Source organism: Callospermophilus lateralis, unplaced genomic scaffold (assembly GCF_048772815.1).
Source record: "Callospermophilus lateralis isolate mCalLat2 unplaced genomic scaffold, mCalLat2.hap1 Scaffold_397, whole genome shotgun sequence".
NCBI classification, from domain to species: domain Eukaryota; kingdom Metazoa; phylum Chordata; class Mammalia; order Rodentia; family Sciuridae; genus Callospermophilus; species Callospermophilus lateralis.
The window spans coordinates 743,270-815,358 of record NW_027514351.1 but is presented as its reverse complement, the minus strand read 5'-3'; positions in this window follow the sequence as shown (position 1 = coordinate 815,358).

Genomic DNA, 72,089 nt, shown 5'->3' with positions numbered 1-72,089 from the left:
CAGAAGAAGAATTGGGGAATAAAAAGTTAATAAAATAGGTACTTGTCACTTCCTATTTTTCTGTATGCTTAATAAAACACTGTTGAAATCTTGAGAACTGTTTGCTAATCTTGTTCCCAGAATGTGCTGTCCCCAACTGCCAAACTGCAGAATGTACTCCATCATCCCGTTGAAAGCAAACTGCCCACTCTCCCTGACGCATCAATAAATTTCCCTCCCTGCCCTCTCCAAGGAAAGTATATAAGCTCTGTTTAAGCTGTTCTCAGGACTCTCTGCTCTATTCAAGTGAGCTCTGAGCCCCAGCATGCTGGACCCTCAATAAACCCTTAGTTGTTGAATGAGACAGTCTCTTGGTGGTCTCTTCCTCCTATGCCTGCCCGACCATTACAATATTCCAACTCTATATTCTTATAAATATCTCAGGTTCCCAATACCATTATTCATCCAGCAGAATAATTCCTAACCCATATCAAACATGTTATTAAACATAACCATACACTCTTCCCTCAATCTAACTTTACAGAAGAGCAGGCACAGAGTTGGTATTACAATACAGGAATGTAGGGGATTGTTCATCTGCTGAGAACCTCAAAGATCCATGCAGATATGATCACTGGAGAAGATGTAGGCAGCTATGAAGGACCTGAGAGAGCAAAAGTCATCTTCCATGGAAAACAACCTGGTCAGTATGAAGGGTTGTGTCTGAATCAGGCTCTCAAATTTTAATGTAGAGAAGATGGACCAAACCAGGCCTGTTTAGAGAGTTGTTCCCGGGTGCCTATGGTTGATATACCATTCTAACTTGTGAAAGTGTCACAGGTAGTAGGGGCAGCCTGCATCTCATGGGACCCTTGGAAGCAAATGTTAGGACAAAGTGGTTGCCAAGGCAGTGACCTCATTCAGTTCCTGAAGGAGTTGACCTCACCTCACTTCCTTGTTGATGGAACTATCTGAACTTGGGATCCAGGAAGCCAGGCACACAGAGCCAGTCCCAGTCCCAGTCCCAGTGGTCTCACTTGTTTGGATTTACCAAAGACAGAGTCAGTCTTTCTTGGTACCTACTGATGTGAGGATGGCAAAATGCCAAGAGAGCTCTGAAGAGGGGCCTTTCCTGAGAAAAAGGTAGTTGCTCAATGCTGGCTCCTGACAACTTTACAGAGTTGGCTAAGGAGGACAGATCTGAGAGAGAACATGCCATTTAAAGGGAACATACTGTGGCCCACTAGTCAGAGGACACTCCAAATAGTCTCAGAATTACTTAGGGAAAGGAGGTGCCTTTATGGGTGTAGGTGTAGGTTTGTGGTTTTCACTTGTTCTGAGAATAGGTATCAAAGGCGGTTTGTTTGGATTGAGTGAACTCTTTCTGGTAAGTACTTTGACAAGGCGAGTGTTTTTATGTCTGTATATAAAACGGTGTTCGTGGTTGTAGACATAAGAAGAGAGAATGCATCAATGGATGTGTCCTGTCTAGTAGAAAGCTTGCCAGCCTTCATACTGCCCAATTTATGAATGGACTGCTACTTGACTTATGGATGGGCAACATCTGCTATCCTCCAAAGTTCCTGTTTTCTTCCTGAATTCTGGCCTCTCTAAAGAATAGGCTCATGCTTTTGTGCCCAAGATATGTACCACCTCCAAGCTCTGTGACATGGACATGTACTGGATACCTGAAGGGAATGACGAGCTTCTTAGAAAACTCAGATATCAGTATGATCAGTAAAGTCTCAGTGGAGAAAGCCTGCTTTGTGCCTTTTGCTTACCTATTGTTTTATTGCCCTGAATGTCAGGAAGGTCTCTGCCTCAGGCCTCCCCTTTGTGAAGCCTGAAGAAAAGAGTTCTCAAATTGAAATGAATGGGCATCACCTGTGGCTCTGTGCTTAATTGCTTTGGAAAGGGATGTGTCTGAATCAGCCTCTTGGCACTGTGTGAGGCTGTGGCTTAGATTCTCAGCACTAGATGGATCCAAAGAAATATCTCATGTGTGCATCCAATACAAAAATGGCTAAAAGAGCAGATATTGTAGATGAAGTCTCTCGCCTTCCTATGTAAAGTTCCTGACCTCCATTAAGTGAGAATAGTGATAATTTGGGTCAAATGAGATATTTAAAGCCCTGTAGAGGCTAGCCTATAGGTGCATGGGTTTTCTCATGATTCCAGTTCACATAAAGAATCTAAACCGCACAGTAATTTGGCCTCAAATTGGAGAAGCAAAGCAGCATTAACGGCATGCCTATTTGATCACTCTTGGTTAACAGGAAGGGTGTCTAGGCCACACAGACTTTAGGAAAATGAGGGAAAAATGGAGCTTATTTTGGACACTGTTGTGGGCTGCGCCCCTCATGGAAACCTGCTACCAGAGGTAATGATTAGTGTCTATATGGAAGAAGATGAGGGCCATGTGGGAGTGTTTTGGTTTTAATTGTGGACATTTGTATCGTGGTTGGAAGAGATGACTGGGTCCACCTGGGCTTGAACTCTGGTGTGACTCCCATTAGAGACTGAGTTCTGGAACTGACCTCAGAGCAGTATTGCCATAAATTTTGTCGGGATTTTATTAGGCCACGCATGAGTGTGACCCTTGGAAACTGAGATCTAAGGCCAGTGTGGATTTCCACAGAGCACTGGGAATCTCAGCCAGGATATAACATGATTTTATTTTTAAAGACTTGGCAGCCATAGTTGAGAGTCAAAACACACATGGAACTCACATTGTAGACCTCAATGGGTCTGGCTTCATGTGACCTTTTGGCCACTCTTTGGGAAGACTTGCCTGTGAGAGTTCTTCAGAGCATTCATTGAAATGAGCTTCCTCACCATTTAATGGTTCCTGAATTAATTGAAACCCATAGTGCCTCCAACTTCATCCTTGAAAAATGGCTAGATAAATACCATGAAATTTTTGAAATTCCCATGACCAGGTGGCACTGGAGAAACTTTGGATGTCCTGTTGCTGATCATGAGTATACCAGACGGTGCCTTGATTGACTGGGTTTCATGAAAATGGTGTAGATCAGATATGCCAGTAAGTTGGAGCCTGCTGAGCAGTGGGCCTAGAGCAATGTTGGGCAGGTGTGTGACACAAAATATGCGCTGGGGCCATTTCGATCTGCCATTGGCTTCCAAATGCCTTGTGACTGACAGGATGCAGCCAGTAGACCCTTATTTGTAAAGGCATCTTGTTATATGGAGAGTTTTGACCCTGTCCCTTACTTTTGGAAACTCCTCTACCACCTCCAAGTTTGTGAACTACTGATCATATTCCATTCCAGATTTGTATTCTCAGAATTCCTAACTCTTTTTCCCTAATTGTGTCTTACTTGGGGTGAAAGTATTGTCAAGGCATTGTTCTGGATGAGAGTGGGAAAAATTTTGTGTAGCACATATTTGCATACACATTGGATTCATTTTCCAATTTTCCATTCAGAATACTAAATCCCTGACACTAACATATACCCTATTAGACTCTGACTACTAATCCTAATATGGTGGAGTAAAATAACCCAAACGGAATAGAAATACAAGCAGTTCAGAGAAGGCATGGTGTGTAGTTGGAATTGTCTTTTGCATTATATTGGGTAGAAGGTATAAACTAGTTAATTTTTTTATTGAAAGAGTTCTCCATGTGTTTTTAAAGTAAACAAATGTATGAATTCGTGTCTCCCTTTCTCCGTAGCATATTCAGCACATGTATTTTTATATGCACATACAGAATCCTACCTGGTACCACTCGTACAATCTTGTGAGGTGGCTTACTTGGCAGATACAAATTGCGAGAAGACATCACAGCTCCTAAACACTGTTGGAACAGAAAATTAAACCTATGGGTGAGCTTCCTAGATGAACAACATTATACATAAATCCATGTTCAGTAAAATGAATATTTTTGCATCTGTGGATGATTTATATTTCATGGTGAATTTCGATTGGCATATATATTGCTACTTTTTAATGTCTGTGTGTATATATATATATATATATATATATATATATATATATATATATACAGTCTCCAGATTTTTCAAAATATGAAATATATGTGTCTTATTACACACTTCCTAAATTCATTCATATTCATGTATGTGGATTTATAATCAAATTTTCACATGATTATTCTCAGAAATATTCATCCACCTGAAATACATATTTTTTCCTACTAGTGAAAACTAACTTCAGTGAATGTTGCATACAAATCCTAATATTTCTACAGTAACTGACCCAGTTTAACATCAATGCGAGTAGATTCCAATGGGACATGCTGTGTGTTTTGACGTTCATTTTTATTCAACACTGGTACATTATGATTTCTTCAGTTTATGCACATCATAGGATATATTTTTCATCCACAGTTTCGCAAATTTATAGGCATTTGTTTCACTTTCAATCAATTCCTTCTTCAGAACACATGTATTCATCCATGTTTCTTGACTGGTCTTTTCATGAGACTTCTTTACAAAACACATTATTTTCAATTTTCATAATCATTTTTGAAGCGAAACTCAGACACCGTTCATGATAAACAATAACACTAATATTAACAATAGATGTATAACTGGTTGGAATGAATGATTTTATATCAATATAAGATATCTTAAATATTTTCAGATATCAATTCCATCCATTATTTAAAGTGGAATCAGCTATATTATTTATTCACAGTGTGGTCAATTCATGCATTATCTCTATATTCATAGACACAGGGCACACCTCTTTGTACAACCAATACTTATGTATATGTCTTCTAAATATTACTGCCAGAAATGGTGTAAGAAATACTCATGTCACCAGATCTACATACACATTTTATCACAGTAATATTCGGGACACAAAAAGTAAATGTCACACTTATGATTGTACCGGAGTCTGAATGGAAAGTGAACATGGATTACTAAAAACATTCCTGTCCATGTTGCCTAATCCTCTCAATTATCAATCCTGTTGGTGACTACATATTTGTTTCTTCCAGAGATTATATATTCAAACTCTACCCTGTTGAAAATGCCTAATCATATCACTCACTTTATACTTTGCCTGATTTCATTATGTCTCTATTGATATGTGGTTTCCTACATATTTTCCCCAGTTCATCATTGTGACTGACCCTTCACATGAAGTTATGTTTACTTTCACTCTCTAACCAAAACACTATTGCGATAGAACATATATTCTAAATCCTATATTGACACTTCTTCCTAAACCTACTATCTACCTAATCCTACCGACTATCAGTTTTTGACTGGATGTTCTCTTCGACATTCAATCATCCAAGGTACAAGGTTCTATGCAATTATATATCTATTTTTCTGAGACATCTGTGCACAATGTAAATCAAAGTTAAGTATCCCAATCAAGGGCCCAATGCCCTCTAGGCTTCAAAATTACCTAGATTTCTGTTTTTATTCATATATTTAACCTCTATATTTTTATAAATATCGCAGGTTCCCAATACCATTATTCATCCCGCAGAATGATTCCTAACCCAATTCAAACATTTTATTAACCCTAAGAATACACTGTTCCTTCAATCTAAATTTAATGAAAAGCAGGGACAGAGTTGGTCTTACAATACAGGAATGTAGGGGATCTTCCACCTGCTGAGAACTTCAAAGATCCATGTAGAAATGAACCCTGGAGAAGATATAGTCATCTATGAAGGACCTGAGAGAGCAAAAGTCATCTTCCATGTCAAACACCCTGGTCAGGATGAAGGGATGTGTCTGAATCAGCCTCTCTCTTCTTAATGTAGAGGAGAAGGACCAAACCAGGCCTGTGTGGATAGCTGTTCCCGGGTTCCTAAGGTTGACATACCATTCTAACTTGTGAACATTTCAGAGGAAGTAGGGGAACCCTCCATCTAATGGGACCCTTGGAAGCAACTATTAGGACAAAATGGTTTACAAGACAGTGAATTCATTCAGTTCCTGAAGGAAGTGACCTCACCTCACTTCCTTCGTGATGGATCTCTCTGAACTTGGGATCCTGGAAGCCAGGCACACAGAGCCAGTCCCAGTCCCAGTCCCAGTGGGCTCACTTGCTTGGATTTACCAAAGACAGAGTCAGTCTTTCTTTTTTCCTACTGATATTATGATGCCAAAAGCAAGGAGAGCTCTGAAGAGGGGCCTTTCCTGAGAAAGCAGGTAGTGGCTCAAAATTCCCTTCTGACAACTTAAAAGAGTTGGCCAAGTAGACCAGATCTGAGACAGGACAGGACATTTCGGGGAAACATTGTATGGCCCACCAGTCAGAGGACACTCCGTAGAGTCACAGACCTACTTGGGGGAAGGAGGTGACTTGGTGGGTGTGGTTGTGGGTTTATGATTTTGTCTCATCTTCTGAGAATAGGTAGGAAAGGCGGTTAGTTTTTTTTTTTTTTTTTGGAGTGTACTGTTTCTAGTAAGTCGTTTTACAAGGCGAGTGTTTCTATGTCTGTGTATTCCACTGTGTCCGTGGTTGTATACATTAGAAACGAGAATGCATCAATGTATTTGTCCTGTCTAGTAGAAAGCTTCCCAGCATTCAACCTGCCCAATTTATGAATGGGTTGCGGCTTTCCTTAAGGATGGGCAACACCTACTATCTTCCTAATTACCAATTTTCTTCCTGAATTCTTTCCAATCTCCAGAATTGGCTCATGTTTTTTTGTCCAAGATATGTACCACCTCCAAGCTCTGTGACATGGCCATGTACTGGATATCTGCAGGGAATGGCGAGCATCTCAGAAAACTCAGATATCAGTGTGACCAGTAAAGTATCAGTGGAGAAACCCTGCTTTGGGCATTTTGCTTACATAATGTTCTGTTGCCCTTAATTTCAAGAAGTTCTTTGCCTCAGGCCACCCCTTTGTGAAGCCTGAGGAAAACAGTTTTCAAATGGAAATGAATGGGCATCACCTGTGGCCCTTTGCTTTATTGCTTTGGAAAGGGATGTGTGTGATTTAGCCTCTTGGCCCTGTGTGAGGCTGTGGCTTAGATTCTCAGCACCTGATGGATCTAAAGAAAGATCCCATGTGTGCATCCAAAACCAAAATGGCCAAAAGAGCAGTCCTTGTGGATGACGTCTCGCCTTCCTCTGTGAGGTTCCTGACTTCCATCAATAGGGATCCTTTGGGTCAGAGGAGTTCTCCAAAGCCCTGCAGAGGTGCTTGGGTTTTCTCATGACTCCAATTCACATAAAGAATCTTAACCTCTGAGTCAGTTGGCCTCAAAGTAGAGAAGCGGTGTAGTCTTCACAGCATGCCTATTTCATCACGCCTGGTTCACAGAAAGTATGTCCAGGCAACCCTGACTTTAGCAAATGAGTGGCAAGGGAGCTTATTTTGGACACTGTCTTGGACTGCGCTCCTCATGAAAACCTCCAGCCAGAGGTTATGATGAGTGTCTATATGGAAGAAAATGAGGGCCATGTCGAAGTGTTTTGGTTTTAATTGTGGTCATTTGTGTGTCAGTTGGAAGAGATAACTGTGTTCACCTGGGCTTGAACTGTTGTGTGATTCCACTTAGAGACTGCTTTCTGGAACTGACCTCAGTGAAGTATTGCCATGAATTGTTTTGAGATTTTAGGAGGCCACGCATGAGATTCGCTCTTGGTATCTGTGATCTAGGCCCAGGGTGGCTTTGCACAGAAAACTGGGAATCTTTGCAAGGATATCACATGATTTTATTCTGAAAGACTTGGCAGCCATCGATGAGAGTCAAAACACACATGGACCTAACATTGTAGACCTCAATGGGCCTTGCTTATGTTACCATTTGGCCTCTGTTTCTGTAGCCTTGCCTATGAGAGTTCTCTAGAGCTTTCATTGAAATGAGCTTCCTCACCATTTAATGGTTCCTGAATTAATTGAAACCCAGAGTGTCTCAAATTCATTTTTGAAAAATGGCTAGATAAATACCATGCAAGGTTTGAAATTCCCATGACCAGGTGGCACTGGAGAACCTTTGGATATCTGGTTCCTGATCATGAGTGTACCAGACAATGCCTTGATTGACTGGGTTTCATGAAAATGGAGTAGAACAGAGATGCCTGTAAGTTGGAGCCTGCTGAGTAGTGGGCCTAGAGCTGTGGTGTGAAGGTGTGTGATAAACATCTGTGGTGGGGCCATGTGAATATGTCTTTGACTTCCAAATGGCTTGTGACTGACATGCTGCTGCCAGCAGACCCTTATATGTAAAGGCATCTTATTATATAGAGGGGTTTCAGGGCAATGTTCAGAATCAGGTTGCTCTTGTCAAGGGGGCAAGCTATGTGGGATAGAAGCCTGGTTGGTGCATTCTCCTGTAAACCCTGACCCACCACACCTGACAGAACTCCCTCCAGCACTGTGTCCCTGATGAACTCCTTGTACTTTTTGAAGCAACACCAAACTACGAGTGCAGCAGCCAGAAACACCACGAAAAGTGGAGGATGACCAAATGACTTCACAGTCCACGCGGGCAGACACTTAGACCCAGGTGGCCAAAAATTGCCGACAAAGATAGAATTCATCACTGCTGCCTAATGTTCATTGGAAAACAAGAAACCATGTCCTCCAGGTCACATAGATGCCATTCCAGATTTGATGGTCTCACTACAAAGGAAGCTAAATCTCCTGACAACAACATATACTTTAAGTGCCCAAACTCAGAGGCAGTTTGTCAAGAAGTCTTTAGGCCAAAAGAACTTCATGTTTGTGGAGTGTTTACCCTATCCCTTACTTTTGGATACTCCTCTCCCAACTCCAAGGTTGTGAACTCCTGAGCATTTTCCATTCCGGATATGTATTCACAAATTTTCTAACTCTTCTCCTCTAATTGTGTCTTACTTGTGGTGAAGGAAATGTCAAGGCATTGTTCTGGATCAGAGTGGGGAGATTTTTGTGTAGCACATATTTGAATACACATGAGATTAATTTTCCTATTTTCCATTCGAAATTCTGAATCCCTGACACTTACCCATACCCTACTAGACTCTCACTACTAATCCTAATATGATGGAGAAAAATAACCCAAACAAAATAGAAATACAACCAGTTCAGAGGAGGCCTGTTGTATAGTTGGACTTGCCTTTTGCATGATAAAGGGTAGGTGTTACAAATCTAGTCAATTTTTAAATGAAAAAGTTCTCCATGTGATTTAAAGTTAACAAATATGTGAATTCTTGTTTCCCTTTCTCTGAAGCCTATTCAGAACATGTATTTTTAATGCACATATTGAATCCTACCTGGTATCACACTTATATTTTTGTGAGGTGGATGACATGGCAGATACAAATTGTGAGAAGAGATCACTCCTCCTAAACACTGTTGGAACTGAAAATTCAACCTATGGGTGAGCTTCCTAGTTTAACAACATTTTACTTAAATCCATGTTTAGTAAAATAAATATTTTTGCTTCAATGGATGATATATATTTCATGATGAATTTCTATTGGCATATATATTGAAAGTTTTTAATGTCTCTGTGTGTGTTTTTTGTATATATATATATATATTCTCCAGGTTCTTCAAAACATGAAATATATGTGTCTTTTATACACTCCATAAATTTATTCATGTTCATGTACTTGGATTTATAATCAACTTTTCAGAAGATTATTCCAGAAATATTCATCCACCTGAAATTCATATTTGTTACCTAGTACTGAAAGCTAACTTCAGTGAACGGTGCACACAAATCCTAATATTTTTATAGTAACTGACCCAGTTTAATATCAAAGCAAGTTGATTCCTATGGGACATTTTATGTATTTTGACGTTTATTCCTATTCAACACTGGTAAATTACTATTTCTTCTTTTTTTGCACATCATAGGATATATATTTAATCCAAAAGTTATCAAATTTACAGGTATTTGTTTCACTTTCAATCACTTTCTGCTTCAGAACACACGTATTCCTGCAGGTTACTTGACTGGTCTTATCATGAAACTTCTTTCCAAACACATTATTTTTGATTTTCATAATGATTTTTGAAGCAAAATATACACAATTTTCATGATTATCCATAACCCTAATATTTCCATTAGATGTATAAATGGTTGTAATGAATGTATGTGTATCAATATAAGATTTCATGTATATTTTCAGATATCAATTCATTCCATTATTTAAAGTTGGAACCAGTTATATTTTTAATTCTCAGTATGGTCTCTTCATGCATTATCTCAATATTCATAAACACATGGTACACCCATTTGTACCCCCAATACTAATTTATGCATCTTCAAAATATTGCTCCCAGAAACAGTGGAAGAAATACTCCACCTGATCTACATATACATTTTATCACTGTAATAATCTGGACACAAAATGCAAAGTTCACCTTTATGATTGTACCAAAGCCTAAATGGAAATTGACCATGGATTACTAAAACATCTATGTCTAAATTGCCTAATGCTCTCAAATGTCAATCTATTTGTGACTCCATATTTATTTTTCCCTAAGATTATACAGTCAAGTTCAACCCTGTTGAAAATGTCTAATATTATCACTCACTTTGTACTATACCTGATTTCCTAATATCTCTATTGATATCTGCTTTGCTACATATTTTCCCCAGTTCATCATTGTGAGTGACCCTAAACATGTGCTGATATTGACATTCACTCTCTAACCGAAACCCTATTGTTAAAGAACTTTTGGTCCAAAGTCTATACTCGCCCTCATTTCAACACCTACCGACTATCTTCCTGATCCTACAGACTATCCCTGTTTGATTGGATGTTCTCTTCTACATTCAATCATCCAAGGTACAAGGTCCTATTTCATTGTATATCGATTTATCTGAGACATCTGTGCATAACATAATTCAATGCTAAGTATCCCAATCAAAGGCCCAATGCCCTTCTGGGCTTCAAATCTTACCTAGATTTCTGTTTTCATACTTATATTTCACCTATATATTCTTAAAAATGTCACAGGTTCCCAATACCATTATTAATTGAGCGGAATGATTCCTAACCCAAATCAAACATGTTATTAACCTTAACCATACACTGATCCCTCAATCTAACTTTTCAGAAGAGCAGGGACAGAGTTGGTCTCAAAATACAGGCATGTAGGGGATTCTCCACCTGCTGAGAACCTAAAAGGCCCATGCAGAAATGATCCATGGAGAAGATGTAGGCAGCTATGAAGGACCTGAGAGAGCAAAAGACATCTTCCATGGTGAATAACCTGGTCAGGATAAAGGGTTGTGTCTGAATGAGCCTCTCTTTTTTTCATATAGATAAGATGGACCAAAACAGGCCTATGTGGAGAGCTGTCCCTAGGTGCCTATGGTTGATATACCATTATAACCTGTGAAAGTATCACAGGAAGTAGGGGCAGCCTCCATATCATGGGACCTTTGGAAGCAACTGTGAAGGCAAAGAGGTTGTCAAGATAGTGACCTCATTCAGTTCCTGAAGGAAGTGACCTCATCACACTTCTTTGGTGATGGAACTGTCTGAACTTGGTATCCAGGAAGCCAGGCACTCAGAGCCAGTCACAGTCCCAGTCCCAGGGGTCTCAATTTTTTTGATTTACCAAGGAGAGAGTCAGAGTTTCTTGGTAACTACTGATGTGTGGATGGCCAAATGCCAGGAAAGCTCTGAAGAGGGGCCTTTTCTGAGAAAGCAGGTAGTGGCTCACCACTGGCTCCTGACAACTTCACAGAGTTGGACAAGGAGACCAGATCTGAGAAAGGACAGGCCATTTCAGTGGAACATAGTATGACCCACCAGTCATAGGACACTCTGGATAGTCACAGTCCTACTTGGGGGAAGGAGGTGCCTTTGTATGTGTGTGTGTTTGTGGTTTTGTCTAATGTTCTGAGAATAGGTAGTAGCGGCGGTTTGTTTGGTTTTGAGTGAACTGTTTCTAGTAAGTCATTTGACAAGGCGAGTGTTTCTATGTCTCTGAATCCCACTGTGTCCGTGGTTGTAGACAGTTGAAAAGAGAATGGATCAATGGATTTGTGTTGTCTAGTAGAACGCATCCCAGCATGTATCCTGCCAAATTTATTAATGGTCTGAGGCTTTCCTTATCGATGGGCAACACCTGCTATCTTTCTAAGTTCCTGTTTTCTTCCTGAATTCTGGCCAATATCCAGAATAGGCTCATGGATTTCTCTCCAAGATATGTACCACCTAAAAGCTCTGTGACATGGCCATGTACTGGATAGCTGAAGGGAATGGAGAGCATCTCAGAATACTCAGATATCAGAGTGACCATTTAAGTCTCATTGGAGAAACACTGCTTTGGGCCTTTTGCTTACCTATTGTTCTGTTGACCTGAATGTCAGCAAGGTCTTTGCCTCAGGCCATCTCTTTTTGAAACCTGAAGAAAACAGTTTTCAAATGGAAATGAATGGACATCTCCTGTGGCTCTTTTCTTAATTTCTTTGGAAGGAGATGTGTCTGATTCAGCCTTTTGGCCCTTTGTGAGTCTGTGGCTTAGATTATCAGCACCTGATGGATCTAAAGAATGATCCCATGTGTGCATTCAAACCAAACTGGCCAAAAGAGCAGTCATTATGGATAAAGTCTCTCACCTTCCTTTGTAAGGTTCCTGACCTCCATCAAGTGAGAATAGGGATCCTTTGGGTCAATTGAGTTCTTAAAAGCCCTGCAGAGGCTAGCCCATAGGTGCTTGGGTTTTCTGATTACTCCAATTCACATAAAGAATCTAAACCCCACAGTCAGTAGGCCTCAAATTGGTGAACCGAAGTAGTATTAATGGCAGGCCTATTTGACCACTCCTGGTTCACAGGAAGGTTGTACAGGCCACCCTGACTTTAGGCAAACCAGAGGCAAGGGAGCTTATTTGGACACTGTCTTGGGCTGCGCCCCTCATGGAAACCTTTAGCCAGAGGATATGATGAGTGTCTATATGGAAGAATATGAGGGCCATGTGGGAGTGTTTTGGTTTTAATTGTGGTCATTTGTGTGGCAGTTGGAAGAGATTACTTGTAAGATTCCAGCAGACGTTGGAGGAAGAGACTACCAAGAGACTGGCTCATGCAACAGCAATGGGGATTTATTGAGGATCCAATTCAGTTCGCTGGGTCTCTGTGCTCACTCAACAAGCAACAGCGGCCCAGATCCCCGAGAAGAGGTTAAGCAGTGCTTCAGTACACTTTTTGGGTAGGCAGAGGCTTTATATATATCAGAGGAAATCATCTTGATCAGCCGGAAAATCGAACAACAACTCTCCAACTTGATTAGCACATTCATTGGTGGAATCAGGTCGGGCGGGGGTGATAGGTCGATCCTAAGGAGGGGGGTACATTCAAACTGATTGGTTTGGGCCCTGATATGCTTAGGTGCCAAGCTGCACAGGGTCCTAGATTATTAAACAACTGGATGGTCAGGGGGAATATTTAATGGGCAGTGAAAGGATTGTCCTAACAGCTACAGGAATTTCAGGTTTTAGGTTTAGCATGGGAACTTAACAATACCTGGTCCTTTACATTTTAACTCAGGCTTTGCAGCTTAGAAACTTTACAACACCCGCTATTTTACACTTTAACTTCAATTTCTTTTACCCTAACAGACTGGGTCCACCTGGGTGTGAACTCTGGTGTGATTCCCCTTAGACACTGAGTTCTGGAACTGAACTCAGAGAAGAGGTGTCATGAATTGTGTTGGGATTATAAGAGGCCACACATGAGAGTTGCCCTTGGAAACTGAGATCTAGGCCCAGGGTGGCTTTCCACAGAGCATTGGAAATTTCAGCCAGGATATCACATGATTTTATTCTGAATGACTTGGCAGCCATAGTTGAGAGTAAAAACACACATGAAACTCACACTGTAGACCTCAATGGGCCTGGTTTCATGTGACCTTTTGGCCACTCTTTGAGAAGCCTTGTCTGTGAGAGTTCTATAGAGATTTCATTGAAATCAGCTTTCTCAAAATTTAAAGGTTCCTGAATGAATTGAAACCCACAGTGCCTCCAACTTCATCCTTGAAAAATGGCTAGATAAATACCATGAAATTTTTGAAATTCCCAGGACCAGGTACCACTGGAGAAAGTTTGGATGTCCGGTTTCTGATCATGAGTATAACAGACAGTGCCTTGATTCACTGGGTTTCATGCAAATGGTGTAGAACAGAGATGCCAGTAAGTTGGAGCCTTCTGAGTAGTGGGCCTAGAGCAGTGGAGGGCAGGTGTGTGATAAAACATCTGTGGTGGGGCCATGGGGATCTTCCATTGTCTTCCAAATGGCTTGTGACTGACATGGTGCAGCCAGCAGACCCTTATATGTAAAGGCATCTTGTTATTTGGAGAGGTTTCAGGGCAATGTTCAGAATCAGGATGTTATGGTCAAGGGAAAAGCTATGTGGGATAGAAGCATGGTTGGTGCATTCTCTTGCAGACCCTTACCCACCACAGGTGACAGAACTCCCTCCAGCACTGTACCAGGTGAACTACTTGTATTTCGTGAAGCAAATAACAAACTCCCAGTGCAGCAGTAAGAAATACCACGAAAAGTGGAGGATGACCAAATGGCTTCACAGTCCACACAGAGAGAAACTTAGCCCCCAGTGGACACTGTTAACCTACATAGAGAGAAATCAGCACTGCTGCCTCATGTTCAGTGGAAAATAAGAAACTATGTCCTCCAGGTCACATACATGCACACCCAGCTTTGATGGTCTCACTACAAAGGAAGCTCCTGACAAATACTTATATTTCAAGTGCGCAACCTCAGAGGCAGTTTCTCAAGAAGTCTTTAGGCCAGCAGAGCTCCATGTTTGTTCAGTGTTTACCCTGTCCCTTACTTTTGGAAACTCCTCTACCACCTCCAAGGTTGTGAACTCCTGAGCGTATTCCATTCCAGATATGTACTCACAGAATTTTTAACTCTTCTCCTCTAATTGTGTCTTACTTCAGGCGAGGGTAATGTCAAGGCATTTTTCTGTATGAGAGTGCAAAAATTTGTGTGCAGCATTTATTTGAAATACTGAATCCCTGACATTAACCCATATCCTAATAGACTCTGACTACTAATCCTAATATGATGGAGAAAAATAACTCAAACAAAATAGAAATACAAGCATTTCATAGGAGGCATGGTGTATAGTTGGACTTGCCTTTTGCATTATATAGGGTAGGAGTAATAAATCTAGTCAATTTTTAATTGAAATAGTTTTCCATGTGTTTTTAAAGTTAACAAATATGTAAATTACTGTCTCCCATTCTCTCTAGCTTATTCAGAACATGTGTTTTTATATGCACATATAGAATCCTACCTGGTTATCACACATACAGTCTCATGAGGAGGCTGATTGGCAGATACAAATTGTGAGAAATGACCACTCCTCGTAAACGCTGTTGGAACTGAAAATACAACCCATGGGTGAGCTTCCTATTTGAACAACCTTATACAAAAATCCATGTTCAGTGAAATTAATATTTTTGGATCTGATGATGATATATATTTCACGATAAATTTCGATTGGCATATATATTGCAATTTTTAATGTCTCTCTCTCTCTGTGTGTGTATATATATATATAAGTATATATATATTATATATATATATATATATATATATATATATGCACTCTGTCTAGATTTTTCAAAATATGAAACATGTGTCTTATTGTAGACTCCCTAAATTCATTTATATTCATGTATGTGGATTTATAATCAACTTTTCACAAGATTATTCTCAGAAATACTCATCCACCTAAAATACATACTTGTTTCCTAGTACTGAAAACTAACTTCGTTGAATGGTGCATACATATCCTAACATTTCTACAGTAACTGACCCTGTTTAACATCAATTCAAGTAGATTACTATGGGACATGATGTGTATTTTGAAGTTCATTTTTATTCAACACTGGTACATTGCTATTTCTTCAGTTTATGCACATCATAGGATACATATTTCATCCACAAGTTAGCAAATTGATAGGCATTTGTTTCACTTTCAGTCACTTCCTGCTTCAGAACACATGTATTTCTCCATGTTTCTTGACTGATATTTTCATGAGACTTCTTTCCAAACACATTATTTTCGATTTCCGTAATCACTTTTGAAGCAAAACCCACACACCTTTCATGATAACCCATAACCCTAATATTACCATTAGATGTATAACTCGTTGGAATGAATGACTGTATATCAATATTAGATTTCTTATATATTTTCAGATATCAATTCAATCCATTATTTAAAGTGGAACCAGTTATATTATTTATTCACATGATGGTCAATTGATGCATTATCAGTATATTCTATGACACAGGGTATACCCTTTTTACCCCCAATACTAATTTATATTTCTTCAAAATAGTGCTCCCAGAAATGGTGGAAGAAATACCCATGTCACCTGATCTACATATACATTTTATCACAGTAATATTCTGGACACATAAAACAAAGGTCACTCCTATGATTGTACCAAAGCCTAAATGGAAAATGAGCATGGATTACTAAATGCACCCATGTCCAGGTTGCCTAATGCTCTCAAATGTCAATCCTATTGGTGACTACATATTTGTTTCTTTCTAACATTATATATCCAAACTCAACCCTGTTGAAAATGTCTAGTCCTATGACTCAGTTTATACTTTGCCTGATTTCCTAATGTCTCTATTAATATCTGCTTTCCTCCATATTTTACCCAGTTCATCATCGTGACTGACTCTTCACATGTGCTAACATTTACATTCACTCTCAACTGAAACCATATTGCTAAAGAACTTTTGGTCCAGATCCTATACTCACTCTTCTTCCTAAAACTACTATCTCCTGTTCCTACCGAGTATTAATTTTTGACTTGATGTTCTCTTCTACATTCAATCATTCAAGGTACATGGTCCTATGCCATTGTATATCGATTTATCTGAGACATCTGTTCAGAACGTAATTCAACGCTAAGTATCCCAATCAAGTTCCCATGCCCTTCTCCGCTTCAAATCTTAACTAGATTTCTGTTTTCATACTTATATTTCACCTATATATTCTTGTAAATATCGCGGGTTCCCGATACTGTTATTCAACCCTCAGAATGATTCCTCACCCAAATCGAACCTGTTATTCACCCTAATCATACACTCTTCCCTCAATCTAACTTTACAGAAGAGCAGGGAAGGAGTTGGTATTTCAATACAGGAATGTAGGCGATCTTCCACCTATTGAGAACCTCAAATGTCCTACATAAATGACACCTGGATAAGTTGTAGGCAGCTATGAAAGACCTGAGAGAGTAAAAGTCATCTTCCATGGAAAACAACCTGGTCAGGATGTAGGGATATGTATGAATCAGCCTCTCACTTATTAATGTAGAGAAGATGGACCAAACCAGGCCTGTGTGGAGAGCTGTTCCTGTGTGCCTATGGTTGGTATACCATTCTAACTTGTGAAAGTGTCACAGGAAGCAGGGGCAGCCTCCATCTCATGGGACCCTTGGAGTCAACTCTTAGGACAAAGTGGTTGCCAAGGCAGTGAACTCATTCAATTCCTGAAGGAAGTGACTTACGTCACTTCCGTGGTGATCAAACTCTCTGAACTTAGATCCAGTAAGCCAGGTACCCAGAGCCAGTCCAAGTCCCAGTCTTAGTGGTCTCACTTGTTTTGATTTTCCAAGGATAGAGTCAATCTTTCTTGATACCTACCGATGTGGGAATGGCCAAATAACAGGAAAGCTCTCAAGAGGGGCCTTTTCTGAGCAAGCAGGTAGAGGCTCACCCCTGGCTTCTGACAAGTTCACAGAGTTGACCAAGGAGACCTAATCTCATACAGGACAGGCCATCTCAGGGGAACATATTGTGGCCCACCAGTCAGAGGACACTCCGGATAGTCACAGATCCATTTGAGGGAAGGAGGTGCCTTTGTTATGTGGGTGTGGTTTTTTGGTTTGTCTCATATTCTGAGAATATGTAGGAAAGGTGGTTTGTTTGGTTTGTAGTGAACTGTTTTTAATAAGTCATTTGACAAGGCGACTGTTTCTATGTCTGTGTATCGCACTGTGTCCGTGGTTGTAGACATTAGAAAAGAGAATGATTCAATGGATGTGTCCTGTCTGGTAGAAAGCTTCCCAGCATTCATCCTGCCCGATTTATGTATGGACTTTGGCTTGCCTTATCGATGGGCAACACCTGCTAATTTCCTAAGTTGCTGTTTTCTTCCTGAATTCTGGCCACTCTCCAGAAGAGGCTCATGGTTTTGTGTCCAAGATATGAATCACTTCCAAGGTCTGTGACATGGCTATGTTCTGGATAGCTGAAGTGAATGGCGAGAATCTCAGAAAACTCAGAGCACTGTGACCAGAAAAGTCTCAGTGGATAAACCCTGCTTTGGGACTTTTGCTTACATATTGTTCTGTTACCCTGAATGTCAGGTAGTTCTTTGCCTCAGGCCACCCCTTTGTGAAACCTGAAGAAAACAGTTTTCAAATGGAAATGAATGGAAATCACCTGTGGCTCTTTGCTTAATTGCTTTGGAAAGGGATGTGTCTGAATCAGCCTCTTAGCTCTGTGTGAGGCTGTTGATTAAATTCTCAGCCCCTTATGGATCTAAAGAAAGATCCCATGTGTGCATCCAAAACCAAAATGGCCGAAAGTACAGTCATTGCAGATGAAGTCTTTCGCCTTCCTCTGTAAGGTTCCTGACCTCTATAAAGTGAGAATAGGGAAGATAGACCAAGCCAATTGATGTCTCCTTTTGGAAAAATTGTACCACCAATGAGAGCATCAGCAAAATTACCCCAACACTACCACAAGTCGCTGCACCAACAGATAGTTCACAATGCATACATGTTAGTTCACAATGCATACAAGTGATATATATTCCAGGCAAGTTCTGCAAGCAGTTCAGTGATGGCTATTGCAGAAGCTGTAGATTGGTTTTATCTTTGTCTTCACCAGCACTGGGTTGAAGATTGGAATTCTGGCAATAATGGCTAAAGAAAAAATTACTTACCATTCCAGAAGGCACTAAAAAACCCAATTATCTTAACAATTTACATTATCTTGAAGAGAATTATTAAATATAATGAAAAGGAAAGGTGAAAGTCAACAAACAGTTCTGCTAAACTCCTTTTTTTGTTCACATATTAAAACAATCCTCAACAGTTGTTTACCCAATTTAAATTAAACTATTTAAATCACGTGAATAAAAAAAAAATTGGATCCATTTTTTCATGAGCGCACATCATATATGATATATGGATATATGTACATTCAAACATAAAACACAAAACACAAGTGTGCACAAATAATATAATATATACAACACATAACATAATAGTAAAGGCCTTATAACTTTTTACAGGTGAAATCACCATTGGAATGTCTAAAAACTCTATAGTCAAAAAATAGAACTGATCAGCAAAACATTAACCTAGGTCTGTATGAGCTCAAAAAAAAAAAAAAATAGAAAATAGAACTTCATGATGTGGGAAAGGGCAATAATAAAATAGATATTGAAAAAAGCATCCTGGTTCTGTTGCAGATGTAAGGAGAGCCAAACTGGAGTTTTGGATATCAGCTGTTATGAATTTGAGCCAAATCATCTTCTTTTTGGTCTATAGAAATCACTTTAGTTAATTTTTCTGGAATCCATATTGCCTGCTGTTCTTCCTGTGGAAACACACAAACAGACCCCTGACTAAAGACAATCACTGGGTCAGGACTTTAGTTAATCTCTCCAAAATCCAAATCAGCTGCTGTTCTTCCTGTGGAAACACACAAACAGACGCCCGACTCCAGACAATTACTGGGTCAACACTTTTCCATTGTCCTATTAGAATATCCTTCCAAAGGACCTTGGGCTTATGCACATTTTTTGGAAACATATGCCTTTCCACAGCACTAAGTCCTGAAGAATCCAAGTTTAAAAAGTTTAGAGTAAAAAGCGTTAATTTAAGTTTATCTTTGGGGAATATATACCCCTTCTCAATTCCGTCTTTGTGCTTTAATAAGTACATTTTTATTGTTTGATGTGCTCTTTCAACTATGCCTTGTCCCTGTGGATTCTATGGGATTCCTGTTATATGAGTAATGCCAAATGATGAGCAAAATTGTTTAAAAGAGTTAGAAGTGTAACCGGGGGCATTATCTGTTTTTAACTGTTTTGGAATGCCCACAGTGGCAAAATTTTGTAAGCAATGAGCTATAACATCTTTAGTTTTTTTCTCCAGCATGAAGGGAGCCCATTAAAAACCCAGAACAAATATCAACTGTAACATGCAAATATTTTAATTTTCCAAATTCTGGCAAGTGTGTGACGTCCATCTGCCAAATATGGTTAGGTATCAATCCTCTAGAATTGACTCCAAGATTAACTTGTGGTAAAAAGGTCACACAATTTTGACATTGTTTTATAATTTGTCTAGATGTTCCTTAGTTTTTTTGAAATGCTTTTGTAAAGTATAAGCATTGACATGGAACTTTTTAAGAAAATTTATTGCTTCTTCTAGTGTAAAGAAAATATGTATGTATGTCAATTGTAGTTTTATCTGCTAAATCATTGCCCAAACTAAGGGCTTTAGGCAATCCTGTATGTGCCCTGATATGTCCTATAAAGAATGGATCTTTTCTGTCCCAGATTAGACTTTGTATAGTGGAAAGCAAAGAGAAAACAGTAGAGAAAGGGGAAATCCTACCAGCATCTTCAAGGGATACTATAGCATTAACTATATACTGACTATCGGAATATAAATTAAATACAGAATCTTTAAAAATCACAAAAGCTTGTAATACTGTACTAAGCTCTACCTTGTGAGCTGATTGTTTTGGTACTAAAAATATAAAAGTTGGATCAGGTGTAACTATTGCTGTTGTACCATTATTTAACCCATCGGTGAATATATTTGGAGCATTCATGATAGGTGTTTTCTTGTCATTTTTGGAAAAATTACAGGATGCGATGACCAAAAAGACAATAAAAGATAAGATGGTAAGTGGTTATCAAATGAAACATTAGATTTACACACGATTATTGCCCAAGTATTTAACTAATTAGCTAATTCATCAATTTGATTCATAGTATATGGAGTAATAATTTTATTGGGTGAAATTCCACACACACTCTTTTTGCTGCTTTTATTCCTATGAGTATTAATTCTCCCTCAGCCTCAGGATAGCAAGTAATAATAGTGTTAGAAGAATAAGATAAATGTATCCATAATAATGGACCTTCTTCCCAAAATACTCCTGTAGAAATATTTTTTTTGTTGTTAGTACAATAAATAATAAATGCAAAATTATATCAACTCTATCCAAAAGCATATTTCCCATATATGTTTCAATGATTTTTATTGCTTTTCTTGCTTCAGGCGTTAACATTCTGAGTGAATTTGGATCTCATGGTCCTTTTAGGATATCAAATAAAGGTCCCAACTCTCCTGTTGGTATACCTAGATGAGGCCTTATCCAATTTAAGTCTCCTAATAACTCTTGAAAGTCATTAATTGATTTGAGTTGATCTACTCGTATTTGAATTTTTGGTTGACTGACCATGGTTGAGGATAATAGAGCTACTAAATAATTAATTGGAAAATTTAATTGTATTTTACCTATTGCTATCTCTAGGTTATAATTTTTTAATACGTTTGTAAGTGTGGCATACCATTCTAGCAATGGGTTTTTAACTTTGTGTGCTAATAATACATCATCCATATAGTGAAAAATTTGTATTTCAGGAATTTGATTTCTAAGTGGCTGGATTACTTTGTTAACATAAATTTGACGCATAGTTGGGCTGTTAGCCATCCCTTGAGGGAGTACTTTCCACTCAAATCTCTTGTCAGGACCTTCATGATTCAGTGCAGGTATAGTAAATGCAAAACTTGGAATATCCTCAGGATGAATTGGAATTGAAAATAAAACGATCTTTAATATCTACAACGAAAACATACCAAGTTTTTGGCAAAGCACACAATTGAGGAATCTCTGATTGAGCAGGTCCCATAAAAACCATCCCATTATTAATGGCTCTTAAATCTTGCAATAATCTCCATTTACCAGATTTCTTTTTAAGGACAAAAATGAGAGTATTATGGGGAGACACAGAAGGTTGTATATGTCCTTCCGCTAATTGTTGTTTGACCAGGTCATGGGCTACTTGTATCTTTTCTTTAGTCAGGGGCCACTGAGGAACCCATACTGGTCTTTCTGATTTCCAAGTAATATTTATTGTCTCAGTGGCCCTTTCTGAAAATCCAACCCATATCTATCTGTTCCTTGATCTTTTTGTATTGGTGTTGCTATACCTTGTTCTTGCTTTTCTAATCTTTTTCCTTTCCTAAAATCTTGTCTAGCCATAATAGTGGGTGAATTTTGATTGATGTTATTTGTTAATGTCAAACCTAATTGATCTAGGACATCTCATCCTTATAAATTTACGGGAAGATGTTCCAATACATATGGCTGTATAGTTCCTTCACATCCTTCAGGATTCTTCCAATCTAATACCGTTGCACTTTTATGGGGATTAGTCGCCACTCCTAGGCCTCGAAGCGTTTGAGTGGCTTGTTGTAATGGCCAATGTTTTGGCCATTCTTGACGACAGATGATGCTAAGGTCTGCACCTGTATCCAGTAGCCCATTGAATTCATGTCCTTGAATATTTAGTTTTAGCATGGGGCGAGAATATAAATTTAAAGAAAGCATAGCCCAATCTACACCTGTGGAGCCTAATCCTTTGGAACAACTTTCTACAGCATAACTGTAAAATTTATCATGTGGGCTGGGTATTATTATTAATTGTGCTATTCTATCTCCTGGAGAAATTACTGATATACCCTTTGGAAAACTGGCTATAATTTTTATTTCACCTTCATAATCGGGATCAATTACCCCAGGACTCATCATAAGTCCTTTTAGAGTAGAAGAGCTGCATCCCAATAATAAGCCTACTGTTCTTTTGGGAAGAGGTCGTTTCACCCCTGTGGGAATGATTTGAACTCCCATCTCTGGAGTTAGTATTGATCTGGCGGAGGCACAGATGTCCAACCCTGCGCTCCCTCTGGTTTGTCTGATGAGGGATCTGATGAACAATGTGTCGTTGGCACTACACTGATGGGGTTGCTGGTTTCCTCCAGTGCTCCATATATTTGCGGTTTCGGGCCCCAGAGCTTTGGGCCCCCCTGTCCATTTTTTGGCAATGGAGCCGGATGCCTTTCTTCATGATATCGTGGATAAACACCTGGTGCTTGTTTGTTTTTTGATAATGAAGTACCCTCTATGGTGGTTTGAGAATGGTATTCATTAGCCCAATGTCTCCCTCTACGTCATTGTGGCCAAATACCCGGTATTCTAGTCCTTTGATACCTAGTTTTGTTAAACCCTCCTCCTATGGGGCAATTCCTTTTAAAATGTCCTGTTTGTTCACAATTGTAGCATGTTCTTGGCCTGTCTCCTAAAGCCTGTTTTACTAAAGCTGCCACAATTTGCCCTTTTTCATTAATGTCTCTGGCATCTAAAGCCTGTTTTATTGCAGCTGCCAAGACTTGCTCTTGTTCATTAATGTCTCTACCAAATTTAATAAATGTGTTTAAATCTTCATGTTTCCATGGTCTAATGATACCTCTGCAGCAATGATTCGCTTGGTCATAAGCCAGTTGTTTTAATAATGGCATTGCTTGTTCTGTATTTCCAAAAACTCTGTAGCTGTTTCAATAAGCCTATCTACAAATCCAGCGTAAGATTCATTAGCTCCTTGTATTACCTTAGATAATTGACCTTGTAAACCTCCATGTCCTTGTAAAGTCTTCCATGCCCTAACTGCCTCTACAGCAATTTGTGCGTATATGCCAGGATCATATGGAATTTGTTGTTGCTGATCCTCATAAGGTCTCTTTTCTAACAACAAATCTAGATTTCTCTGAGGATAACCAGCTGCTGCATTTCGCCTAGACATCTCTTTGCAAAATTCCTCACTGGCAACCTTCCATAATAGGTATTGACCTCCATTTAGCACAGCTTTACACATATTAGCCCAATCTGCTGGCGTCATGTTCAAGGTGTTAATGGATTCGACCAAGCTTACAATGAAGTGTGCTTGAGGACCATATGTTGTTACAGCCTCTTTTAGCTGCTTCACTATTTTGAAATTTAAAGCATGGTGAATTCGCTGCCCTCCTACCTCAAATACAGGGCATGTTAATACTTGAGATCCTGTCTCAGGATCCGAACTATCAACTGTTGGGGTTGGGGGCCTCCCAGCACATGGAGGTGGCCTTGTTAGTTGGACATTTACATCCTCTGGTGACAGAAAGGTGTTAGTAGCAGTCTCCTTTTTTAACTTTGCCCCTGATTGCTTTTTATGCTCTAAACTTGGTTCCTCTATCTTTGTCTGAACTGAAGGCTTTGGACTAAGCAAACCAGATATGAACGTCCACAATGGCAATGTGCCAACTGGCATAGTCCCTCGGCTGCTCTTTTCTAATCCTTTTAAATCTTCACCATGATGGTTCCATTGTGATATATTTAATGACTCCTCCTTCAAAAGCCATGGGCTACATTTTTGTATTGTATCAACAAATGCCCTGACTGTCCTTGATATTTCTGAGATGCCTCCTTTCTCTAACAATTTATTTAACACTCTTTCAGTTTGTTTTTTTACTAATTTCTGATCCCGTATTTCTATTATAATACAACCCAACAAGATGACGCCAAACAAAACTGAGACAGAATGAATTAAAAAGGGAACAACAAAAAGTCATTATAGCCTTTCTATCCTCCTGACATGTGCATCCGTCCTTTATACCTATCTGTTCCTCAGACGTAAATAGTTTTTTCTCAGATGTGAGTGGTTTTTCTTCCATCACACTCATCTCCAGGAACAGGCAACTTAAAACAAAAGTGAAGCAAAACAAAGGAGTCATCTTATAATGGCTACCCATCCTTTCACCTTGCCCACAGGGGCAAGCAGCTTACCTTATCACTTACCCTCAGTCGTTCCCCATGTGAGCCACCAAATGCTGCAGTCTGGCTGGGCATGATTCAGGAGCCACTTGTCAAAAAAAAAAAAAAAAACTAACTTTATTTTTAGAACCACACACGGCAAACAAAACAACTCCTCAGGAAAAACCCTCAGAGCCCAACTGCCACTACTGGCTTCCTTGTAAAGTCTCTCTCACACACACAAGCCTCTCCACCTGCCACAATCCTACTGCTCTTGAGGCCGATTGGCTGGGTGGAGCTAAAAAAAGTTCCCCAAGGAGCAGCTCCATGGTCTGAAAGGGCAGGGAAACAGCCCAATGAGCATCACCACAGAAGAGCCAATCAGCTAGATGATGCTGAGGTCGCTGTGAGCCAATAATCAGCCGGCAGCTGGAAATTTGCTGGCAGCTGGAAGTTTGCTGGGGCCCCTTCAGCTGTGGCTCTCAACAAATTCCTGTCTCATTTCTCTGTAGCCTATTCAGCACATGTATTTTTATATGCACATATAGTATCCTATCTGTTATCACATGTACATTTTTGTGAGGTGGCTGACTTGGCAGATACAAATTATGAGAAGAGATCACTCCTCCTAAACATTGTTGGAACTGAAAATTCAAAATATGGGTGAGCTTCCTAGTAGAATAACATTATACATAAATCCATTTTCAGTGAAATAAATATTTTTGCATCTGTGGATGACATATATATTTCATGATGAATTTTGATTGGAATACACACTCTACAAATTTTTCAAAATATTAAATATATGAGTCTTATTATAGACTCCTTAAAATCATTCATATTCATGTATGTGGATTTATGATCAACTTTTCACAAGATAATTCTCAGAAATATTCATCAACCTGAAATACATATTTGTTACCTAGTACTGAAAGATAACTTCAGTGGATGGTGCATACAAATCCTAATATTTCTACAGTAATACCCAGTTTAATATCAATGCAAGTAGTTTCCTATGGGACATGATGTGTATTTTCCGGTTCATTTTTATTCAACAGTGGTACATTACTATTTTCTCAGTTTATGCACATCATAGGATATATATTTCATCCACAAGTTCACAAATTTATAGGCATTTGTTTCAATTTCAATCACTTCCTGCTTCAGAACACATATATACCTCCAGATTTTTTGACTGGTCTTTTCATGAGACTTCTTTTCAAACACATTATTTTTGATTTCCATAATCACTTTTGAAGCAAAACTCACACATTCTTCTTGATAAACCATAACCCTAATATTACCGTTAGATTTATGACTGGTTATAATGAATGTATGTATATCAATTTAAGATTTCCTTTACATTTTCAGATATTAATTAAATCAATTATTTAAAGTTGGAACCAGTTACATTATTTGTTCACAGTATGGTCTATTCATGCATTATTTCTATAATCATAGACACATGGTACACCTCTTTGTTCCCCCAATACGAATTTATACGTCTTCAAAATATTGCTCCCACTAATGGTGGAAGAAATACTCATGTCACCTAATCTACATATACATTTTATCACAGTAACATTCTGGACACAGAAAACAAAGGTCACTCTTATGATTGTACCAAAGCCTAAAAGGAAAGTGAGCATGCATTACTAAAAACATCCATGTCCAGGTTGCCTAATGCTCTCAAATGTAAATCCTATTGTTGACTATATATTTGTTTCTTCCTAAGATTATATATTCAATCTCAAGCCTGTTGAAAATATCTCATCCTATCCCTCACTTTAAACTTTGCCTGATTTCTTAAAGTCTCTATTGACATCTGCTTTCCTACATATTTTCCCCAGTTCTCATTGTGACTGACTCTTCACATGTGCTGATATTTAAATTCACTCTCTACTTGAAAACCTATTGCTAGAGAACTTTTTGTCCAAATCCTATACTCACTCTTGTTTCTAAACCTAGCAACTATCTTCCTAATCCTACGGACTTTCTTTTTTTAATTGGATGTTCTCTTCAACATTCAATCATCCAAGGTACAAGGTCCTATGCCATTGAATATCGATTTATCTGAGACATCTGGGCAGGACATAACTCAAAGCTAAGTAACCCACTCAAGGGCCCAATGCCCTTCTGGGCTTCAAATTGTACCTAGATTTCTGTTTTCATACTTGTATTTCACCTATATATTCTTGTAAATATCCCAGTCTCCCAATACCATTATTCATCCTTCAGAATGATTCCTAACCAAAATCGAATATGTTATTAACCCTAACCATAGACTTTTCCCTCAATCTAACTTTACACGTGAGCTGGGAGAGTGTGATCAGGAAAGTCTCAGTGGAGAAACCATGCTTTGGGCCATTTGCTTACCTATTGTTCTGTTGCCCAGAATATCAGGAAGTTCTTTGCCTCAGGTCACCCCTTTGTGAAGCCTGAAGAAAGCTGTTTTCAAACGGAAATGAATGAGCATCACTTGTGGCTCTTTGGGTCAAATGAGTTCTTCAAGCCATGAAGAGGTGCTTGGGTTTTCTCATGACGCCAAATCACATAAAGAATCTATACCTATCAGTCAGTAGTAGTCAGTCAATATTGCTCCTAAAAATGGTGGAGAAATACTCATGTCAAATGATCTACATATATATATATATATATATATATATATATATATATATTTAATCACAGAAATATTCTGGGCACAGAATTCAAAGTTCACATTTATGATTGTACCAAAGCCTAAATGGAAAGTGAACATGGATTACTAAAAATATCATGTCCAGGTTGCCTAATGCTCTCAAATGTAAATCCTATTGGTGACTACATATTTGTTTCTTCCTAAGATAATATATTCAACCTCAACCCTGTTGAAAATGTCTAATCCTATCACTCACTATATACTTTGCCTGATTACCTAATGTCTCTATTTATATCTGCTTTCCTACATATTTTCCCAATTTCATCATTGTGACTGACTCTTCACATGTGCTGACATTTAAATTCATTCTCTAACCGAAAACCTATTGCTAAAGAACTTTTGTTGCAAATTCTACATGCACTCTCCTTCCTAATCCTAACTACTATCTTTCTAATCCTACTGACTATCCCTTTTTGACTGGATGTTCTTTTCTACATTCAATCATCCAAGGTACAAGGTCATATGCCATTGTATATCGATTTATCTGAGACATCTGTTCAGAAGTTAATTCAATGCTAAGTATCCCAAGCAAGGGCCCAATGCCCTTCTGGGCTTCAAATCATACTTAGATTTCTGTTTTCATGCATACATTTCACCTCTATATTGTTATAAATATCGCAGGTTCCCAATACCATTATTCACCCAGCAAAATGATTCCTAACCCAAATCGAACCTGTTATTAACCCTAACCATACAGTATTCCCTCAATCTTACTTTACAGAAAAGCAGGGAAAGAGTTGGTCTTATAATAGTGGAATGTAATGGATCTTCCACCTGGTGATAACCTCAAATGTCCATGGCGAAATGATCCCTGGAGAATATGTAGGCAGCTATGAAGGACCTGAGAGAGCAAAAGGCATCTTCCATGGCAAATGGCTTGGTCAGGATAAAGGGTTGTGTCTGAATCAGCTTCTATTCTTAAAGCAGAGAACATGAGCCTACCCAGGCCTGTGTGTAGATCTGTTCCTGGGAGATTATGGTTGATATACAATTCAAACTTGTTAAAGTGTCACAGGAATTAGGGCCAGCCTCCATCTCATGGGAACCTTGGAAGCAACGTTTGGACAAAGTGGTTGCCAAGAGAGTGACCTCATTCAGTTCCTGAAGGAGGAATTAAAAACAGTTCCATCACACTTCAGTGGTGATGGAACTCTCTGAACTTGGGATCCAGGATGCCAGGCACCCATAGCCAGTCCCAGTCCCAGCCCCAGTGGTCTCACTTGTTTGGATTTACAAAGACAGAGTCAGTCTTTCTTGGTACCTACAGATGTGAGGAAGGCCAAATGCAAGAAAGCTCTGAAGCAGAGCTTTTCCTGAGAAAGCAAGTAGAGGCTCACCGCTGGCTCCTGACAACTTCATGGAGTTGGCCAAGGAGACCAGATCTAAGACAGGACAGGCCATTTCGGGGGAACATTATTGGCCCACAAGTCAGAGGACACTCTGGATAGTCACAGACCTACCTGGGCGAAGGAGGTGCCTTTTTTTGTGGTTATGAGTTTGTGGTCTTGTGTCATGTTCTTAGAATAGGTAGAAAAGTAGGTTTGTTTAGTTTGGAGTGGACTGTTTCTAGTAAGTTGTTTGACAAGGCGAGTGTTTCTATGTCTGTGTATCACATTGTGTCCGGGGTTGTAGACATTAAAAAAAATGCATCAATGGATGTGTCCTATCTAGTAGAAAGCTTCACAGCATTTATCCAGCCAAATTGATGAATGGACTGTAGCTTGCCTTATGGATGGGCAACACCTACTATCTTTCTAAGTTCCTGTTTTCTTCCTGAATTCTGGCCACTCTCCAGAATAAGCCCATGGTTTTGTGTCCAAGATATGTACCCCCTCCAAACTCTGTAACATGGCCATGAACTGGATAGCTGAAGTGAATGGCGAGCATCTCAGAAAACTCAGATATCAGTGTGACCAGGAAAGTCTCAGTGGAGAAACCCTGCTTTGGGCCTTTTGCTTACCTATTGTTCTGTTGCACTGAATGTCAGGAAGGTCTTTGACTCAGGCCATCCCTTTGTGAAGCCTGAAGAAAACAGTTTTCAAATGGAAATGAATGGGTATACCTGTGGCTCTTTGCTTAATTGCTTTGGAAAGGGATTGTCTGAATCAGCCCCTTGGCCCTGAGTGAGGCTGTGGCTTAGATTCTCAACACCTGATGGATTTAAAGAAATTTCCCATGTGTGCATCCCAAACCAAAATGGCCAAAAGAGCAGTCTTTGGGATGAAGTCTGTCGCCTTCCTCTGTAAGGTTCCTGACCTCCATCAAGTGAGAATAGGGATTCTTTGAGTGAAATGAATTTTTCCAACTTACAGAGGCTAGGCTATAGGTGCTTGGGTTTTCCATGACTCCAATTCAAATAAAGATTCTAAACCCCACGGTCAGTTGGCCTCAAATTGGAGAAGTGGACCTGAATTAATGACAGGAGTATTTGATTACTCCAGGTTCACAGCAAGTGTCCAGGCCACCCTGACTTTAGGCAAATGAGAGGAAAGGGAACATATTTTGGACACTGTCTTGGTCTGCGCACCTCATGGAAACCTCCAGCCAGTGGTTATGATGAGTGTCTATATAAAAGAAGATGAGGGCCATATGGGAGTGTTTTGGTTTTAACTGTGGTCATTTGTGTGGTGGTTGGAAGAGATGACTTTGTCCACCTGGGCTTGAACTCTGGTATGATTCCCCTTAGAGACTGAGTTTTAGAACTGACCTCAGAGAAGTATTGCAATAAATAGTGTTGCAATTTTAGGAGGCCATGCATGAGAATCGCCCTTGGAAAATGAGATCTATTCCCAGGATGGCTTTCCACAGAGCTTGGGAAATCTAAGCCACGATATCCCAATATTTTATTCTTAAAGACTTTGCAGCCATAGTTGAGATTCCAAACACTCATGGACCTCACATTTTAGACCTCAATGGTCCTGGATTCATGTGACCTTTTGGCCACTCTTTGGAAAGGCTTGCCTGTGAGAGTTCTCCAGAGCTTTCATTTAAATAAGCTTCCTCACCATTTAATGGTTCCTGAATGAATTGAAACCCACAGTGCCTCAAACTTCATCTTTGAAAAATGGTGATATAAATACCATGAAACTTTTGAAATTCCCATGACCAGGTGGCACTGGAGAACCTGTGGATGTCCGGTTGCTGATCATGAGTGTACCAGACAGGGCCTTGATTGACTGGGTTTCGTGATAATGGTGTAGAACAGAGATGCCAATAAGTTGGAGCCTGCTGAGTAGTGAGTGTAGAGCAGTGGACTGTAGGTGTGTGAATAAATATTTTTGGTAGGACCACCTGGATCTGCCATTGGCTTCCAAAGACATGCGACTTGCATGGTGCAGGCAGCAGATCCTTATATGTAAAGGCATCTTGTTATATGGAGAGGTTTCAGGGCAATGTTCAGAATCAGGTTGCTATAGTCAAGGGGAAAACTATTTGGAATAGAAGCATGGTTTGTACATTCTCTTGGAGACCTTGACAAACCACACGTGACAGAACTCCCTCCAGCATTTTGTCCCAGTTCAACTCCTTGTATTTCGTGAAGCCAATGTCAAACTCCCAGTGCAGCAGTAAGAAACACCACTAAAAGTGGAGGATGACCAACTGACTTCACAGACAACACGGGGAGACACTTAGCTCCCAGTGGCCACAGTTTACCGACAAAGAGAGAATTCATAACTGCTGTCTCATGTTCATTAGAAAATAAGTAACCATGTCATCCAGGTCACATAAATGCAGACCCAGATTTGATGGGGTCACTACAATTGAAGCTAATTCTCCTAACAATTACATATATTTCATGTGCCCAACCTCAGAGGAAGTTTCTCAAGAAGTCTTTAGGCCAGCACAGCTCCATGTTTGTGGAGTATTTACTCTCTCCCTTACTTTTGGAAACTGTTCTACCACCTCCAGTGTTGTGAACTCCTGAGCATTTTCCATTCCACATATATGTATTCACATATTTTCTAACTCCTCTCAACTAATTGTGTCTTACTTGGAGCAATGGTTATGTCAAGGCTTCGTTCTGGATGAGAGTGGGAAGATTTTTGTGTAGCACATGTTTGCATACACATTAGATTCATTTTCCTATTTTCCATTTGAAATACTGAATCCCTGACACTAACCCATACCCTACTAGACTCTGACTACTAATCTTAATATAATGGAGAAAAAGAAACCTAACTAAATAGAAATACAGGCCTTTCATAGGAAGCATGGTGTATGCTTGGATTTGCCTTCTGCTTTATCAAGAGTATGTGTTATAAATCTAGTCAAGTTTTCATTGTAGTATTTTTCCCTGAGCTTTTAAAGTTAACATATATGTAAATTCCTGTCTCTCTTTTTCTGTAGCCTATTGAGTACATGTATTTTTTTAAGCATATATAGTATCCTACCTGGTAACACACGTATATTCTTGTGAGCTCACTGACATTGGATATAAAAATTGTGAGAAGAGATTACTTCCCCTAAATACTGATGGAACTGAAAATTCAACCTATGGGTGAGCTTCCTAGTGAAAAACATTATACATAAATCCACGTTCAGTAAAATGAATATTTTTGGATATGTGGATGTATTATATTTCGTGATGAATTTCAATTGGCATATATATTGCTAAATATTAATGTGTGTGTGTGTGTGTGTGTGTGTATATATATATATATATATATATATATATATATATATATACTCTCCAGATTTTCCAAAATATGAAATAAGTGTGTCTTATTATACATTCCCTAAATTCATTCATGTTCCTGTATGAGTCAGTCTTTCTTGGTACCTACAGATGTGAGGAAGGCCAAATGCAAGAAAGCTCTGAAGCGGGGCTATTCCTGGGAAAGCAGGTAGTGGCTCACCGCTGGCTCCTGACAACTTCACAGAGTTGGCCAAGTGAAACCGCTGTTGACCAGTGACGAGTTCTTGCTTCCCCAATGTTGAAGAATAACACCAAAGAAGCACGCCGAGGCAAGGTCAGAATAGAAATTAGAAATTTATTAAAGGACAGCAGAAAAGACTTCTCCCGGAGGAAGAAGGGGACCCAAGAGGTGGAATCCGTGGAAGGGCTGTTCTTTCCCCTTTTTATAGTTCTTTCAGTGATGGAATGTAGGTTGGAGGCCTACAGGTGGGCTTAATTATCACCTTTTGGGATGGGCTATCTCCAAGTCTGTTGGGGCTGTTTTCCGGGCTCCATTAACATTTCTTTGAGGTGGACTTTGGCCTAGGGCCTTTTCAGGACTTCATTAACATTCCATGAGTTGTCCTGCGTTTTCCCTGAGTCATTCCCAGCATGGCCTCCATTTTAGATTTCACTCGATATTAGACCCAATTTACCTGACTACACTGACTACCTAACTTTAAATCTGGCTTCATTCCCCCCTCTAATTTGGGAACTCCTTACTGCTGTAAGGAAGGGGGGCGAAGAAAATCTCTCTGGCTTCTTCAGGCTGAAAAGGGACGGTGTAGGGCAAGCAGTTTGGAGTCCCCCTTTAAAAATTGGGTCTATCGAGTGGGTCCATGATAGAAGTCTGATTGAGAAGTAATAGGCTGGAGGGCCATTTGAGTGATGGGTGGTCTATAAGAGAAACAAGAATTCATTAGTACTGGAACCAGATTGATGCAGCAATAAATCCCATAGCACAGGAATATGCCAATGAGTATGATGGCAAAGACAAAGACTAACAATGTTTTCCACCAGGAAGTACCAAGGAGCCAAGATATTGTTTCCATGACAAAGTTGCTGAGGACATGGCTTCTATCTGAGCATGTAAATCTTTAAGGATATTTGTCACATTGCCAGTATTGTCAGGGATGTAAACACAACATTTAACTTCTAGGGTTATAGATGTCCTTTTCCTTAAGATACAGTTTAATAACTTAATGTCATCTGACTTGCAAAATCCTTTTACTAGTATGACCTCTGTGTCTAATAGAGAAATCTTTAATTCTGTAACTTAGGGCTGGATAACCATACTAGCAAACAAAGGCCTTGAACTAAAAACTACTCTGGCAGTTCCTTTTGATAGTTATCAGGCATTCCTGTCTGAGAATCTCTTTTGAAGCCTCCAGTTTACTTATTTATGGAAGTTACATTTAACTATTATTTTATTTAAAATGCCCAGGAATAGCTGTGTTTTGGCTTTGACTGTCTTTGCTAAGTGTTTAAGATGAAGCAAGTCAAACTGACTTTTGTTTCTATCTATTGTTAACAGTCAGCTGAGTTTTCTTGGGAGTCCTCGGGAACTTACAGCAGCTTCTCAGATCTGCTAGTGCCATTTGCGCTAGGATGGGTCCAGGCCTTGCTTGACCATGTGACTTCCCTCGGAAGCATCAGGCATGTCTCCCTTTTCTGATGACCCTCCTCTTCACAGCAAATGCACTGATTGGCTTTCTGTCCTCCACTGGTCTCATTAATCTCCCTGATCGGGAGGTTATGTGGCCTAGAGTTGCAAAGCTCTTTGGAAAAGTCCCCTATCCCCTGACTCAGACTGACTCAGAGGGCAAGAGCCAAATTTTTAATTTTAAAACTTAATCTTAAACATCCAGCAAATAAGTTTTAACAGCCTTATATTAAGAGCACTGGGCTTTAATGTCTATCTCTCTATCCTGTAGGTGATAACTCCTTATCTTAAATTAACCCAGGTTGTGAGTTCTTAAAGCAGTACCTCTGCAAAACAGGTAATCTTTAGACCATCTAAAAGCAAACTACAAAACAAAATTAACTAGGGTAAAAACATATTTAGTTCATGTAATAGCTACCTTGAATTTTGGTGGAGTTATACATTATATCCCCTGTTTGAGATCCTAGTAATCTTGACAAAAAACAACTTTTGGGCACAACTTCAAATGTACTGAAATCTAGCCTACTTCTTTCATAGTCACTTTCACATGCAGTGAGATGGGACACAGAGCCTTATCTCAAGTAAGGTGGGGCTCTTCATAGATCTTAAATACTATAGTTCTGAAACTGATCTTTGCTTTTTAAACATTATTTTACAAAGCCTACATAAATTGTTGTGAACTTGAGCAAACACAACATAATATCACATCTAAAACATGAATTAAAGAAAGGTTGAAAACTTTTAACCTTTTGTAGAAAAGTAGTAAAGTACTTTTGTGTTTTACAATAAAATCTTTACACAGATTAAGCCCTCATTAACTTAAAAATACACTTGTTGTATCTCAGTGTAAAAAGGTAACATAGAACTGTACATATCTTATTGATAACAACCCCAGTTATAGAACACAAATGATTTAATTATATCTCCAACATGTCTTTCTTTTAAGCCTAAAATTACCATACAACTTTAGAACACCAGCTTGATATAATGCTCTTTCTAAAGCTTCTACGTAACAGACTTGTATACCTGGAAGATGTGAACACATTAATAGCACCAATTACATTGATGTTTTTATATAAACCAAGTTTAGCTTATAAAGAGATAACCTAGCACAATTCTCTAAAAACAACAGCACTTGTTTAACCAGCTGTTTTCTTTAAGATTACTTGCTCAAAAACTTACACTCATAAGCAACTTACACAGACCTTCTTTATATCATTTACTTAAACCCTCTTAATTACTTAATCATATAGACTCTTATCCCGAAACACATTTTCCCTCTATGAAATCCATACCTAGAACCTTCTAGTTTCTTTTTTATCTGTTAACCTCCTTCTGTTCACATTTTGAAACAATACTTGTAAATTTTGAATTTAATCAGATTATTTTATAGACATCAACATTTTGTTAGGTTTTATTTTTGAACACCTAGAAAAACTTATAAGCTTAATTTTAAAGACATCTTTACTTTCATCTGTTATACCTAATTTAAATTGAGCCATTTGAATCATGTGAATCAAAGATATTTGGATCCATTTTTAAAGTTTTTCATGAGCGCTCCTCATCTGTCAATTGTTGTATCACTGCATGATATATGAACATACATACACACATACAGACATACTGACATACAACACGTAACACAAGTGTAACACAACACAATAGTAAAGGCCTTGTTGCTTTCTCAGGTGATATCTCATTGCAATGTTTAAAAACTCCATAGTTGATCAAAAATAGAACTTATCAGAAAAACATTAACTTGTCTGTAGGATCAAAATCATGAGCTCAAAAAAAAAAAAAAATACAGAATCTTAAGAAAAAAACAAAAGTCCTAGAAAAAATTGACCGGCCTGTAATTACTCTTTGGTTTAATCTAGTTTGAGTTCCCATGAAAAGACACTTTTACCCTTTTTTTTTCCTTGGGTCTCAGATCTGTCTCCTACTGAGTGCTCCAGGCTTCTTCTATTTGCATATCAGCTTAAGCCCTGACTTGGGTCTGGGAAAACTGGAATTCTGAGCACAAACCTCATGCCTAAGGCATTTTAACCATAAGTCACAATTTCCAGGTTTGGATGTTGAAAATTATGATACAAGTTTAAAATGCAATTTATAAAATTTCATACCTTTACATCTTTCTACACTAGAAAAACTTGCTCAAACAAAACTGAAAATAGGATCTCTATATCATCAGAAGAAATTTCTTTAGGATCATTAAGTCACTTTCTTTGTTCTGAAGTTCCTAAAGTAGTATTAAGTTTCATTAAATCACCTGAAAAATTTTAAAAGAGAACTACACACTACCATGTATATCCAAAATTAAGCTTTAAAAATTTCCAAGACTGTTGCTATTCAATGTTATTTCAATAAGCCAGACCAACGTCCCAATCCAACATTTTCTTTTCCTGAATCTTACACACTAAGGGGAACAGATACCAAATCATAATTTACTATCCTTGCCCAAATTAATGCACTGGTACACCTAGTGAAATCTTTTCAGGCTACCCAGTTCAAAATTGATGAAAAAATAAGACTGAATGATTGGGAGTTACTTGCCAACTTGGAAGTAGAGTTCTTCTAATTTTCTATCCTAAGTATCTAAGTTCTCTGGCATGAATTATCTGAAATCAAACTAAACAATTACCTAACCCTAACTTTTAACTGCAAGATGTGCAATGCTTCAAACTCATTTAGATACCAGATGTTACAATGAAACATCATCTTTTAGACACACATTTAGCCTAGATTATCCCCAAGAAACAATCAGACAACTAGATAAGAAAATATTTCTCCAGGTTTTGAACTTCCATTTAATTATGACTCCTATCAGTGGCACCATAGATTTTCCCATGAGTGGACCAGATGTTTTCACATAGGGGCAACTATAGGTGTAAAATTAAGGGTCTCAGTGTGACTGACTTTACTGCATTCAGGTGGAGTAATCCTTGCAGTGCAGGGAAAGAATGAGGAAATTCTCCAGAGCAAATGGCTCTGGCAGCTGCTGAGAAATCCTCAGTTTCCCCTTTACTTATAGGATTAGCACCTTTGGATAGACCCAATCCCAGGCAATCTGGCATATCTCCTAACTTTTCTAGTAGAGTCAGTTTTTATCTGCCTTAGGTCTTGAAGGGGGAAGAGGGTATGTACTTTGATCAGCTCAAGTTTTTCTCTTGATTTTTTTCTGAGTCCAAGATTTTTTTCTCTTCATAGCAGATATCATAGCTGTCTACTTTACACTGTTGGCATAATTTAGGATTTTCCCTTAGAGCAATGAAAATCTGAACATACAGCACCTCACACCATTTCCTTTTTGTAAATTGTATTAAAATTGATATTTCCCTCAGGTGGCCAGGTTTCTCCATCAGAGTTTGTATTGAGGCCAGGCCAAGAAAATGAGGCGCTTTGTCTTGAGCGTCTGAGGTTCAAAACTATCCCAATTTTTCAATACGCAGGCTAGTGGTGCACCTGGCGTATTGGAGAGAGAGAAGCTCCCGTCTGAGTGAGAAGAAAACAGGACTCAGGTGCCCACGCTGCACCAGAGAAAACTGTTCTCATTAGGGACGTCTCCCTAGGTTTGAGCTTCCTAAACGGTCCAGAAAACCCGTCTCTCACCTTGCTTTGCCAAGGGGTTTCTGGTCCCCTTTAGCAAAGTGCTAGGGTCTCAGTTTGCCCTGTGCCAGAGACCCTGGGAGGATTCAGACTTAAGGGCATTACTGTATCCTCCTGGCCACTAAAAACCCATTGTAAAAGAGAAACATGCTCTCTTTTGTTGCCTTTGCTCTGTAGACTAGCAGATTACCTGAGGAGTTGATTCTAAAAATGCCTCTCTAGCAGCTTAAAGAGAACACAGCCCATTTTAAACATTGGGCGGTAAAACAGACTATTGAAAGTTACCTATGCACCTTAGGGAACCTGGGCAGATTTTACTAATTATCTCATGCCTTTCTGAGTCTCAACCCGAATTGCTAACATTTCTGACCTGTGAAGGAAGGGGAGCATCCAGGAGGGATTGGATGCGAGGTTGGGAGTGTTGCGTAGCCCATACGGAGGCAAATGTTGATTGGGGCTTTCCCTCAGTGCCATTCATCTACCGATCACCCTAGATACCCCTGAGGGCTGTCGGGAGGAGGTTCAAGAGAAAGGAACCTTAAGAATCCTCTGAGAGTAGCCCAGACCGGAATTCCGCAGTTGTTCCAAACTCCTTCCCCCACCTCCACGCATCCGAGGCAGATCGGGATTCGGGACACCGTGTACTCACGCCAATTGCTCTCCGGGCCCAGACAGAAAAGTTGGAAGCGGCTTTGGCAGAACCCAACATGCCTGCTCTGTATTGAACAGGTGATTGAGAGCTGCCTAGGCCGAGAAACCTCTCACCCGAGTCTTGAAGAGTGGCGGCTGCACTAGTTGCATTTAAGTAGCCGTCGGGTGCCCACCTTACCCTCCAGAGAGAAAGAGAGAGAAAGATGCACCTCAAACAGACATGGGGTGCGTGCACTTACCTCGGTGTAGAATCTCGGTATGGGACCTCCAATATGAAACCACTGTTGACCGGTGACGAGTTCTTGCTTCCCCAATGTTGAAGAATAACACCAAAGAAGCACGCCGAGGCAAGGTCAGAATAGAAATTAGAAATTTATTAAAGGACAGCAGAAAAGACTTCTCCCGGAGGAAGAAGGGGACCCAAGAGGTGGAATCCGTGGAAGGGCTGTTCTTTCCCCTTTTTATAGTTCTTTCAGTGATGGAATGTAGGTTGGAGGCCTACAGGTGGGCTTAATTATCACCTTTTGGGATGGGCTATCTCCAAGTCTGTTGGGGCTGTTTTCCGGGCTCCATTAACATTTCTTTGAGGTGGACTTTGGCCTAGGGCCTTTTCAGGACTTCATTAACATTCCATGAGTTGTCCTGCGTTTTCCCTGAGTCATTCCCAGCATGGCCTCCATTTTAGATTTCACTCGATATTAGACCCAATTTACCTGACTACACTGACTACCTAACTTTAAATCTGGCTTCACAAGGACACCAGATCTGAGACAGGACAGGCCATTTTGGGGGAACATAGTATGGCCCAAAAGTCAGAGGACACTCCGGATAGTCACAGACCTACTTGGGGGAAGGAGGTGCCTTTGTGGGTGTGGGTGTGGGTTTGTGGTTTTGTCTAATGTTCTGAGAATAGGTAAGAAAGGCGGTTTGTTTACTTTGGAGTGAACTGATTCTAGTAAGTTGTTTGACACGGCGAGTGTTTCTAGGTCTGTGTATCCCACCGTGTACGTGGTTGTAGACTTTAGAAAACAGAAAGCTTCAATTGATGTGTCCTGTGTAGTAGAAAGCTTCCCAGCATTCATACTTCCCAATTTATGAATGGACTGCGGCTTGCCTTATCAATGAGCAACCCCTGATATCTTACTAAGTTTCTGGTTTTTTTTCTGAATCCTGGCCACTCTCCAGAATAGGCTCATGATATTGTTTCCAAGATATGTACCACCTCTAAACTCAGTGACATGGCCATGTACTTGATAGCTGAAGGGAATGGCGAGCTTCCCAGAAAACTCAGATATCTGTGATCAGGAAAAGTCTCAGTGGAGAAACACTGCTTTGGGCCTTTTGCTTACCTATTTTTCTGTTGCCCTGAATGTCAGGATGATCTTTGCCTCAGGCCACCCATTGGGAAGCATAAAGAAAACAGTTTTCAAATGCAAATGAATGGGCATCACATGTGGCTCTTTGCTTAATTGCTTTGGAAAGGAATGTGTCTGAATCAGGCTATAGGTCCTCTGTGAGGCTGTGGCTTAGATTCTCAGCACCTGATGCATCTAAAGAAAGATCCCATGTGTGCATCATAAACTACATTGGCTAAAAGAGCATTCATTGTAGAAGAATTCTCTCGCCTTTCTCTGTAAGGTTCCTGACCTCCATCAAGTAAGAATACGAACCTTTGGTTCAAATAAGATCTTCAAAGCCCTGCAGAAACTAGCCCATAGGTGCTTGGGTTTCAACTGAATCCAAATCACATGAAGAATCTATACCTGGTGCTGGGAATGTGGCTCACGCCCTAGCGTGCTCGCCTGGCATGCGTGCGGCCCGGGTTCGATCCTCAGCACCACATACAGACAAAGATGTTGTGTTCGCCAAATACTAAAAAAGAAAAGTATTAAAATTCTCTCTCTCTCCCCGTCTTTTCACTCTCTCACTCTTTCTAAAAAAAAAAAAAAGAATCTATACCTGACAGTCAGTAGGCCTCATATTGGAGAAGCAGAGCAGTATTAACAGCAGGCCTATTTGATCATTCCTGGTTCCCAAGATGGGTGTCCAGGCCAACATGTCTTTATGCAAATGAGGGGCAAGGGAGGTTATTTTGGACACTGTCTTGTGCTGCACCCCTCATGGAAAACTCCAGCCAGAGGTTATGATGAGTGTCTGTATGGACGAAGATGAGGGCCATGTGGGAGTGTTTTGGTTTAAATTGTGGTCATTTGTGTGGCAGTTGGAACAGATGCCTGGGTCCACCTGGACTTGAACTCTGGTGTGATTCCCCTTAGAGAATGAGTTCTGGAACAGACCTCAGAGAAGTACTGGCATAAATTGTGTTGGGATTTTATGAGGCCACGCATGAGAGTCACCCTTGGAAACTGAGATCTTGGCCCAGGGTGGCTTTTCCCAGAGCACTTGGAATCTCAGCCAGGATATCACATGATTTTATTCTGAAAAACTTGGCAGCCATAATTGAGAGTCAAAACACACATGGACATCACATTGTAGACCTCATTGGGAACCTTCCTGTGAGGGTTCTCCAGAGATTTCATTGAAATGAGCTTCCTCACCATTTAATGGTTCCAGAATAAATTGAAACCCACAGTGCCTCCAACTTCCTCCTTGAAAAGTGGCTAGATAAATACCATGAAATTTTTAAAATTCCCATGACCAGGTGGCACTGGAGAATCTTTGGATATCCTGAGGATGATCATGAGTATACCAGTCAGTGCCTTGATTGACTGGTTTTTATGAAGATGGTGCCGAACAGAGATGCCAAGAAGTTGAAGCCTGCTGAGGAGTGGGCATAGAGCAGTGGTGGGCAGGTGTGTGATAAAACATCTGTGGTGGGGCCATGTGGATCTCCCATTGGCTTCCAAATGCCTTGTGAGAGACATGGTGCAGCCAGCAGTCCCTTCTATGTAAAGGCATCTTGTTATATGGAGAGGTTTCAGGGCAATGTTTAGAATCGGGTTGCTATGGTCATGGGGGCAAGCTATGTGGAATATAAGCCTGGTTGATGCATTCTTCTGCAGACCCTGACCTACCACAGGTGACAGATCTCCCTCACGCACTGGGTAACAGTTGAATTCTTTGTATTTCGTGAAGCAAATACAAAAATTCCATTTCAGCAGCAAGAAACACCACAAAAAGTGAAGGATGCCCAAATGGCTTCACAGTCCACATGTGGATACACTTAGCCCCCCGTGGCCACAGTTTACCCTAAAAGAGAGAATTCAACATTGCTGCCTCATGTTCATTGGAAAATAAGAAACCATGACCTCCAAGTCACATAGATGCAGACCCAGATTTGATGGTCTCACTACAAAGAAAGCTAAAATTCCCAACAACAACATATATTTCAAGTGCCCAACGTCAGAGGCAGATTCTCAAGAAGTCTTTAGGCCAGCAGAGCTCCATGGTTGTGGAGTGTTTACCCTGTCCCTTACTTTTGGAATCTCAGAAGGGAGGAAGATACACCAAGCCAATTGACGGCTCCTTTTGAAAAAATTGTACCACCAATGACATCATCAGCAAATATAACCCAACACTACCACAAGTTGCTGCACAAACAGATAGTTTACAATGCATACATGTGAGTTCACAATGTGTCCAGGCAAGTTCTGCAAGCAGTTCAGTGATGGCTATTGCAGAAGCTGTAGATTGGTTTTATCTTTGATTTCACCAGCACTGTGACGAAGATAGAAATTCTGGCAATAATGGCTAAAGAAAAAATTATGTAACATTCCAGAAAACACTGAAATAAAACAATTTTCTTAACAATTTACATTGTCTTGGAGAGAATTATTAAATATAATGAAAAGGAAATGTGAAAGAAAACAAACAGATCTGTTAACCTCCTTTTTTGTTCACATTTTAAAACAATCCTCAACAGCTGTTTACCCAATTTAAATTAAGCCATTTAAATAATGTGAATAAAAAAATATTTGGATCAATTTTTTCATGAGCCCTCATCATTTATGATATATGGACATATGAACATTCAAACATATAACACAAAACACAAGTGTGCACACATAATATAATACATACAACACATAACCTAATAGTAAAGGCCTTATAACTTTTTACATGTGAAATCTCCATTGCAATGTTTAAAAACTCTATTGTCAAAAAATAGAACTGATCACCAAAACATTAAACTAGGTATGTATGAGCTCAAAAAAACAAAATAAAATGTGGGAAAAGGCAATAATAAAATAGATATTGAAAAAAGCATCCTGGTTCTATCTTAGATGTAAGGGTAGCCAAACTGGAATTTTGGATATCAGCTGATATGGACTTGAGTCAAATCATCTTCTTTTTGTTCTGTAGAAATCGCTTCAGTTAATCTCTCTGGAATCCAAATCGGCTGTTGTTCTCTCTGTGGAAACACACAAACAGGCCCCTGGCTCCAGACAATCATTGGGTCAGGACCTTGGTTAATCTCTCTGGAATCCAAATCGGCTACTGTTTTTCCTGTGGAAACAGACAAACAGACCCCCGACTCCAGACAATTACTGGGTCAGGACCTTTCCATTGTCCTGTTAGAATATCTTTCCAAAGAACCTTGGGCTTATGCACATTTTTTGGACACATATGCCTTTCCCCAGCACTAAGTCCTGATGAATCCAAATTTTAAAAGTTTAGAATAAAAAGGGTTATTTTAAGTTTGTCTTTGGGGAATATATACCCTTTCCCAATTGCGTCTTTTTTGCTTTAATAAGTACTTTTTAATAGTTTGATGAGCTTTTTCAACTATGCCTTGTCCCTGTGGATTGTATGGGATTAATGTTATATGAGTAATGCCAAATGATGACCAAAATTGTTTAAAAGAGGTAGAAGTATAACCAGGGGCATTATCTGTTTTTAACTGTTTGGGAACGCCCACAGTGGCAAAATTTTGTAAGCAATGAGTGATAATATCTTTAGTTTTTTCTCCGGCATGAAGGGTGCCCATCAAAAATCCAGAAGAAGTATCAACTGTAACATACAAATATTTTAATTTTCCAAATCCTGGCAAGTGTGTGATGTCCATCGGCCAAATATGATTAGGTATCAATCCTCTAGGATTGACTCCAAGATTAACTTGTGGTAAAAAGGTCACACAATTTTGACATTGTTTTATTATTTGTCTAGCTTTTTCCTTAGTTATTTTAGAAGGCTTTTGTAAGGTATTAGCTTTGACATGGAACTTTTTACGAAAATTTATAGCTTCTTCTAGTGTAGAGAAAATATGTATGTCATGTGTACTTTTATTTGCTAAATCATTGCCCAAACTGATGGCTCCAGGCAATCCTGTATGTGCCCTGATATGTCCTATAAAGAATGGATCTTTTCTGTCCCAGATTATACTTTGTATAGTGGAAAGCAAGGAGAAAACAGTAGAGGAATGGGAAATCCTACCAGCATCTTCAAGGCATACTATAGCATTAACTATATGCTGACTATCAAAAATAAATTAAATACAGAATCTTTAAACATCACAAAAGCTTGTAATACTGCATTAAGCTCTACATTTTGAGCTGATTGTTTGGGTACTAGAAATGTAAAAGTTTGATCAGGTGTAACTATTGCTGCTGTACCATTATTTGATCCATCAGTAAATATATTTGGAGCATTCATGATAGGTGTTTTTCTTGTCAATTTTGGAAAAATTGCAGGATGCGATGACCAAAAAGACAATAAAGGATTAGATGGTAAGTGATTATGAAATGAAACATTAGATTTGCACATGATTATTGCCCAAGTATTTAACTCATTAACTAACTCATCAATTTGATTCAGAGTATGTGGAGTAATAATTTTATTGGGAGCAATCCCAAGCACTCACTTTGCTGCTTTTATTCCTTTGGGTATTAATTGTCCTATAGCCTCAGGGTACCTAGTAAGAATAGTGTTAGGAGAATAAGATAAATGTATCTATAATAATGGACCTTCTTGCAAAAATACTCCTGTAGGAATATTTTTTGTTGGTAGACAATAAATAATAAAGGCAAACTTATATCAATTCTATCCAATTGCATATTTTCCATATATGTTTTAATGATTTTTAATGCATTTCTTGCTTCAGGCGTTAACATGTACCGTGAATTGGGATATGATGGACCTTTTAGGATATCAAATAAATATCCCAACTCTCCTGTTGGTATACCTAGATAAGGCCTTATCCAATTTATGTCTCCTAATAACTTTTGAAAGTCGTTATGTGATTTGAGTTGATCTACTTGTATTTGAATTTTTGGTGGCGGTACATGGTTGAGGATAATAGAACACCTAAATAATTAATTGGAAAATTTAATTGTACTTTATCTATTGCTATATCTAGATTATTTTTTAATAAGTTTGTAAGTGTGGCATAACATTCTAGCAATGTGTTTTTAGCTTTGTGTGCTAATAATACATCATCCATATAGTGAAATATTTGTAGTTCAGGATTTTGATTTCTAAGTGGCTTGATTACTTTGTTAAAATAAATTTGACACATTGTTGGGCTGTTAGCCATCCCTTGAGGCAGTACTTTCCATTCATATCTCTGATCAGAACCTTCATGATTCAGTGCAGGGATAGTAAATGCAAAACGTGGACTATCCTCAGGATGAATTGGAATTGAAAAAAAAAAACCTTTAATATCTATAAGTAATTTTGTTAAACCCTCCTCCTATGGGCAATTCCTTTTATAATGTCCTGTTTGTTCACAATTGTAGCATGTTCTTGGCCTGGCATCTAATGCCTGTTTTAGTGCAGCTGCCACAATTTGCCCTTCTTCATTAATGTCTCTGGCATCTAAAGCCTGTTTTACTGCAGTTGCCATGACTTGCTCTTGTTCATTAATGTCTCTACATAATTTAATATATGTGTTTAAATCTTCATGTTTCCATGGTCTAATTATATCTCTGCACCAACTATTCGCTTGCTCATAAGCCAGTTTTTTTAGTAATAGCATTGCTTATTCTGTTTTCCCAGAACCTCTGGTACCTGTTTGAATAAGCCTATCGACAAATTCAGCATAAAGTTAATTAGCTCCTTGTATTACTTTAGATAATTGACCTTGTAAACCTCCAAGTCCTTGTAAAGTCTTCCATGACTTAATTGCATCTACAGCAATTTATGCACATACACCAGAATCATATGCAATTTGTTGCTGCTGATCCTCATAAGGTCCCTTTCCTAACAACATATCTAGATTTCTCTGAGGATAACCAGCTGCTGCATTTCGCATAGCCGTCTCCTTGCAAAATTCCTCATTGTCAACCTTCCATAACAGGTATTGTCCTCCATTTAGCACAACTTTACACATATTAGCGCAATCTGCTGGCTTCATGTTCAAGTTGTTAATGGTTTCGACCATGCTTACAGTGAAGGGTGCTTGAGGACCATAGGTTGTTACAGCCTCTTTTATCTGCTTCACTGTTTTGAAATTTAAAGCATGGTAAACTCGCTGCCCTCCTACCTCAAATATAGAGCATGTTAATATTTGAGATCTTGTCTCAGGATCCCAACTATCAACTGTGGGGGTTGGGGGCTTCCCAGCATATGGAGGTGGCCTTGTTAGTTGGACACTTACGTCCTCTGGTGATAGAAAAGTATTAGTAGCAGTCTCCTGTAGAGGTGGTTCTGTTGGTTGGACACTTACACCCTCTGGTGATAGAAAGGTGTTAGTAGTAGTCTCCTGTTGTAAATTTCCCCCTGATGGCTTTTACTGTTTTACACTTTCTTTCTCTGTCTGACTAGCTTGAGAGGCCTTCTCTTTTACATGATTTTTTTTCCTCTGTCTGACTGGTTCAAGAGACCTTCTCTTTTACTTGAATTTTTTCCTCTGTCTGACTAACTTGAGAGACCTTCTCTTTTACTTGAATCAATATGTCTTCTCCTTCCTCTACCATTGTCTGAACTGAAGGCTTTTGACTAAACAAACAAGATACGAAAGTCCACAATGGCAATGTGCCAACTGGCAGAGTCCCTGGGCTTTTCTTTTCTATTCTTTTTAAATCTTCACCATGATGGTTCCATTGTGATATATTTAACAACTCCTCCTTAAAAAGCCATGGGCTACATTTTTGTATTGTATCAACGTATGCCCTGACTGCTCTTAATTTTACTGGGATGCCTCCTTCCTCTAACAATTTACTTAACACTTTTTCAGTTTGTTTTTTTTTCTAATTTCTGATGCCATATTTCTACTATAATACAACCCAACAAGATAACACCAAACAAAACAGAGATAGAATGAAATAAAAATGGAAAAACAAAATATCATTATAGCCTTTCTCTCTATCTGTTCCTCAGACACAAATAGTTTTTCCTCAGATGTGAGCGGTTTTTCTTCCGTCTCACTCGTCTCCAGGGACAGGCTATTTAAAGCAAATGTGAAGCAAAACAAAAGAGGAATCTTAAAATGGCTACCCATCCTCTTGTCCTGCCCTCAGGGGCAAGCAGTTTACCTTATCAGTTACCCTCAGTCGCTCCCCATGCGAGCCACCAAATGCTGCAGTCTGGCTGGGCACAATCAGGAGCCACTTTTCAAAAGAAAGCAACTTTATTTTTAGAACCACACACGCCAAGCAAAAGAGCCTCTCAGGAAAAACCCTCAGAGCCCCAACTGTCACCACCGGCTTCCCACAAGCCTTTCCCTCCCACACAAGCCTCTCTCCTCTTCCCACAATCCTCCTGCTCTTGAGACCGATTGGCTGGGTCACGTGTGGAGTCAAAAAAGTCCCCCAATGAGCAGCTCTGTGATCTGAAAAGGCAGGGAAGCAGCCCAATGAGCATCACCGCAGAGGAGCCAATCAGCTAGATGTTGCTGGGGCCGCTGTGAGCCAAATATCAGCTGGCAGTCTGAAAGGGTGGGGAAACAGCTCAATGAGCATCTCCAATGAGCATCACCGCAGAGGAGCCAATCAGCTAGATGTTGCTGGGGCCACTGTGAGCCAATCATCAGCCGGCAGCTGAAAGTTTGCAGGCAGCTGGAAGTTTGCTGGGCCCCTTAGGCTGCAGCTATGAACAGGAGTTGTATGCACCATTCACTGAAGGTAGTTTTCAGTAGTAGGAAACAAATATGTATTTCAGGTGGATGAATATTTCTGACAATAATCTGGTGAAAAGTTGATTATAAATCCACATACTTGAACATGAATGAATTTAGGGAGTGCAAATAAGACATATATATTTCATATTTTGAAAAATCTGTAGAGTGTGTGTGTATACACACACACACACACACACACAGAGATATTAAAATGTAGCAACATATATGCCAATCGAAATTCACCATGAAATACACATCATTCACAGATCCAAACATATTCAATTTACTTTACAGGGATTTATGTATAATGTTGTTCTACTAGGAGGCTCTCCCATAGTTTGAATTTCAGTTCCAACAGCGTTTACGAGGAGTGATCCCTTCTCAAAATTTGTATCTGCCAAGTCAGCCACCTCACAAGAATGTAGGTGTGATACCAGCTGGGATTCGATATGTGCATATAAAAATACATGTGCTGAATAGGCTACACACAAAGGGAGACAGGAATTCACATATTTGTTAACTTTAAAAACACATGGATATCTAATTCAATTAAAAATAGACTGGATTTATAACACCTAACCTTTATCATGCAAAAGGCAAGTTCAAGAATACACCATGCCTCTTCTGAACTGCTTGTATTTCAATTCTGATTTGGTTACTTTTCTGCATCATATTAGAATTAGTAGTCAGAGTGTAGTAGGGTATAAGTTAGTGTCAGGGATTCAGTATTTCAAATGGAAAATTGGAAAATGAATCCAATGTGTATGCAATATGTGTTACACAAATAACTTCCCACTCTAATTCAGAAAATGGCTTGACATAACCTTCGCCCAAAGAAAGACAAAATTAGAGGAGAAGAGTCAGAAAATCTGTAAATACATATATGGAATGGAAAATTCTCAGAAGTTTAAAACTTTTGAGGCTTTAGAGGAGCTTCCAAAACTTAGGGACAGGGTAAAACTCCACAAACATGGAACTCTACTGGCCTAAAGACTTCTGGAGATACTGACAATGAGGTTGGGCACTTGAAATATACATTGTTGTCAGGAGCTTTAGCTTCCTTTTTAGTGAGAACATCAAAGCTGAGTCTGCATCTATGTGACCTGGAGGACATGGTTTCCTATTTTTCAATGAACATGAGGCAGCAGTGTTGAATTTTCTCTTTGTAGCTAAACTGTGACCACTTAGGGCTAAGTGTCTCCCCATGTGGACTTGAAAGCCATTTGGTCATCCTGCAGTGTTCGTGTTATTTCTTGCTCCTGCACTGGGTGTTTTGTATTTGCTTCAAGGCATATAAGGAGTTCAACTGAGACACAGTCCTGGAGGGTGTCCTGTAATATGTGGGGGGTCAGGGTCTGCAGGAGAATGCAACAACCAGGCTTCTATCCAACATTGCTTGCCCCCTTGATCATAGCAACCAGATTGTGAACATTGCCCTGAAAACTCTCTATGTAACAATATGCCTTTATATACAAGGGTGTGCTGGCTGCACCATGTCATTCACAAGCCATTTGGAGCCAGTGTAAGATCCACATGACCCCACCACAGATGTTTTATCACACACCTGCACACCATTGCTCTAGGCCTACTACTCAGAAAGCTCCAACTTACTGACATCTCAGTTCTACACCATTTTCATGAAACACAGTCAATCAAGGCACTGTCTGGTACCCTCATGATCAGCAACAGGACATCCTAAGGTTCTCCAGTGCCACCTGGTCATGGAAATTTCAAAAATGAAGTTTTTGAAATTTCATAAATGAAGTTGAAGGCACTGTGGGTTTCAATTCATTCAGGAACCATTAAATGATGAGGAAGCTCATTTCAATGAAAGCTCTGGAGAACTCTCAGAGACAAGGCTTCCCAAAGAGTAGGCAAAAGGTCACATTGTGGTCTACAATGTGAGGTCCATGTGTGTTTTTACTCTCAACTACGGCTGCCAATCTTTCAGAATAAAATCATGGCATATCTTGGATGAGATTCCCAGTGCTCTGTGGAAAGCCCCCCTGGGCGTAGATCTCAGTTTCCAAGGACGACTCTCATGGGTGGACTCCTAAAATCCAAACACAATACATGGCAATACTTCTCTGAGGTCAGTTACAGAACACAGTCTCTAAGGGGAATCACACCTGAGTTCAATCCTAGGTGGACCCAGTCATCTCTTCCAAACGCCAAACAAATGACCACAATTAAAACCAAAACACTCCCACATGGCCCTTATCTTCTTCCAATAGACACACATAATATCCATTGGCTGGGGGTTTTCATGAGGGGCGCTGTGCAAGACAGTGTCCAAAATAAACTTCCTTGCCCCTCATTTGCCTAAAGTCAGGGTGTCCTGGACACCCTTCCTGTTAACCATGAGTGATCAAATAGGACTGCTGTTAATATTGCTCCAATTCTCCAATTTGAGGCCTACTGGCTCTGGGGTTTAGATTCTTTATGTGAATTGGAGTTATGAGAAAACCCACGCATCTCTGGGCTAGCCTCTGCAGGGCTTTGAAGAACTCATTTGACCGAAAGATCCCGATTCACAATTGATAAAGTCAGGATCCTTAGAGGAAGGCGAGAGACTTCATCCACAATGACTGTTCTTTTGGCTATTTTGGTTTTGGATACAGAAGAGATTTTTCTTTAGATCCCTCAGGTGCTGAAAATCTAACCACAGCATCACAGAGGGCAAAGAGGCTTATTCAGACCCATCCCATTTCAAAGCAATTAAGCAAAGAGCCACAGGTGATGCCCATTCATTACAATTTGAAAACTGTTTGCTTCAGCCTTCACCAAGGTGTGGCCTGAGGCAAAGACCTTCCTGACATTCAGGGCAACAGAACAATAGGTAAGCAAAAGGCTTAAAGCAGGGTTTCCCACTGAGACTCTTCTGGTCACGCTGGTATCTGAGTTTTCTGAGATGCTCGCCATTTCCTTCAGCTATCCAGTACATGGCCATGTCACAGAGTTTGGTGGTGGTACATATCTTGAACACAAAACCATTTGCCCATTCTGGACAGTGCCCACAATTCAGGAAGAAAACAGAAACTTAAGGAGATAGGAGGTGTTGCCAATCGAAAAGTCAAACCGCAGTCCATTCACAAATTGGGCAGAATGAATGCTGGGAAGCTTTCTACTAGACAGGACACGTCCATTGATACATTCTCTTTTCTAATGTCGACAACCACGGACACAGTGGGATACACAGACCTAGAAACACTCGCCTTGTCAAATGACTTACTAGAAATAGTCCACTTCAAACCAAACAAACTGCTTTTCCTATCAATTCTCAGAACATGTGACAAAGCCACAAACACACACCCACACCCACAAAGGCAACTTCTTTACCCAAGAAGGTCTGTGAATATCCGGAGTGTCCTCTGACTGGTTGGCCATTATTTGTTCCCCCAAAATGGCCTGTCCTGTCTCAGATCTGGTCTCCTTGGCCAACACTGTGAAGTTGTCAGGAGCCAGGGGTGAGCCACTACCTGCTTTTTCATGAAAGACCCCTCTTCAGAGCTTTCCTGGCATTTGGCCATCATCATATCAGTAGGTACCAAAAAAGACTTACTCTGTTCTTGGTAAATCCAAATAAGTTAGCCCACTGGGACTGTGACTGGGACTGTCTCTGGATGCCAGGCTTCTTGGATCCCAAGTTCAGAGAGCTCCATCACCAATAAATTAGTTAGTTCACTTCCTTCAGGAACTGAATTATGACACTACCTTGGCAACCACTTTGTTTTAACAGTAGCTTCGAAGGGTCTCATGTGATGGAGGCTGCCTCTACTTCCTGTGACAGTTTCACAAGTTAAAATGGTATATCAACCATAGGCACCTGGGAACAGCTCACCATACAAGCCTCGTTTGGTCCGTCTTCTCTACATAAAGAAGAAAGTGGCTGATTCAGACAAATCCCTTCATTCTGAGCAGGTTGTTTGCCATGGAAGATGACTTTTGCTCTCTCAGGTCCTAAATAGCTGAATACATCTTCTCCAGGGATCATTTCTGCATGGACCTTGAGGTTCTCTGCCGGTGGAAGATCCCCTCTATTTCTGTATTGTAAGACAAACTCTGTCCCTGCTCTTCTGTATAGTTAGATTGAGGGAAAAGTGTATGGTAAGGCTTAATAACAGGTTCGATTTGGCTTAGGAATCATTCTGATTGATGAATAATGGTATTGGGTACCTGTGATATTTACAAGAATATACAAGTGAAATATAAGTATGAAAACAGAAATCTAGGTAAGATATGAAGCCCAGAAGAGCATTAGGCTCTTGATTGGGATACTTAGCTTTGAATTTTGTTCTGCACAGATGTGTCAGATAAATCGATATACCATGGCATAGTACCTTGTACCTTGGATGATTGAATGTTGAAGAGAACATCCAGTCAAACAGGGATAGTCGGTATTATTAGAAAGATAGTTGGTAGGTTTAGGAAGAAGGGTGAGTATAGGATTGGCAGCAAAAGTTCTTCAGCAATTGGGTTTCAGATAGAGAGTGAATGTAAAAGTTAGTATATGTGAAGAGTCAGTCACAATGATGAACTGGGGAAAATATATAGGAAAGCAGATATGAATACAGACATTATGAAATCAGGCAAAGTATAAAGTCAGTGATAGGATTAGGCATTTTTAACAGGGTGGTTGTTGAATATATAATCTAAGGAAGAAACAAATATGTACTCAACAATAGGATTGACATTTGAGAGCATTAGGCAACCTGCACATAGATGTTTTTAGTAATCCATGCTCACTTTCCATTTAGGCTTTCGTACAATCAAAGTGTGACCTTTGCTTTTTTGTCGAGAATATTACTGTGATAAAATGTATATGGACATCAGGTGACATGAGTATTTCTTCCACCAATTCTGTGAGCAATATTTTGAAGACGTATAAATAAGTGTTGGGTGTAAAATTAGGTGTACCTGGAGTCTTTGGATATAGAGATAATGCATGAATAGACTATCCTGAGAATAAATAATATAACTGGTTCCAACTTTAAATAATTTTTTGAATTGATATCTGAAAATATACAGAAAATCTTATATTGCTATACAATCATTCATTCCATCCTGTTACATTCTAATGGTAATATGAGTGTTATGGTTTATCATGAAGAGTGTGTGAGTTTTGCTTCAAAAGTGATTGTGGAAGTCAAAAATAATGTGTTTGGCAAGAAGTCTCATGAAAAGACCAGTCAAGAGACCTGGAGGAATAAATGTGTTCTGAAGAAGGAATTGATTAAACATGAAAAAAAATTCTTATAAATTTGTGAAACTCTGGATGAAATATATATACTATTATATATATATATATATATATATATATATATATATATATATATATATATATATATATTTGAATATATGTAGAATACATAGGTAAAATATATGTATGAAAACAGAAATCTAAGTAAGATTTGAAGCCCAGAAGGGCATTGGTCCCTTGATTGGGACTACTTAGCTTTGAATTACTTTCTGCAAAGTTGTCTCAGATAAATCCATATACAATGACATAGGACCTTGTACCTTGGATGATTGAATGTAGAAGCGAACATCCAGTCAAAAAGGGATAGTGTGTAGTGAAAGTTTAATAAAATAGGTACTTGTCACTTTCTGTGTTTCTGTATGCTTAATAAAACACTGTTGAAATCTTGAGAATTGTTTGCTAATCTTGTTCCCAGAATGTGCTGTCCCCATCTGCCAAACTGCAGATTGTACTCCCTCACCCGGTTAAGCGCTAACTGCCCACTGACCCTTACCCATCAATAAACTTCCCTCCCTGCCCTCTCCAAGAAAAGTATATAAGCTCTGCTGAAGCTGTTCTCAGGACTCTCTGCTCTATTCAAGTGAACTCTGAGCCCCAGCATGCTGGACCCCCAGTAAATCCTTTGCTGTTGCATGTTAAAGTCTCTTGGTTGTCCCTTCCTCTGACACTAGCCCGACCTTTACATATGGAGGTTCCACAGAGATCAAGCAGCGGTGGACGAGAGACCCCAATGGACCCCCCTCAGATAAGTAAGGCGCCTCTTTCTGGTTTAAGGTTTCATGTTAGGGTTTGGCAAAATGGCTGTCAATGAAGAGTGTGAGCTCTCTCTGATGGTGGCTGACAGTCGTGTTACAGAACCACAGGCCACGTCCCTGGAGGACGCCTGAGAGGACTCGGGAAATTGAGGAACAATAGTCTCCTTGACTCAGTGATATTTTGTTTTGGATTCAGTATTGCCAGTCCATCGGATTTTGCCGGCTACTCAGTCATGGTCTCAGTGTTGAACGTCCATTGCCTGTCTTTATTGTCTTGTCTTGCCTGTGTCATGTGTCTTGCTTTCACTGTTTGTGTATCTCTCATTATGGAACAGAGCACTTCAATGCCTCTGTCCCTGACCCTTGATCACTATACCAAAGTCCGTTTAAGGGCTCAGAATCTCTTTATTTCAGTAAAGCCCCGGATGTGGTAGACTCTCTGTACCTCCGAATGGCCCACCTTTGGAGTCGGATGGCCCCTAGAAGGATCTTTCTACTTCCCACTAATTTATAATTCAGAGATATTGTCTTTCAGCCATGGCCAGATAGTCATCTGGATCAACAGCCATATATTTTAATTCAGCAGGACCTCTGCAAATTTCCTCCTCAATGGGTCAAGCCTTTTCTTGCCCCTGCCCCCGCAATGACTCCTTCCCCCAGGAACTCACAAACACTCTGCTCCTCCTCCTCCTCCACACTCTGTTTTCCCTGTGTCACCAGATTTGAGTCTACTGGACTCTCCTCCCCCTCCTTATCCCCTGCCCTCATCCTCTAACCCCCAACACCCTCTAAGTGATACCCCTGCTGCTGACTGAGCCTCTCCTCCATTGAAGGAAGCTAAGCCGGCCCAGCGCCCTCCAGGTAATTCCCCTGCAGCACACACAGCACCTCCTCCCATGGAGGAAGCTGGCCCTGCTAAAGGAACTCGCTGGCGGTGAATGATTGAAAACCCTGGAACTCTTGGGATGCCTCCCCTTCGACCCTATGGACCAATGATTGACAATGGCCATTGGGGGAAAATTCAAGCCTACCAGTATTGGCCGTTCTTCTCTTCAGACCTATGTAACTTAAAAAATAGCAATCCCCCTTTTACCGAGGACCCCACCCGGCTCTCAGGTGTGGTTGAGTCATTGATGTTTTCACACCAGCCTACTTCGGATGACAGCCAACAACTGCTAGGGACTTTCTTCATGACAGAGGAAAAAAAGGGAATTCTCCAGGAAGCTAAAAAAAAATCCTTGGACCAGGTTTGCATCCAACACAACTTACCAACATAATCAAAGCCGGCTTTCCCTTGAACCGACCCAACTGGGACCCCAACACCTTTGAAGGTAGGGAGCATCTGTCCACTTATCGCCGGGCTCTAATAGTGGTTCTCCGAGCAGCCGCTAGTGACCAACTAATTTGGCCAAGGTAAGAGAGATTATCAGGGGCCTGATGAATCTCCCTCTATGTTTCTAGAGAGAATTATGGAGGCATATAGGAGCTATAATCCTTTTTATCGTCAGGCAGAGAATCAAAAGGCATCTGTCACGATGGCCTTATTGGGCAAACTGCCCTGGATATTAAAACAAAGTTACAAAGCTTAGATTGATTACAAGATATGACTTTGAGAGATTTAGTCAGAGAAGCTGAGAAGGTATACTATAAGAGAGAAACTGAGGAAGAGAAGGGAGCAAATGGAGGATAAAAGAAACAAAAGGCAGAGTAAGGCGTTGACTAAGGTCCAGGTCACAACAACAAATAGGCCAAAAATTAAGAAACAGGGAGACAAGAAGGTATACATTGGCCCACGACAGAGGCCACCCTTGGCCTCAGATCAATGTGCCTACTCAAACAAAAAGGACACTGGGCCAAAATTGACATAGAAAGCGACAGCCACGCCAGCCAGCCATTCTGACTCTGGAGGATGACTAAGAAAGTCGGGGCTCAGATCCCCTCCCCGAGCTCAGAGTAACTTTTGAAGTGGAGGGGACCCCAGTAAACTTTGAAGTGGATACAGGGGCAATATACTGAGCCCATAAGGCCACATTGGACCCTCTATCAAATAAAAAATCTCTATTTCAAGGGGCTAATGGCAGTAAATATCGGGCTTGGACAACTAAGAGGACCATGGACCTGGGAAAAGGAAAAATCCATCACTCCTTCCTAGTAGTCCCAGAATGCCTGGCCCCATTGATCGGCGGAGATCTGCTCACCAAGCTCTGGGCCAAAATAAATTTTAACCCTGAAGGCCCTTAAGTGGAATTTCTAAATCTTTCAGTAAAAACTCCAAGAGCCACGGCTCTAACTATGTCAGTAGAAAATGTACATCAACTCACTCACCTTGGTTCAAAGAAACTGCAGGCATTCCTGAAGGATCAAGAACAGAGTTTTCCACTAACAGACTCACAGTGAAGAAAATAACTGAATGGGTAACAAAAGCCTGTTGGGTTCATCAATTGGTAAATGCTTACCCTTCCAAGCTTCCTGTATGAAAGCACATATGAGGAACCAAACCAGGACAATACTGGGAAGTGGACATTACTGAAATAAAGCCAGCAAGGTATGGACTTAAATATCTCCTAGTCTTTGTAGATACATTTTCAGGATGCATTTAAGCCTTCCCCACAAAAAAAAGAAAAAAAAAAAGAAAAGAAATAGCGCAAATTTTGGTCAAGAATATCCTAGAAGATATTTTTCCAAGATACAGCCTGCCTAAGTTAATAGGGTCTGATAATGGACCGGCATTCATGGCCCAGGTAAGTCAGGGGTTAGCCAGGACCCTGGGGATTAATTGGAAGTTACATTGTGCTTATAGACCCCAGAGTTTAGGACAGGTAGAAAGAATGAACCAAACCATTAAACAGACCTTAACAAAATTAAGCTTAGAGACCGGAATAAAAGATTGTACTATGCTCCTGCCTTATGCACTGTTAAATGAAGAAAATACTCACTCTGATTTTAGTGTAACCTCACCCCCTATGAAATTCTCTATGGTGCCCCTCCTCCAGTAAGGGACCTAACACCAACTCTAAGACCTTACAATCCCTTCCACACCAGCTTGCTTGACAGACTTAAAGCTCTTGAAAGAATTCAGTGACACCTGTGAAAACAGCTGGCCACTGCCTACCAAACTGGGGACGAGGGGACTCCACATCGATATCAAGTAAGAGACTTTGTCTTCGTAAGACGACATCAGGTGACATCGCTGGAACCCCGCTGGAAAGGACCATTCCAGGTGCTACTTATAACACCTACAGTGGTAAAGGTAGATGGAATCACTTCCTGGATGCATGCCTCTCATCTCAAGCCTGCGCCCTGTCCAGACATTGACTGGAAACTGGAATTGGCTGGAAACTGGAAAAGACTGGTAACCCTTTCAAATTGCACATTCGCCGTGTGGATAAGGCTATAGACTCTCCCCTTGACCACCAGTATTTCTAACCCTCATCACCCCTTTCAGCAGCGATGGCTGATCACAAATTCTACTGGACAAGAAGTTTAATCAATCTTGCATACAGCCCCCTTAGGGACCTGGTGGCCATCTCTCCACCCAGACATTTGTCAGCTGGCTATATGTCTTTCCTATTCAGATATCCCTGAAGAAGAGGATCCCACTAAAATTCCATTAAATCCCTTCCGTATCATATGTAATGGAAACAAACATTATGGATGTAGGGACACGTGAGCCAGATGCAGGTCGGCTAGCCTAGATTACTATGTTTGCCCGGTGAACTATCAAAGCCACAAACAGCCATGGCTGTGTCTGGGAAAAGCCGACTTCTTCTGTAATCAAGGGGATGTGAGCATACAGGGGCTGCACGATGGAACCCAAACTCCTAATCAAATTCAGTACACAGCATTGGCCATATTACCAATAAGATAACCTAAATCGATGGCACCCAGAGGGGTCTCTAGATCCTCAAATTCTGTGGAACCTTTTTAACTTTGGGAAGGGCTCAAAGGCATGAAAAGAGATTCCCCTATGTGGAGGCCTTTTCCGTCCTTCGCTCACATCCTGAACTATGCTTCTCCAATAGATCCTCACCCTCAGCCTTCTGCTCTAGTCTCTCTGCTGTCACTCCCACCTCAACAACCTGATTTCTCCCATCCCGTTACTAGATCAACAACCCAAACATCCGCCGGTTCTCAGACCATTGCCCCCTTGCTGAGGTAGCAGGTACTTAGTTACCACTCTACCCACTCACTCCTCTCTTCTCCTGTCAGCACCCATACGGGGTTTCACCAGGTCCTTTTACCAGCAAACCTAAAGCTCAAAATAGCTGAGAAGACCCCTATCCAAGATGTAATAAAAATGGTCTTTAAAGTTGCTTTGTCATCACTGAAAACAGGTTACTAAGAATTTAAAGTCCCTCACAGGCTTTTTGGATACACACTCCCATCTTCCCCTCTTTTCTACATGTTCTACTGCTCAAGTTTTTGTTGCTAGAAAATCCCAAACCCCTTTCCCATTATTCTTTTACATCTCTCCGTACTCATTCTCAGATCCTCGGAACTGCTCTAAGTCCCGCCTTCCCTCTCTTTCCCCTCTGTTCCACACCCACAGAAAAGTCTTAACTGATCTTCTCCAGATGTCTTCACCATGGCTGACTTTAGGACGTTCAGCAAAAGAGTCTCTATAAAAGAGTTCAGTGTAGACAAACTTCCTGTTTTCATGTGGCCCTGTTCTACTTGGCCACTGGCTAAAACAATCAGTACTTGTAAGCTAGACACCCCCTTACTAGTTTTTCACAAAATATGTGAACAAGGCCTCTGACTTTGAGCTGGGGCTTCAAAGAGATGGCTACATTTCTATGATAAAGAAGTTACCAACTGGCTCCATGGTAACAGCTGGCAAGCGGAAAAAAGAAAGGGATGAAATATCTCTCCCCCTCCCAGGTGTCCTTGAAAAGTTAATTTGCTCAGAACAGAGGAAAAAAACATAAAAAAAACTGCTTTTTGTGAATTTCTGCTGACTGTGAACTTCTGAGCACATTCCCTTACATGTTGGGTACAAAATTCTGAAACTTCCTAAACTTGGGGTTCATGGGATTAATTGATTACAACAGAAGCAATGCCCTCTGAATCCGTTTGCAACCAAATAGGACTGTTTCCCTAGCTTTGGTGCTATCTTAGGTGCCTTGTCTTGACTGTTCCTACAAGAGTATAATTCTATATACTTAAACATTTTTATGTTTTAATTAAATGGTCAACAGTGGTGATTAAATGTGTAATGGAGCAGAGGTTACCCAGAGTGCTCTATCATGATGCAGGTTCATTTGAAGATCAAACAGGGGGGCATACAACCCGGTTCCACAGGCAACATATATCCCTCACTTCAGCCATCCTATTAGGAATACGAGTTGCTGCAGGGGAGGTCACAGGAACCACTGCCTTGGTCCATGGTACAAAGCAAAATACCCAATTAGAAGCAGCAATAGACCAAAACTTAAAGATATTAGAAACCTCCATCACAGCTTTGTGGGAATCTTTAACCTCTCTCTCTGATGTTGTTTCATACAACAATCGAGGGTTGGACCTCCTCTTCATGAGAGAATGGTGCCTTTGTGCTGCATTGAGGGAAGAATGTTATTTTTATGGCAACAATACTGGAGTTGTAAAAAATTTATGAGTAAAATAAAAGGATGCCTTGAAGAGTGTCAACGAAAGAGAGAGGCCCAAAAAGGGTGGTTTGAGTCTTGGTTCACACAGTCCCCCTGGTTAACTATACGTTTATCAACCTTGGCCAGTCCAATAATAATACTCACATTCTTGCTAACTATAAAACCCTGTTTGCTCAACCATGTATTTTCATTTCTCCAACCTCAAATTAGACAAGTTAAACTTATGGTAATACCCCACTAGCAGACATAGAATGTGACACCACTCCAATGATCACTTTTATGATTAAAAGTAGCCAGAAGAAGACGTGGGGAATGAAAGGTTAATAAAATGGTACTTGTCACTTCCTCTTTTTCTGTATGCTTAACAAAACACTGTTGAAATCTTGAGAACTGTTTGCTAATCTTGTTCCCAGAATGTGCTGTCTCCAACTTCCAAAATATATAATGTACTCCCTCTCCCGGTTGCATGCAAACTGCCCACTTGCCCTGACCCATCAATAAACTTCCCTCCCTGCCCTCTACAAGGAAAACACATAAGCTCTGCTTAAGATGTCCTCAGGGCTCTCTGCTCGATTCAAGGGAGCTCTGAGCCCCAGCATGCTGGACCCCCAATAAACCCTTTGCTGTTCCATGAGACAGTCTCTTGGTGGTCTCTTCCTCCGACGCTCACCTGAACATTACTTGGATGATTGAATGTAGAAGAGAACATCCAGTCAAAAAGGGATAGTCGGTAGGATTAGGAAGATAGTCGGTATGTTTAGGAAGGAGAGTGAGTATAGGATTTGGAACAAAAGTTTTTTAGCAATAGGGTTTTGGTTAGAGAGTGAATGTAAATGTGAGCACATATGAACCATCACAATGATGAACTGGGGAAAATATGTAGGAAAGCAGATATCAATAGAGACATTACGAAATCAGGCAAAGTATAAAGTGTGTGATAGAATTAGGCATTTTCAACAGGGTTGATTTTGGATATATTATCTTAGGAAGAAACGAATATATTGTCACAAATAGGATTGACTTTTGAGAGCATTAGGCAACCTGGACATGGATGTTTTTAGTCATCCATGTTAACTTTACATTTAGGCTTTGGTAGAAACATAAGTGTGACCTTTTCTTTTTGTGTCCAGAATATTACTGGGTTAAATTGTATATGTAGATCAGGTGACATGAATATTTCTTCCACCATTTCTGGGAGCCATAATTTGAATACGTATAAATTAGTATTGAGTTTACAATGAGGTGTACCCTGTTTCTATGAATATAGAGACAATGCATGAATAGACTATACTGTGAATAAATAATATAACTGGTTCCACTTTAAATAATGGATTGATTTGATATCTGAAAATATATAAGAAATCTTATATTGATATACAATCATTCATTCCATCCAGTTATACATCTAATGGTAATATTAGGGTTATGGTTTATCATGAACGGTGTGTGAGTTTTGCTTCAAAAGGGATTATGGAAATCGAAAATAATGGGTTTGGTAAGAAGTCTCATGAAAAGACCAGTCAAGAAACATGGAGGAATACATGTGTTCTGAAACAGAAAATTATTGAAAGTGAAACACATACCCATAATTTTGCTAACTTGTGGATGAAATATATACTCTATTATGTGCATTACCTGAAGAAATAGTAATGTACCAGTGGCGAATAAGAATGAACATGAAAATACACATCATGTCCCATATGAATCTACTTGTATTAATGAGAAACTGGGTCAATTATTGTAGAAATATTAGGATATGTATGCACCATTCACTGAAGTTAGTTTTCATTACTAGGAAGCAAATATGTATTTCAGGTGGATGAATATTTCAGAGAATAACCTTTTGAAATGTTGACTATAAATCCACATACATGAATATGAAAAAATTTAGGGAGTGTATAATAAGGCATATATATTTTATATTTTAAAAAAATCTGGAGTGTGTATATATACACACAGAGAGAGAGAGAGACATTAAAAAGTAGCAATATATATGCCAATCGAAATTCACCGTGATATATATATCTTACACAGATAGAAAAATATTCAATTTACTGAACATGGATTTATGTATAATATTGTTCAACTAGGAGGCTCACACATAGCATGAATTTTCAAATCCCATAGCGTTTAGGTGGAGTGATCACTTCTCATCATTTGTATCTGTCAAGTCAGACACCTCACAAGAACGTATGTGTGATACCAGGTAGTATTCTATATGTGCATATAAAAATAGATGTGCTCAATAGGTTACATAAAATGGGAGAGAGGAATTCACATATTTGTTAAATTTAAAAATACATGGAGAACTATTTCAATTTAAATCGACTAGATTTATAGCACCTACATTTTGTCATGCAAAAGCCATGTCCAACTATACACCATGCCTCCTCTGAACTGCTTGTATTTATATTCTGTTTGGGTTATTTTTCTCCATCTTATTAGGATTAGTAGTCAGAGACAAGTAGGGTATGGGTTAGTGTCACGGATTCAGTATTTCAAATGGAAAATAGGAAAATAAATCCAATGTGTATGCAAATATGTGCCACAAAAAATATTCCCACTCTCATCCAGAAAAATGCCTTGAAATTATCTTCGCCCCAGGTAAAACACAATTAGAAAAGAAGAGTTAGAAAATCTGTGAATACATATGTGGAATGGAAAATGCTCAGGAGTTCACAACCTTGGAGGTGGTAGAGGAGTTTCCAAAAGTAAGGGACAGTGTAAACACTCCACAATCATGGAGCTATGCTGGCCTAAAGACTTCTTGAGAAACTGCCTCTGAGTTTGGGCATTTGAAATATATGTTGTTGTCAGGAGCTTTAGCTTCCTTTGAAGTGAGACCATCAAACCTGGGTCAGTATCTATGTGACCTGGAGGACATGGTTTCTTATTTTCCGATGAACATGAGGCAGCAGTGCTGAAGTCTCTTTGTAGGTAAACTGTGGCCTCTTCGGGCAAAGTGACACCCCGTGTGGACTTTGAAGCCATTTGGTCATCCTCCACTTTTCGTGGTGTTTTTTTGCTGCTGCACTGGGAGTTTGGTATTTGATTCATGACATACAAGGAGTTCAACTGGGACACAGTGCATGAGGGAGTCTTGTAACGTGTGGTGGGTCAGGCTCTGCAGGAGAATGCACCAACTGGGCTTCTATTCCACATTGCTTGCCGCCTTGACCATAGCAACCTAATTCTGAACATTGCCCTGAAAACTCTGCATATAACAAGATGCCTTTTCATATAATGGTCTCCTGGCTGCATCAAGTCAGTCACAAGCCATTTGGACGCCAATGGCAGATCCACATGGCCACATCACAGATGTATTATCACACACCTGCCTACCACTGCTCTAGGCCCACTACTCAGCTGGCTCCAACTTACTGGTATCTCTGTTCTACACCATTTTCATGAAACCCAGTCAATCAAGGCACTGTCTGTTACACTCATGATCAGCAACAGGACATCCAATGGTTCTCCAGTGCCATCTGGTCATTGGGAATTTCAAAAATTTCATGGTGTTTTTCTTTCCATTTTTCAAGAATGAAGTTGGAGGCACTTTGGGGTTTCCATTCATCCAGGAACCATTACATGGGGAGGAAGCTCATTTCAATGAAAGCTCTGAGGAACTCTAACAGGCAAGGCTTCCCAAACACTGGCCAAAAGGTCACATGAAGCCAGGCCCATTGAGGTCTACAACGTGAGGTCCATGTGTCTTTTGACTTTAACTATGGCTGCCAAGTTTTTCAGAATAAAATCATGTGATATCCTTGCTGAGATTTTCAGCTCTCTGTGGAAAGCCATCCTGGGCCTAGATCTCAGGTTTCAAGGGCAACTCTCATGTGTGGCCTCCTACAATGCCAACACAATTAATGGCAATACTTCTCTGAGGTCAGTTCCAGAACTCAGTCTCCAAGGAGAATCACACCAGAGTTCAAGCCCATGTGGACCCTGTCATCTCTTCCAAACGCCACACAAATGACCACAATTAAAACCAAAACATTCCCACATGGCCCTCATCTTCATCCATATAGGCACTCATCATAAACTCTGGCTGGAGGTTTTCATGAGGGATGCAGCCCAAGACAGTGTCCAAAATATCCACCATTGCCCCTCATTTGTCTAAATTTAGGGTGGTCTGGAAACCCTTTCTGTGAACCAAGAGTGATCAAATAGGCGTGCCGTTAATACTGCTCTGCTTCTCCAATTTGAGGCCTACTGACTGTCAGGTATAGATTGCTTATGTGATTTGGCATCATGAGAGAAACCAAGCATTTATGCAGGACTTTGAATAACTTATTTGACCTATAGGAATCCTATTCTCACTTGATGGACGTCAGGAACCTAACAGAGAAAGGCAAGAGACTTCATCCACAATGACTGATCCTTTTGCCATTTTGGTTTTGGATGCACACATGGGATCTTCTTTAGATTTATCAGGAGCTGAGAATCTTAGCCACAGCCTCAACCAGGGCCTAGTGTCTGATTAAGACACATCCCTTTCCAAAGAAATTAAGCAATGAGCCACAGGTGATGCCCATTCATTTCCATTTGAAAACTGTTTCTTCAGGCTTCAAAAAGGGGTGGCCTGAAACAAAGACCTTCCTGACATTCAAGGCAACAGAACCATAGGTAAGCAAATGGCCCAAAGCAGGGTTTCTCCAATGAGACTTTACTGGTCACACTAATATCTGAGATGTTCCCATTCCCTTCAGCTATCAAGAACATGGCCATGTCACAGAGCATGGAGGTTATACATATCTTGGACAATAAATCATGAGCTCATTCTGGAGAGTGGCCAGAGTTCAGGAAGAAAACCGGAACTTAGGAAGTTAGTAGTTGTTTCCTATCCATAAGACAAGCCACAGTCTATTCATCACTTATGAACGATGAATGCTGGGAAGCTTTCTACTAGACAGGACACCTCCATTGATGCATTCTCTTTTCTAATGTCTAAAACCACGGACACAGTGGATACACAGACATAGAAACACTCGCCTTGTCAAAAGAGTTACTATCAACAGTAGACTCCAAAGCAAACGAACCACCTTTATTACCTATTCGCAGAGTATGAGACAAAACCACAAACTCACACCCACACACATAAAGTCACCTCATTCCCAAAAGTGGATCTGTGACTATCTGGAGTGTCCTCTGACTGGTGGGCCATACTATGTTCCTCTCGAAATGGCCTTTCCTCTCTCAGATTTTGTCTCCTTGGCCAACTCTGTGATGCTTTGAGGAGCCTGCAGTTAGCCACTACCTGCTATCTCAGGAAAGGCCTCTCTTCAGAGCTCAATATGGCATTTGGCCATCCTCAAATCAGTAGGTACCAAGAAGGTCTGAATCTGTACTTGGTAAATACAAACAAGTGAGCCCACTGGGACTGGGACTGGGACTGGCTCTCGGTGCCTGGCTTCTTGCATCACAATTTCAGAGAGTTCCATCACCAAGGAAGTTAGCTAGGACACTTCCTTCAGGAACTGAATGAGGTCACTGCCTTGGCAACAACTTTGTCCTAACCGTTGCTTCCAAGGGTTCCATGAGATGGAGGCTGCTCCTACTTTGTGTGACAATTTGACTTGTTACAATGGTATATCAAAATAGGCACCTGGGAACAGCTCTCCACGCAGGCCTGCTTAGGTCCATCTTCTCTACATTAAGAAGAGAAAGGCTGATGCATACACATCCCTTCGTCCTGTTCAGGTTGTTTTCCATGAAGATGGATTTTGCTCTCTCAGATCCTTCATAGCTGCCTACATCTTCTCCAGGGATCATTTCTGCATCGAACTTTGAGGTTCTCAGCAGTTGGAAGATACCCTACATTCCTGTATTGTAAGGCGAACTCTGTCCCTGCTCTTTTGTAATTTTAGATTGAAGCAACAGTGTATGGTTAGGGTTAATAACAGGTTCGATTTGGGCAAGGAATCATTATGCGGGATGAATAATGGTATTGGGAACCTGCAATATTTATAGGAATATAGAGATGAAATATAAGTATGAAAACAGAAATCTAGGTAAGATTTGAAGCTCAGAAATGCATTGGGCAACTGATTGCGATACGTAGCTTTGAATTACGTTCTAGATACATGTTTCAGAAAAATCGATATACAATGGCATAGGATCTTGTACCTTGGATGATTGAATGTAGTAGAGAACATCTACTCAAAAAGGGATAGTCGATAGGATCAGGAACATAGTCAGTATGTTTCGGAAGAAGGGTGAGTATAGGATTTGGACCAAAGTTCATAAGCAATAGGGTTTCGGTTAGAGAGTGAATGTCAATGTCAGCACATGTGAAGGGTCAGTCACAATGTTGAACTGGAGAAAATATGTAGGAAGGTAGATATCAATAGAGACATTAGGAAATCAGGCAAAGTACAAAGTGAGTGAAAAAATTAGACATTTTCAATGGTATTGAGGTTGAATATATAATCTTAGGAAGAAACAAATATGTAGTCACCAACAGGATGATCATTTGAGAGCATTAGGCAACCTGGACATGGATGTTTTTAGTAATCCATGTTCAGTTTCCGTTTAGGCTTTGTTACAGTCATACGTGTGACTTTTGCATTTTGTGTCCAGAATACTACTGTGATAACATGCATATGTAGATCAGGTGACATGAGTATTTCTTCCACCATTTCTGGGAGCAATATTTTGAAGATGTATAAATTAGTATTGGGGGTACAAAGAGGTGTAACCTGTGTCTATGAATATAGAGATAATGCATGAATAGACCATACTGTGAATAGATAATATAACTGGTTCCACTTTACAAAATGTATTGAATTGATATCTGAAAATATATAAGAAATCTTATATTAACATAAAATCATTCATTCCAACCAGTTATACATCTAATAGTGATATTATAGTTATGATTTATCATGCAGTGTGTGTCCGTTTTGCTTCAAAAGTGATAAAGGAATTCGAAAATAATGTGTTTGGAAAGAAATCTCATGAAAAGATCAGTCAAGAAACATGGAGGAATCCATGTGTTCTAAAGCAGGAAGTGATTGAAAGTGAAACAAATGCCTATAAATTTGCTAACCTGTGGAGGAAATATATATCCTATGATGTGCATAAACTGAAGAAATTGTAATGTCCCAGTGTTGAATAAAAATGAACATCGATAAACACATCATGTCCCATAGGCATCTATTTGCATTGATGATAAACTGTGTCAGTTACTATAGAAATATTAGGATTTGTATGCACCATTCACTGAAGTTAGTTTTCAGTACTAGGAAGCAAATATGTATTTCAGGTGGATGAAATTTTTTGAGAATAATCTTGTGAAAAGTTGATTATAAATCCACATTCATGAACATGAATAAAATTAGGGAGTGTATATAAGACACATATATTTCATATTTTGAAAAATAGAAGGAGAGAGTGTATATATATATATATATACACACACAGACACACACACATACACACCCAGAGACATTAAAAATAGCAATATATGCCAATCAAAATTCACCATGAAATATATATCATCCACAGATCCAAAAATATTCATTGTACTGAACATGGATTTGTGTATAATTTTGTTCAACTAGGAAGCTCACCCATAGGTTGAATTTTCAGTTCCAACGACATTTAGAAGGAGTGATCTTTTCTCTCAATTTGTATCTGCCAAGTTAGCCACCTCACAAGAATGTACGTGTAGTACCAGGTAGGATTCTCTATGTGTATATAAAAATATATTTGCTGAGTAGGCTACAGAGAAAGAGAGACAAGAATTCACATATTTGTTATCTTTAAAACCACATGGACAACTATTGCAACAAAAAATTGTCTAGATTTATAACCCCTAACCTTTAAAATGCAAAAGGCAAGTCCAACTATACACCATGCCTCCTCTGAACTGCTTGTATTTCTATTATGTTTGGGTTATTTTTCTGCCTCATATTAGGATTAGTAGTCAGAGACTAGTAGGGTGTGGTTTAGTGTCAGAGATAAAGTATTTGAAATGGAAAATTGGAAAATGAATCCAATATGTATGCAAATATGTCCTACACAAAAGTCTTCCCACTCTCATCCAGATAAATCCTTTGACATTACCTTCACCCCATGTAAGATGCAATTCGAAGAGAAGAGTTAGAAAATCTGTGAATACATATCTGGAATGGAAAATGCACAGGAGTTCACAACCTTGGAGGTGGTAGAGGAGTTTCCAAAAGTAAGTGACTGTGTAAACACTCCACAAACATGGAACTCTGCTGGCCAATAGCCTTCTTGTAAAACTGCCTCTGAGTTTGGACACTTGAAATATATCTTGTTGTCTGGAGCTTTAGCTTCATTTCTGGTGAGACCATCAAACCTGGATCTGCATCTATGTGACCTGGAGGACATCGTTTCTTATTTTCCATTGAACATGTGGTACCAGTGTTGATTTCTCTCTTTGTTGGTAAACTGTGGCCACTGGAAGCTTATTGTCTCCCTGAGTGGACTGTGAAGCCATTTGGTCATCCTGCCCTTTTTGTGGTGTTTCTTTCTTTTTTTTTAATTTTATTTTTTTATTGGTTGTTCAAAACCCTACAAAGCTCTTGACATATCATATTTCATACATTAGCATACATTAGCTTCAAGTGAGTTATGAACTCCCTTTTTTGCCCCAAGTACAGATTGCAGAATCACATGGGTTACACATCCACATTTTTACATAATACCATAATAGTAACTGTTGTATTCTGCTACCTTTCCTATCCTCTACTATCCCCCCTCCCCTCCCCTCCCATCTTCTCTCTCTACCCCTTCTACTGTAATTCATTTCTCACCTTGTTTATTTTCCCATTCCACTTACAACCTCTTATATGTAATTTAGTATAACAATGAGGGTCTCCCTCCGTTTCCATGCAATTCCCCTTTTCTCTCCCTTTCTCTCCCACCTCATGTCTCTGTTTAATGTTAATCTTTTCTTCCTGCTCTTCCTCCCTGCTTTATTCTTAGTTGCTCTCATTATATCAAAGATGACATTTGGTATTTGTTTTTTAGGGATTGGCTAGCTTCACTAAGCATAATCTGCTCTAGTGCCATCCATTTCCCTGCAAATTCCAAGATTTTGTCATTTTTTAGTGCTGCGTAATACTCCATGGTGTATAGATGCCACATTTTTTTAATCCATTCATCCATTGAAGGGCATCTGGGTTGGTTCCACAATCTAGCTATTGTAAATTGTGCTGCTATGAACATCGATGTGGCAGTATCCCTGTAATACGCTCTTTTAAGGTCTTCAGGGAATAGTCCGAGAAGGGCAATAGCTGGGTCAAATGGTGGTTCCATTCCCAGCTTTCCCAGGAATCTCCATACTGCTTTCCAAATTGGCCGCACCAATTTGCAGCCCCACCAGCAATGTACAAGAGAACCCTTTTCTCACTCCAGTAAGATTGGCAGCCATTATGAAATCAAACAACAACAAGTGCTGGCGAGGTTGTGGTGTTTCTTGATGCTGCAATGGGAGGTTGGTATTTGCTTCATGAAATACAAGGAGTTCAACTAGGATATAGGGCTGGAGGGAGTTCTGTCACGTGTGTTGGGTCAGGGTGTGCAGGAGAATTCACCAACCAGGGTTCTATCCCACATAACTTGCCCCCTTGACCATAGCAACTTGATTGTGAACATTGCCCTGAAACCTCTCCATATAACAAGATGCCTTTTCATATAATGGTCTGCTGGCTGTACCAAGTCAGTCACAAGCTATTTGGAAGAAAATGGCAGATCCACATGGCGACACCACAGTTGTATTATCACACACCTGCCCACCACTGCTCTAGGCCCACTACTCAGCAGGCTCCAACTTACTGGCATCTCTGTTCTGCACCATTTTCATGAAACACAGTCAATAAAGGCACTGTCTGTAACACAACAATCAAGCCACTGTCTGCAACAGAACATCCAATGGTTCTCCAGTGCCACTTGGTCATTGGGAATTTCAAAAATATCATGGTATTTATCTATCCATTTTTCAAGAATGAAGTTGGAGGCACTTTGGGGTTTCCATTCTTCAAGGAACCATTACATGGGGAGGAAGCTCATTTCAATGAAAGCTCTGAGGAATTCTAACAGGCAAGGCTTCCCAAACACTGGCCAAAAGGTCACATGAAGCAAGGCCTATGGAGGTCTACAACGGGAGGTCCATGTGTCTTTTGACTCTTAACTATGGCTGCCAAGTTTTTCAGAATAAAATTATGCGATATCCTTGCTGAGATTTTCAGTTCTCTGAGGAAAGCCATCCTGGGCCTAGATCTCAGGTTTCAAAGGCAACTCTCATGTGTGGCCTCCTACAATGCCAAAACAATTAATGGCAATACTTCTCTGAGGTCAGTTCCAGAACTCAGTCTCTAAGAGGAATCACACCTGAGTTCAAGACAATGTGGAACCTGTCAACTCTTCCAACCGCCACACAAATGACCACAATTAAAACCAAAACATTCCCACATGGCCCTCATCTTCAGCCGTATAGACACTCATCATAAACTCTAGCTGGAGGTTTCCATGAGGGGCGCTGCCAAAGACAATGTCCAAAATATGCACCCTTGCCCCCCATGTGTCTAAATTCAGTGTGGCCTGGACACCCTTCCTTTGAACCAGGAGTGATCAAATAGGCCTGCTGTTAATGCTGCTCTGCTTCTCCAATTTGAGGCCTACTGACAGTCAGGTATAGATTCATTATGTGATTTGGCATCATGAGAGAACCCAAGTACTTCTGCAGGATTTGAATAACTCATTTGACCCATAGGAATCCTATTCTCACTTGATGGATTTCCGGAACCTATCAGAGGAAGGCAAGAGACTTCATCTACAATGACTGATCTTTTTGCCATTTTGGTTTTGGATGCACACATGGGATCTTCTTTACATCTATCAGGAGCTGAGAATCTTATCCACAGCCTCAAACAGGGCCTAGTGTCTGATTAAGACACCATCCTTTTCAAAGCAATTAAGCAAAGAGGCACAGGAGATGCCCATTCATTTTCATTTGAAAACTGTTTCTTCAGGCTTCACAAAAGGGTGGCCTGAGGCAAACACCTTCCTGACATTCAAGGCAATAGAACCATCGTTAAGCAAATGGACCAAAGCAGGGTTTCTCCACTGAGACTTTACTGCTCACACTGATGTCTGAGTTTACCGAGATGTTCCTATTCCCTTCAGCTATCAAGAACATGGACATGTCACAGAGCTTGGAGGTGGTACATATCTTGCACAATAAATCATGAGCCTATTCTGGAGAGTGGCCAGAATTCAGGAAGAAAACAGGAACTTAGGATGTTAGTAGGTGTTTAAGATCCATAAGGCAAACCACAGTCCATTCATCAATTGAGCAGGATGAATGCTGGGAAGCTTTCTACTAGACAGGACACCTCCATTGATGCATTCTCTTTTCTAATGTCTAAAACCACGGACACAGTGGATACACAGACATAGAAAGTCGCCTTGTCAAAAGACTTACTAGAAACAGTCGACTCCAAACCAAACCAACCACCTTTCCTACCTATTCTCAGAACATGAGACAAAACCGCAAACTCACACCCACACACAAAGGCACCTCCTTCCCAAAAGTAGGTCTGTAACTATCCGGAATGTCTTCTGACTGGTGGGCCATACTATGTTCCCCACAAAATGGCCTCTCCTCTCTCAGATCTTGTCTCCTTGGCCAACTCTGTGATGCTTTGAGGAGCCAACCGTTAGCCACTACCTGCTATCTCAGGAAAAGCTTCTCTTCAGAGCTCTACTGACATTTGGCCATCCTCACATCAGTAGGTACCAAGAAGGTATGATCTGTACTTGGTAAATCCAAACAAGTGAGCCCACTGGGACAGGGACTGGGACTGGCTCTCGGTGCCTGGCTTCTTGCATCAAAATTTCCGAATGTTCCATCACCAAGGAAGTTAGGTAGGTCACTTCCTTCAGGAACTGAAAGAGGTCACTGCCTTGGCAACAACTTTGCCCTAACCGTTGCTTCCAAGGGTTCCATTAGATTGAGGCTGCCCCTACTTCCTTTGAAAATTTGACTAGTTTCAATTGTATATCAAAATAGGCACCTGGGAACAGCTCTCCATGCAGGTCTGGTTAGGTCAATCTTCTCTACATTAAAAAGAGAGAGGCTGATGCATACACATCCCTTTTTCCTGTCTAGATTGTTTGCCATTGAAGATGGCTTTTGCTCTCACAGGTCCTTCATAGCTGCTGACATCTTCTCCAGGGATTATTTCTGCATCGAACTTTGAGGTTCTCAGCAGTTGGCAGATACCCTACATTCCTGTATTGTAAGGCGAACTCTGTCCCTGCTCTTTTGTAATTTTAGATTGAAGCAACAGTGTATGGTTAGGGTTAATAACAAGTTCGATTTGGGTAAGGAATCATTATGCGGGATGAATAATGGTATTGGGAACCTGCAATATTTATAGGAATATAGAGATGAAATATAAGTATGAAAACAGAAATCTAGGTAAGATTTGAAGCTCAGAAATGCATTGGGCAACTGATTGCGATACGTAGCTTTGAATTACGTTCTAGATACATGTTTCAGAAAAATCGATATACAATGGCATAGGATCTTGTACCTTGGATGATTGAATGTAGTAGAGAACATCTACTCAAAAAGGGATAGTCGATAGGATCAGAAAGATAGTCAGTATGTTTCGGAAGAAGAGCGAGTATAGGATTTGGACCAAAGATCTTTAGCAATAGTGTTTCCGTTACAGAGTGAATGTCAATGTCAGCACATGTGAAGTGTCAGTCACAATGTTGAACTGCAGAAAATATGTAGGAAAGTAGATATCAATAGAGACATTAGGAAATCAGGCAAAAGTATCAAGTGAGTGAAAAAATTAAACATTTTCAACAGTTTTGAGGTTGAATATATAATCTTAGGAAGAAACAAATATGTAGCCAGCAATAGTATTGACATTTGAGAGCATTAGGCAACCTGGTCAGGGATGTTTTTAGTAATCCATGTTCAGTTTACCTTTAGGCTTTGGTACAATCATACGTGTGGCTTTTGCATTTTGTGTCCAGAATATTACAGTGATAACATGCATATGTAGATCAGGTGACATGAGTATTTCCTCCACCATTTCTGGGAGCAATATTTCAAATATGTATAGATTAGTATTGGGGGTACAACCAGGTGTACCCTGTGTCTATGAATATAGAGATAATGCATGAATAGACCATACTGTGAATAAATAATATAACTTGTTAAACTTTAAACAATGTATTGAATTGATATCAGAAAATATATAAAAAATCTTTTATTGATATATAATCATTCATTCCAACCAGTAATACATCTAATGGTGATATTACAGTGATGGTTTATCATGAAGT